General features: G+C 38.8%; 1 protein-coding gene across 1 annotated transcript; it reads left to right on the plus strand.

Moving 5' to 3' along the window:
* The first annotated feature begins 22491 nt into the window (after positions 1-22491).
* Positions 22492-44397, plus strand: Cxxc4 (CXXC finger protein 4). Its single transcript, XM_051165789.1, has 4 exons — positions 22492-22731; positions 22855-22928; positions 25509-26822; positions 44190-44397. Exons 3-4 carry the CDS (start codon positions 25767-25769, stop codon positions 44232-44234), a joined length of 1101 nt encoding a protein of 366 aa, XP_051021746.1. The 5' UTR covers positions 22492-22731; positions 22855-22928; positions 25509-25766; the 3' UTR covers positions 44235-44397.
* Positions 44398-72089: the final 27692 nt, after the last annotated feature.

A 72089-nucleotide genomic window follows, 5' to 3' on the forward strand; every position in this document is an offset into this window, starting at 1 on the left:
GAAGAGACTTCAATTACATTTACTTCTTCATTGGAAACAGGGGAGCATAATTAATCAAGAGGAGGCTGAGTGAGGATGGGAGGGTGGCTGTAGACGGAGGAAAAAGTGAGGTCACAAATAAGAGTGTTTCAAAATATGAAATTGGAGTATGACAAAGAAAAACAGTAGTCCTCCCAGGACTATTAGTGTCTTTATAAATGTATTAGGTATTTGAGATATGACCTTTGCCTTTGATAAATCACACGCATTGTCTACTTGTTTTTAAAATATGAGTCATGATCTTCTTTTGAATTTTGTGTTTTTAGTATAAGCACATGTTTGCTTAGCTTATTTCTAGACATACTTTTCCATACTGGAGATCATCTCATAGTTTTGTTTATAATATCTGGCATAGACAATATTTCTATTTTTAAGGTCATGAAATCAATCTTTATATATATATATATATATATATATATATATATATATGATACATAATGTTTCCATTGTATGTCTAAAGAAAGTCCAGAGAAATACAGGATTCGAATTCTGAAGGTCATCTTTATCTAACGAATTTCCTTGAGATCTCGGGAGGTTAGGAGATTCCATAAGCCAGCAGAATAGTGACATTGGGAAGCAACCTTGGCAAAATTCCAGGAAAATTGTGACATCAATTGTCCCAATCCTTTCATTTATGACAATATCTAACATTCTAAAGCTATACACTCATGACTTTCATTTATCATATGCACTAACTTTTGCCTAGATAAAAGGCTAAGAGAGACTTGTTTGCCTTGTACATTATCTAGAGAATTAGATTACATGGAACAATACCTGATGCTACCACACAACACACTGTCCACAGAATCAGCCCCTGGTGGCTTTCCCTTCCCTATGACTCTATATTTTCTTGAAGTTACACCCATAATTTGACTAAAGATACTAGACATTTAGTTCGATATGAGAGAGAAATCAAATACCATTAAAAGTTGAAATCACAACAGTAAGAGTGAGATAATCTCCTATGGATCTTACTTTAATATTTAACTAATACATGATTTTTTTGTAGTCTATATGTTTACATTGAGTCTCTGCTACATGACTGAAATTTCCTTTATTCACCAGTGAAAAGAGAAAAAAGAAGGGAAGCAATTTTAAGGAATACTTTAGAATGTAGACGTTAACACATAAAGCAAGACATGGTGGTAGACAAGTCTATTCCTAGCAGACCGGAGAGTGTGGAAGGAGGATGGCACACTGGAGGCCAGCGTGCACTACAAAATTAACTCGTGGCCATCATGAACAGTGGTGAGATCCTGCTTCGAAATTAAAAAAGAAAGAAAAGAATGGAAAAGAAAGCTGGCACATACGGTGCCTTTAAGATAGTTGCAGAGGCAAAAGTAGCACTTTATACTCCCATGAATTTCCAAATAACATGAGAAATATTCAGATATTAAATACATACTCTAATTAATTAGTCACTTGGAAACAAAATATTTAGATGACGATAAAATACCTTAAACTAAAACTGTGTTCATTAAAAGACACATCACAGTGCCCCATGCCACTCAAAAGACTTCATTGCTGCCAACTACTTACTCCACCAGCTGCAATCTTCAAATCACTGTGTGTCTAAATCTCTGCACCACTCACAAAAGTATAAGAATACTTTCCCAAACCGCCAAAAACATTTTCAGATGAAAGAAGAGGTTTCTGCGTGTGCTGTGGTCAACATCTGCTGTTACTGGTTCACACCTGCACTTATGAGCTTGCGCCTTTTGGAACACCCGGGTCTGAATCTGAGGATGCCCTGTGACACTGCAGTGAATCATCATTTATATATTTATTAAAATTCTCTGCAGATAATTTTTCTTTGAAAAACATAGTCTGCTTGGTGGGCTAGTAATTCACACAACAGCTTGTGTGTGCACATCTGCTTGTGTTTATATGCAGAAATTGAACTCTCTTCTTAGAAGAAACCTTTGGTCTTAGAGACTTTGTGTCTCTGAATTGGGGAGGTTTATTTTGCATGCACGCACGTGCACATGTGTTTGTGTGTGTGTGTGTGTGTTTCTGAAATCAAGAGCCTTTAGCTGATGAGGAAGTGGAAAGTAGCTGACTCAGCTGGGCATTATTTGTTTTATGACTCTGTATAATAAAGAGCTTTTTTGACCTTTCTTCTTGACACTGAGTAGACAGCTTTGAAATGTGCAAAATTTATTTACACAGCCAAAGGTGGTGGTAATAGTGCTGCAGTAACTGATGTGTTTGCTAAAGGTTGCTCATTATCAGTATTATGTAAAATAGGGGGTCACAACTGCCTGACAATCTGTCTCCATCCCTGTTGCTCTATTTCTCAGTCTTGGTAGCATTCTGTATAAAGTGATTCTTTGTTGGACTGAATTCCCAGGAATATCCACAGGTTACATCTGTGATCACTGCCATCATTATACAAGGGATATCCATCCATTGTCGTAATGGTAAATATGTTCCTTCCTATTTCAAATGCCGAGTTGTGGTATAATAACATCCTAGGTTGTGAACCATCAAATGAAAGTAAGGATATTTTTGAATGGTATATTTAATATAAAATTTCCAAGTGAACACCCATCTTACTACTAGATCTTCTAACAGCCCATCCCTAAGTGTTACTTGTTCGACTGCCTAATGTATGTTACTGTCTTTCGCTCTGGACTGTTCTACAAAGCACTGAGCACCTAGCCCACTGATGGCTCTCTCCTGGACTCACCTTCTGCTTCCTGGAAGATAGGAAAAGGATTTTGAGAGACCTCTCTCATGATTCTTTTATCTACTTTGTATTTTTTTGAGACATTCTTTTACTTCCATGCCATTCCTTGTTCTCCAACTTATATTTTCATTTCCCAGAGGTAAGAGATTCTGGGCTAACTTGTGTCTACTTTTACTTAAAGAGAGGATGAAGCATGATGCGAGTCAGATGTCTACAAGCCTGAGTTAGTGGGGATGCTAGACAGGATGGAAGAAGTAGCCCAAGAAGAAAGCTCCAAGGTCAAGGCGATAAAACCAAAAGCTAAATGCTATCAAATAAAATGCATGTAAAACAGAGGAGGAAAGAAGAAAATGAAGTGTCAGAACTATCTAACGGATCTGGGTACCCCTTATAGGCAAACCAGCATCACTGAAAACAATCAGTAACAAAACAAAACAAAATCCTTCTCTATGTTTCTGCTACAGTGTTAATGAAAACTCATGGGTTCCAACAGCCGAGGAACTCGATTTCTGGGCAAAGGAAAGAGGAAGAACAGCACCAATCAATTCTACATCACACCAAGAGCCTTCATTTAGATGTGAACTGACTCTTGGAAACAATATGGCTATTTTGTGTGCATATTTTTTTTCTGTTTTGTTTTTCTGTAGCTTAAAGTTTGATTTGAGTCAGAGGTTTTATCCATGTCTACTTTTTACATTTAGGCTTAGAACTATATTCTGGTGATGGCCAATGTAATGGAAAATTTTATGAAGAAGTAAATACCTTCAGTTCGTTATCATAAAGCCAACATATGATATAGCTCTTTACTTACACAAAGCATGGTAGACGTAGATTTTTCTCAAAATTAACAGCTTTCGGGAGGGAAATGCTACACACACACACACACACACACACACACACACACACACACACACCTGAAAGAAAATCCAAGCATATGAAAAAATAATTATAGTAATTTATAGACCTTCTTGTCTGTATAAAATCCTCTGCCAAGACAATGGACTTACAAAATCTTTACTTATTACTCAGTTTCAGCGGAATAGTTACTTTACAAACTAAGAAACTTGAAACAATTTGAGTTTCTTGCAAATTGGCTATGTGATATTTTGCATAGTCTGGTTTCCAATTTATTCCTTATTATTTCAAAATTTATCATTTAAAATGCTTTTCAGTGCATGTGGACTAAACTTATAAAAGAGATAAATTGACATTATTATGCTTATCCCAGGTAAAGTAAAATATTGATAGTATACTTCATTATACTTTACAAAATCAGAGAAATGACAGAAAAAATATATAGAAATTTATTTCTCTATGGACCAGCCAAAAATTTTTTCAAGTTATTGACCTGTGTTGGTAGTGGTGGGAAAGAAGGCATAAGAAGAAATAAATTAACTTCTGAGGATTTCATCAAAAAATGAAGAACTCATTAGTGAAAACGGTAATAGGATCTCTGGAAGTAATTTTGTGCTTAAATTGGTCTGTGATGGGAATGTTTATTTATTTCAGAACCTTTGTTCTAACAATTTAGAGGATCCCTCTCATGGCATGAGTCACAATCTGGGCCAGTCATTGGTTGACCCTCTAAGTAGTGCTTGGGGAATCCAGTGGAAGAGGGGGAGGGAGGATTGAAGAAGCCAAAGGGGTTAATGACACCCTAAGAAAACCTGCAGAATCAACTGACTTGAGTCCATAGGGCCTTATAGAGACTGAACTGCCAACAAGAGAGCATGATGGGACAGATTTAGGTCCTCTGCACACAGGTAACAATTGTGCAGCTGGGTCTTCATGCGGGACGCCTAAAGCAGGGGCAAGGGATGTCTGACTAAACTGCCTGCCTTTGGATCCCTTTCCTCTAATTGGGTTGCCTTGTCTAGCCTTAATAGGAGATGCTCCCAGTCTTACTGCTACTTGATATTCTGGTTGATATCTATGGGAGACCTACCCTTTTCTGAGGAGAAAGGGAGGTGAGGTGGATTGGGGGGGGGGTGAGAGGGAGGGACTGGGAGAAGAGAAAGGAATGGAAGTTATGATTGGGATGTAAAGTAAATACATTAATTAATAAATAAATGAAAAAAATTAGAGGCTCTTAGAAGACAGCAGTTAGGAGAGTTTGTCACCTGTTTGTGAGGACCTGAGTTCAAGGTCAGAAATCATGTAAAACAAAGACAAAAACAAAAATAAAAACAAAATGATAGGTTTGCTGAAGACTGTTTAGGCTGAAGAGGCAGAGGCAGGCAGATCTGGGGATCACTGGCCATCTAGCCTAGCCAAATAATCAATTTTAAGTCCAATAAGGCTGTCTTGAACTCCGTGGATGGTGTCTGAGGAAGAATGACTCCATTGTTCTTTCTCTGGCTTCCATGTGTTTAATCCCATGAGCACATGCACTGAAACACAGACATGAACACACATCTATGAAAACTGGGGAAAAAAAAACTTGGACCCACTAGAGTGAACAAATTAGTTCAAGCAAACCTTAGAAAAATCACATAGTCATCGAAAAGAAAATTGTAGGCTCAATTTTCTTAACAAATATATTCTATTACGCACTTATTAACTGAGAGTCCCTCACTTATAACCCAACTAACCTAAACAATAGGAAAAGAAGATTAAAGAATACAATAATGAAACCGTAAGGATATAAGTTCCAAGGAATGATTCTCCTGGTGTAATCAGCAGGATTTCTTCTGCTGGAACCTGGAGTAACCAGAACCCAGAGCCTCAGCTTGAGCCCAGAGCCCCAAAGCTTTCCCTTGAGAGGTTCTCTCTAGGACTGTCTCGAAGTGGAGCGATGAACAGCTGAAACTATTGAAAGCCTCCCAAGGCCTCACCTCTTGTTTTTGGCTCACATTTATACCTCCTCTCAGCATTTGTTCAAGGATGTTTTTCAGCTGCTTAATAACCACTCTCCCCCCCATATGGTGGTTCGACTTCTAAGGGGATAAACATCACCTGTTCTCTCACAAGTCTTTTTCTCATCCCCCACTTGTGATCTAAACAAAAAACATGTTTATATCTCCTTCAGAAAATATTAAATCTAGGCCCATTGCCTGGCACAGGGTCTGTCACTATAATAAGATGAGAGGATGAAAATATAACATGAACTGTTACACAGCTTGGGGTCTTTTGGAAGCAGAGTTTAGGCTTCTTAGGGAGCATCTTGGAATCTACCTTGGGAAATAAGAGTGGGAAAAATGTAAAATTCAGTTGTTACAACAAGACAGGTGAGAATCTTAACTGAAATGGTCACCATAGTGCTCTTATATTGGGCAAAAGAATAGTAAGTCACTTTATGTGGGTGAGTGCTCCCGGTGAGCAGTGGGGAAATAAGTCTTGACAGGTAACCAAATCACCACAGGGACCCAGAGCCTCTGCAGCTACATTCCCCGCTTCTGTCTTCTCTGTTGAGGAGACATCTCAGTGGTGCTTTTGCCCATCACAATAACTAAAACAAACTATGTCCAAAGCCAAAGGGTATAAACATATAAAGAAAAATGCAGAATCTCTAGGTCACAAGGTGAATGGTTAGTCTAGAAACAGTATAGGGTAATAAAAAAAAAAAAAAAAAAAAAAAAAACCAAATGGTTAAAACTAGTAAATGTAAAAAAAAAGCCCCACGTCTTGTTGAGATAAACTTTAAAATGTGCTGATGCAGTGCTAAGAAGCATTAAGGAATGGTCATGGATCGTAGTCATCTCTGGGTTATGGCATTGCCTTCCCATGATTCTTCTCTCTTGAAGTAGAAAAATTGGATGTATATGGCATGTAATTTAGAAAATTACAAAACTTCAAAACTGAACAGCAACTCTTGAGATGATGACTGGATATATTTTAAATAAGACCTATAGTTTTTCAAGAACCTATTTAGTAAGTTCTAAGTCACTCCAAAGGCTGTGGAAGAATAGTGGCTTTAGAGGCACAATAGTGTTATAAAACCAGATGTTATTTCCAAAGTGTAAAACTAATAAATTAAGCCTTGGTATGCAGTGTGAAATTATGTAAATATTTCTTTAGTGTTTTTAGTAGACTGGGGTTTGCCCTGAGATTTGTTTGGGGTGGGGGTGTATTGAGAAAGAAAGAAAACAAAATTCCCACTCTCAAATTTCTCATGTTACACAATGGCCCCCAGAAAGAGTCCCCCTTTTCAAAACTCCTTAAAATGACCATTGTCACAATTCCTCTGGTGCCTGAGGTGGTGGACCTGCCACTGAATCAAATGTAATGTCTACTCTTTGTTTTATGTCACTGAAAATTTTACTAATTTCACTGCAGCCAAATGCCGGGGCCTGACAGTGTTCTGTGTCCTCTGAAGAAGGTTTTATTACCATCATCTAGACAGGTGACCTAGCTCCATACCTTTCACTTTAGACTCTGCCTTTTATGATAACTCTAGTTCCAAGGTCAAAGTTTATGAGACTTTAAGGTATTGGATAGCTACTCCTCCCAAGAACAATTGTGCAGTACAGGAAGAGAGCTGAAAGCTTTAGTAAAGGAATGAATTGTAATGTAGTCACAACAGATGATAACTCAATGGATTTTATATGGCACTCTACAGTTTGCTGGCACTTCATAGTAGTTCCTGAAGGAGAGATAAACCTGTGTTTTAGGATCCCAAGTGCGGGATTGGAATGGTTTTGTGAGAAAATAGGTGAGGTTAATCCATTAAAAGACCAATCACCTCTAGCAGGGGCTTGATTGTTGACAGCTGAAAAGATCTCTTTAACGGACTCTGGGAGGAGATATATAAATGAGCCCAAAACTAGAGGTGGGGCTTTTTAGAGACTTCAGATAGTTTTGGCTGTTCATCGCTATATTTCAAGACGCTCCTAGAGAGAAACGCTGGAGGGAAGGCTTCATGGCTCCGGCTCCGGCTCTGGCTGAGGTTCAAGGTTCTGGTTACTCCAGGTTCCAGCAAAAGAAATCCTGCTGATTACACCAGAAAAATCGTTCATCAGAACTGATATCCTTCGGGTTTGTTATAATGTTCTTTAATCCTCATTTTCTATTGTTTTGGTTAGTTAGGTTGTAAGTGACATATGCTCAGTTAATAAGTTGTAATAAAATCTATTGGTTAAGAAAATTGAGCCTACAAGTTCCAACTTGGAAACTGGGAAGTAAACCATTCATCCTCTTCAACTGACCATACATTGTGTATTGGGAGCCCAGTAGAAGGAGAAATAATATTGAAAACTTCTTCTTAGTGGAAGACAGGGCTAAGAAGAACTCAGCCAATTTCAAAGGCACCACCATCACTGTAAAGGGAGGGATTTTCTTCATGAGGACAGGAGAAAAAAATTGAGGCAGTGGAGCAAGTTTTACTAGAACAGTTAATAAATTCTATGGGGGAGAAATAGATCAACTATGTGTGGAAGATTACAATGCATGGAACAGAGTGGGACAAGAAGGGGTTGCTTTGGTGTCAGTGTCAGGTTTTTCCAAGCAGAAGATAAGCAAATAACTCCCTTAATATTTTTTAGACAAGGCAAAAATTAAATTTGCATTAATTTTATATAAAAAATAAAAATTGCATTAATTTTAGAAAGAGAGTAAGAGATTGTATAAATCACAATTCTCTGTGAAAATAGAACCAAAAGGAGAAACATATTATGGGGGTTGGCTGACATGGTTTTAGAGGCTGAGGAGTCCTATAATATTCTATATTTAAGCTGAAAGCTCAAAAAGCCCGAGGAGCCAAAGTGTAAGTCACAGCCTGAGTCCAGAGTGCCAAGAACACAGTAATGTACAAAAGCAAGTGCTAATGGATGTTCCAGACCAAGGTGAAAGAAGTATTTTTCCCTTCTTCTACACTTTCCTTCTTTTCAGGGCCTCCACACATTGCATGGCGCCCAGCAACATTGATAGGGGTCATCTTCACATACTCAAATATTGGACTTTCCCGAGAACACCCTTGCAGTTATATGACGAGGTAATGTTTTCCCAGATAGCGGGATATCCCTTTATTTAGTTGAATAGGCACAGAAAATAAACAATCACAGACATAAAGGGGAATAGAGAATGACTCCAAGATTTCTAAGCTGAAAAGATGGAATTGCATCCATTAATGAAGCATTCAGTTTGGGAGTTTTGAGGTAGAAACTTACCCAATTTTACATAATTCAGAAAGAATTTTAAGAAGTTCAAGATAGAGGTCCAGAATAGAGATTTTGCTTCTGGAATTTATGGCATATGGATGAAATGTAAAGTTATTAGATTGGATGAAATGAAGAAGGGACAAATAGAGACAGGTAAGAAGAAAACTATCTAAGTCTAACCCTGAGCCAGTTCACCATTACATGATAAAGCATGAGAGTGGTTGTCTACAAGGCATGAGGAGAAAATGTCAGGTGCCTCTTATAATTGAAGCTTGCAAAGGATAGGCATTGGAAATCTTTACCTGACCTTAGCTGAAATGGGCTTAATACACAGCTGAAAAGAAGACATCACTTTTAGCATTTCTTTGGAGAAATTTTCTGCCAAATGAGTAAACGGAGTTGTTGTTGGAAGGAACAAATAGGGTTAAGTAGGAAGGCAGATATTAAACAGTTGATGGAAATGCTTTGTGATGAGAAATGGGGCTTTCTATAGTGAAGTTCTTAAGCAAGTCTAGGGCAGATTGAGCACAGTGGAAATGAGCTGGGTTTGAACATTAAATAGGAACATCTAGAGCTCCTTCTAAGGAGATGAAAGGAAGAATGTTGACAATAAGTTATGAATAGAAAGTACAATGTGGTAGATAAGGCTTGTAGAACTTTTTTTCCTGTGGTATTTATGAGTTCGGTCAGTGAAGTAGAGCCTATGGGGAAGAATGGGAGGTAGGGGAGGTAGTGTTATAGGTTTGAAGAGAGAAATTATAAGACAGTATTATTTAAAAAGCCCACCCAAAAGGCTGTAAGAAAATTCAAGTGAGATGGAGATTCATACAGTAAATGTTTTCCAGCTATAGATACAGGAGTGAAGGAAACCTCTGAGCTCTGTGCAATCTGAGTAAACTAGGTTAGCCAGGAGAAAGTCAATACATGAACAGTCAAGTCTATAAAAATGGGGTGTTCAAATCGATTGATAATGGAAATTTGAAAGGACAAGGGAAATTGTATAATGAATATATGAGGAAGCAAAGTGCGACACGATGATGAGGGTGTTGGTGATGGGGTTCAGTGGAGCATATATTCTGCGGTGCAGATTAGGGAATAGCTGAGACCCGTCGATTTAAGTAAATGATCTAGAAAGGCAGGTGGTTGGTCTAGAGTGTGATCACAGAATTTTGAAGGAATAGAAGATGATCACTGCACTGGAAGAATTATACACTAAAGAACTGAAAACCCTCAGCGCCTGAAAAGGATTTGTGGTAGAGTAAGCCAGGAGCTGAAGATGAATGTTTCAAGGACTGAAGAGGAGCCCAGAGTTCTTTAGATGAGTAAAATGAAGTGTAGATGGTCGTGGTACTCTGTCCTAATGACCGTCATACCAAAGCAAGGGAGGAAAAAGATTACAGCTAATAGGACAATGGCAAGCGGTGATGCAGACCGTGGGCACAGCTTTCCCGTTGACTCCTTAAGAGAGCAATGGGCTGGGTAATGTCCATAAATGAAATGCATCACAGCCAGTACAAGAAGATGAAGGGGACTTCTACAGGACCTGAGGACGGAAGAGCTGATTTTAATAATAATGGATATCCACTCTCAGGGCTGGGGGCACATCGGAGATGGTCATTAGGTAGTATAAAGAGTCATATGAAACCTAGTGGAAAATAAACAAGGTTCTGAGAAGCCACAGTTTCTGGTTGTCATATGCAAAACTCGTGAAAAAGTGCACTAAATGATACATCAATGATGCCTAGTCAGTAGGCTAGGAGGTGAACGTGACAATGAACATATGTTAGAATTCTTGGCCTGTTCTTGACATCTTGACTACTGAAGACCAGAAGAGAGATGCTGCTGATTGCTATGCATGGAACCACAATGACTTTGAAACCCTTTTTATAGGGGCAAAACTTCATTATTGGTACAATTACTGGTAAGTTGAAATATGCAGCAAGCTTTAGTTTATAATTTTTTACATAAAATCGATAATTTTCTATTAAATTATCAAAAAATCATATTTGGGGCATTTAATCAGAAGTCATGGGTTATGGAGTCATACTCAGAGGGACAAAAATGACAAGAGCTTACCAACTGAGACCTGCTGAGTACAGCACGAGGGTTGAACCCATGGCAGCTTCTTTGAGGACAGTGAAGCATCACTGTCTCTGTGGACCACTTGTCAATGCAGGAGTACCTTTCTTCGGAGGATTTTCTGCCACTATTTTCCGTTCTAATGACTTTTTTGAATCACCTTCCTTGCATCATCAGGAAGCTCCTGTGTCCCTTAAATCAACTACAGACATGTATTGCATCGTCTCTGCAGTCTCCTTTGTCCTTTATCACATCTAAAATGTCCTCAAGGGACAGGATGCCCCATATTTCCAAGTCATCTTCTCCAAAATCAATCAGCTAGATCCTTCATAGCAAACCAAGCACAACTGATTGCAGAGATCCTAAGCATTTTAAATGCCCCTTTCTCATGTAACGTTAAAGATTATATACAGTTCAACCTGCTCTTCTGTTGTCTCATTCACCATCACTGTTTTTGCTTCTTGAAGGTTCTCATCACTGTAGACATATCCAACCCCATAACTTTTCTATTCTTGTGTCTACTCAGCTTTTGATTACATTTTCCTTTGCATAATAATCCTTTCCCTTCCTCTCATCTTAGTCCTTCTATTTAAGTTGAAAACTTTTATGAAGCCATTCTCAGAAAGTTATAGTATGGAAGTTTCTAGAATGTTCTCTTGTTATATCTGACTTATAGTGTAAATACTTCCAACATTTCCTTTTATAAAAGAAGAGAGGTAGTTGTTGTTGTTGTGTGTGTATTTGTGTGTGTGTACTTGTTAATGTTGTCTGAGTACTCTCTAATAAGCTAAGAGCAATTTCTCACTTGATATAATATCATGTACATAGTAAATGTTCAAGAAATCTTTATTCAATGAAAATGTGCTAAAGAATAATCCCTGCACCATAGTACGTGAGAAAGTCATATCCCACTCTCTACTCAACTGTGGAGAATGTTCTGACCATTGGCTAGATCTGGGAAGGGGTTTAAAGTTTACCTCCTGTATTGTCCTTGGCTGGTGCCTTAGTTTGAGCGGGACCCCTGGGCCCAAATCTGCCTATCATATTGTTCTACTTATGAGAATATATAGGGGGAGGTAATCCCCCTCAGGAACAGTCATAGGGGAGGGGAATAATGGGAAAATAGGGGGGGGAGGAATGGGAGGATACAAGGGATGGGATGAACATTGAGATGTAACAAGAATAAATTAATAAAAAAAAAAAAGAAAATTAAAAAAAAAAAAAAAAAAAAAAGAATAATCCCTGCTACAGAGGAAAAGCAAATGGCTATTAGCTGGTTGACAAGACAACAATAAATTAAAAATTCACACTGGCATAGGCATTTTAACTCATTACATATTTTCAGAATATGGCAAAAATTTTATTGAATGAAAAAGATTACAGTGGAATAATTACACTTATACTTCCCATTCACACTCAAGAGACACAGGCGCCATATGTCCAGTGAGATTCCTGACAATCCCAACTCAAATGCACTTTTGGAAAAACAACAACAGAAAAAACAGTGGATATTTTCTCACCATCAACCTTAAAAAAATCTGAATAGCCAATGTTTTTTTGAAGTACAATATTATCCAAACACCATTTTTCTTTCCGCTTACTAAACTACTTAATTTTTAAAATGTTCATGTTACTGAACTCTATTCAGTCTTTAAAAATCAATCACTCTCATGCTGACTATTTTTAAGTCAATCTGACACTTTGCAGGATCCCATAAATAAACAAAACGTGCACAGCTTTGTTTATGTCGGGAACCTTCTGTTAAGTGTTGCTTCTATTTACTTACTTTTAAATTATGCCAGATTTTTGCAAATTTGAGTCAGTTTGGGGATCAACTTGAAAATTTAAAGACTGGCTATTTACTTTGCTGATGATACTTTTCTTTTTTTTTATTAATTTATTCTTGTTACATCTCAATGTTTATCCCATCCCTTGTATCCTCCCATTCCCCGCCCCCCATTTTCCCATTATTCCCCTCCCCTATGGCTGTTCCTGAGGGGGATTACCTCCCCCTATATATTCTCATAGGGTATCAAGTCTCTTCTTAGCTACCTGCTGTGCTTCCTCTGAGTGCCACCAGGTCTCCCCTTCCAGGGGACATGGTCAAATGTGAGGCACTATAGTACATGAGAAAGTCATATCACACTCTCCACTCAACTGTGGAGAATATTCTGACCATTGGCTAGATCTGGGTAGGGGCTTAAAGTTTACCTCCTGTATTGTCCTTGGCTGGTGCCTTAGTTTGAGCGGGACCCCTGGGCCCAAATCTGCCTATCATAATGTTCTACTTGTAGATTTCTAGGACCCTCTGTATCCTTTTATTTTGCTATTCTCCCATGCGTCTCGATACTTTTCAATTATGTCAGGGCATGAGATTTGAGAGCTGGCAGAGGACACTATGGGAAAATGTTCACAGTGGACCAAAGCATGGAACCAGATAAGCTATGCCCCTAAAATTTCATGATTTCTCTTAACCTATTTACCAGAGAATTTTAGTTCCTATCCCCTGTTCTTCAGACACTCAGCTAGTCAGTTCATGATTTTTATAGCTCAGAACATCAAAACTTCCCAGAGCCGAGCCATTCAAAATAAACCTCACTTATAAGCATTCATAAGGGACACTGCAATTCACTAATTTGCTCACAATAAAGAACTGACTTCTATTAATCCAAAGTAACTTTCTCTTATACATCATTTGACATGACTCATGAGGTTTAAGTCTGGGCAACCTTTGAAGGTAGTGGAAATCAGTGATGCTCAAGTCGTACAAGGCAGGAGCAATGGTGTTTGTCTAACCAACAGCAGGACATCTCCCTGAACCTTAACAGAAACATGGTTTCTATCCTCAATGCTGTCATGTTCTTCATGAGGATCCCATTTTTAGTCACATAAATGGCATGTTCTTAGAAGACTATGCCAGGCTCATTGCTTTGAAAGTGGTTGGTTTATATGTGGCCATATGATCTAATTTGATCTGAGAGGAGTCAGCAGCAGTGCTTCTGGGCAAGCTTTTCACACTAAATATTTAGACATGTAACAAACCTTTTCTCTTTCCCTGAATTCTCATTATATCTGAATATGATGCCTGAACCTGGTGCTGTGGTGACTGTGGGGAAAACATTCGGATGGAGGAGCTGACGTTATGAGGTGACTCAGTAAGGCAAAGAAGAATGGTGTTACCAATGACATTGGTAAGCCATGGCTATTCCTTGCCCAAGGCCAGTTCGACTCTGAGCTCTTAATGTCAGCCAATTAAAGTAAGTCTTTGCCATGGATTTAGCATCATTCTGAAAGCCTTCTGTCCTACATTGAAGAATGAATTTGCTAAAGGACTTTGATGTCTGGACATCTCCAAGAAGTGTAGTGGACAGTAAGACATATAAATCCAGTTCATGTAGGGCACTATCTAAATTTCAGATTTTTGAAACTTGGAATAGAAAGGTTTCTCATCAATATTTGCTACCACTAAACAGTGGAGTGGCTTGCTTTTCATTAACGTTTTATGACCCAAAGCTTGCAGATATAGAGGTTCTTTATAGACAGAAACATTCCAAAAAGAAAGCTATCTTGTTATCATGTAACTTAACTCAAATGAGGCAGGTTACAAAGAGGTACAAACAACTTTTCTTCAAGCAAAGACACCATTACAAAATGTTAGCAATAGACACAGAGACTGGACTGTGGCCAGTGGGTTCTCTTTCAAAGACTAGTCATTCTAATGACAAATTATGTTACTATAACCATTGAGTGTATATTCCTGTTTTAGGTTTATTTTCATATTTTGAATTACATATAACCCATACCTTAGAAACAATTACTTAATACAACCGAGAATTTTTAAAAATATATCTTATTAATTTATTCATATTACATCTCAATTGTTATCCCATCTCTTGTATCCTCCCATTCTTCCCTCCCTCCCATTTTCCTCTTACTCCCCTCCCCTATGACTGTGACTGAGGGGGACCTCCTCCCCCTGTATATGCTCATAGGGTATCAAGTCTCCTCTAGGTAGCCTGCTATCCTTTCTCTGAGTACCGCCAGGCCTCCCCATCCAGGGGACATGGTCAAATATGGGACGCTAGAGTACAACTGAGAATTTTATGCCAATCACATTCTATTTGAAATTGGGATTCATGATGGAATGTGTTTTAGTGAAATGGGTAAAGATACACTAGCATGATTTTAATCTTAGCCTAGATGTATTTTTCTAAAGGATATAATTTTGAAGATGAGATGTTATTTTTAGTACTACATGTGTGGGTGTGATTACTTTTACACTGATAATTAACTTAGGATACTAGCCAAGCCATTTCCAGTCTCCACCAATGCCTTTGTGGGACATGACATGACCAACAGAGCAAGGTGCTGGAAGTCAGCCTCCACTGCTTCTCCACCCAGCCTGGCATTGCTGCACAGCAAGCATGGAATGCAGATATACACAGACCTTGAGTTATAAACACCAGTGTATTTGGTATTTGCATATGGACAGATGTTGGTATACCACAATGCTGGTATATTGAGGTCCATCATCAGAAGTGGCCCCAGTTACCATTTGTAGGACGGAGGAAAGAGATCTCCCAGTGTCTGAAAGAAAGTTAATATTTAACTCAGTTTATTTAACTCTTTAGACCCCAAACAAAAGATGTTTTAGGACTAAATTCAAATTGGCGACTGGTAATGTATGATTCTGACTGAACAGAGGAAAGTGATGTCTCCTTGCCACATAGGACTCTTATTTCTTAGCCTGTCTGATTCTGGAATGTTTCTACCCAAGGCAAGTATCAAGAAGAAAAGACCAGGATATGAAAGCAAAAGTTTTAAAAAGGAGCAAATATAATGTTCATTCTGAGAGAAAAAAAAAGGAGTATGAAATTAAGTACTATGAGAGGTGCGAGGGTGTATTTTCAGGTAGTTTGCTTCTATAGTACTGTTCTACTAAGCAGCTTTAACACTTTGCTAACATTAATTAAAACCCACAAATTCTGTGAGATGGGTAATTACTATAATTAAAGTGATATTTCAGAGTGGTAAAATGAGGTTTAAAATACCCAAGGTCAGAGTGAGACCATAAGGCCTAGTGTAGCAACTGAGTTGTACATTGTTACATCAGATGACTACCCTGGAACGGGGCCTGTCTGCTTTATGTCTCCTCCTCTCTGTATGCTTAGATTAAGAGAAAATGATAGGATAAATAATTATTATGACATTAACCTGCAAATTGACTAAGGAAACTTATTAAAGATGATATGAAACAACAGCTAAAAGAATGATCCATATCCCATGCATACTCTACATAACATCATTTCAATTAACTGCATTTATTTTAAAAATCTGCATGTAAACTGCCGGTTTAGCAACAGTAAATGAAGAGACTGTAAACCATCCTCCATACTATATAACAGCATATAAAAGGCTGCCATTACTTTGGAAAGAAAACACCGCAGACAGACAGAAGGAAGTCTTGTTGCTATAACTACAGAACAGGAAAGGTCAGCACTGGGTGGGGGTGGGAAGTGGGGGTGGGGGTGGGGAGCCAGCCTGGAATGGAATTTAACAATTCAGTGATATTATCTAGAATTCTCTTCTCGACAAAGGAAAAATGGAAGGTTTTTTTTTTTTTTTTTTGAAAAAAAGAAAAGGTGAATTGAAAATAAACAATTAAAGCACTCATTTTTAGAAAAACAGAAACTGTTTTTATTTTATTAGAAATAAAGTGTTGAGACTAAAATATATACAAACTTTGATTTTGCAAAATATAATTATATCAAAATGGAAGCCTGACACTTTAAATTCAGAGAAAAATTAAATTCTATTGCAAACATCTTTATGAAAAGTTTCTCAATTGGATTTTAAAATGATGAGATGGGGGAAAACATCCCTGGTAGCAGTGCAAACCTTTAATACCTGCACTAGGGAGGCAGAGACAGGAACATCTACAGAGTTCAAGGCCTTCCTGATCAACAGATTGAGTTCCAATCACAGAGAAACCTTGTCTTAAAAAACAAAAACAAAAACAAAAACAAAAACAAAGGCAAGATGAAAATGATGATTTCAATAGGAAATAGTTTCAATACATACATTTGTTTTGTTTTCGGTTTTATATAATTTAAAACACAGTGCTTTTATAATTCTAATTTCAAGCCTTTAAAATGCCAACCTTTTTGTATAGTTTCATTATTAAGATTTCCTGAGTGTCTTTGTTGGGTCTCCTTAGTAACTGGACATCTTGTTGGGCAATTTGAAGCCTCAGAGACTTGTTTCCAGAACATTCGATATCTGCAAAAACAGTTTCACTTTATATACAAATTTCTCTCTTCTTTTTCAGGCACAGAGTACACTTGGAGACACGATTGTATTTGAGGCTTTGACAGAGAATTTGGAGGACTCTTGGAAAGGCTTTGTTTTCTTCTTAGTGTTCTGTATACCCTGTCAAATACTACTGTGTACAGGAGACAGGACCTGAGGGCAGGAACTGACTCAGCACCAGGGATTTTGGCTGCTGTCACACTGTGTGCCTGCCAGACAGAGCAGTGACAGCTTATCATTGTAAATATCCCCATACATAATGCTGTTTTTTATTACTCACCATTTGAAGAGAGCCACCTTTAGGAAAAACGCAGCCCCAACTCTGAGGCCCCGCTTTGAGGAAAGGTCCATGCCAGCGGGGGTCTTGATACTTCAGGCTTAAGAAAAGATGAATCTCAGCCAGGTGCAGTGGCACATGCCTGTAAACTCAGCACTCAGGGAGGTGGAGACACGTGGATCTCTCTGAGTTTGAGGCCAGCCCAGTCTATAAAGCAAGACCAGGGCAGCCAGAGCAGCACAGAGAAATCCTGTCTCGAAAAACAAAACAAAACCAAAAACCAAATAAATAAATAAATAAATAAATAAATAAATAAATATAATAAAGGAATCTCAATGGACAGCCTGTGACTCTAATTTCAAGGTCATTTTCATATTTGTTTTTCAGAAGCTGCTTACTATAGCTTAATACTTTTCACAACCAAGTGATGTTTTCGTCTAATAGTAAATACACTGACATAGATCAGCATCCCAAATATTTGCGGGAAAGTACGAGATGAAACACTTTTAATCCTCCTCAAGCTAAGTGAGCCTGTGGAAGGTTGTTCTTATGGAGATGTCCTTTTCAATGTTTTTTTTTTTTGTAGAAAGTATGTAGATTTTTGTACTTGGGGATAATTTCTCTTGTGCTGCTATGAGCATCACTTATAATTTTGTAGAAATGAGAATATATATGAGAAGAAGAAATGCTATAACTAAGCATGGAGTGAGATCCAATTTGGTCTCATGAAGATCAATTCTACAAATGTAGCCCAGGATAGCTTTTGCTGTGCATTTGTTTGGTGGACAAATGATATGTAAAACCATGTAAGTATGCTTAGCCTGATAGCATACTTAAGATGATTCCAGTGCCGATGAGGTCAAGGTACTAGGTTTAACCCCACAGACCTTTTATTTTTATTACTCTGAATTGTCACAGTTTTCTGCCCTGACTGTGGCCAGCCAAGCTGTAGATGAGTCTACCCAGTCATTAGAAAAGCATGCCAACACAGTGATGACAGCTGGGAAGGTAGCTTAGAACTCATAACCTCCTGTGTTAGCAGCTTAAAGATACCAGCTTAGAATATGAAGTTCAACACAGTGATGGTGATGCCCCATCTTTAATTGGAAGGGAAAGACCATGACAAGTGTGCCGACTTTTGATTTTTAAGATCTAGTCTAATCAAATGACAACTGTGGATTTATATCACCGAGTAAACTTTGAAAAGTTTCCTTATCATGAACTATTAAAAAATGTGAAATTTTATTTCCCTCTTATCTGATAATTATAGGATATATACATCTATATACGCCTCCAGGGTAGGTAGTAGCACGTAGACTATAGCTGTTCATTTTCTGGCTGATAATCACCAGGTGAACTATGCTATCAGCGGAAAGTGAGTTTGCATAAACAGAGTTCTTAGTTGGAGAGATGGGAGCTGGCATCTCCTAAAGTTTATCTCTAAGCCATTTTAATTCAGAGTATGACATTCCCCTTTGCTGTGTTATTTCTGGTTTCTTTGTTGTTTAGTAGACCTTTATTTGAACAACCTAGCTCCATCTTGCCTGTCCTAAGGAAACATAATTTGCTTCTAGTTGCCAGACTTTCCATGAAGTCACTAAGAAACTGTATCTTACAGTGGTAATCTCAAAGGGCACTAATTAGGAGGAAAAGGACTCCCGGGGTGAGATTCAGAGCTATGTAGTCTGCACAGTCTCTGGCAGGTTAATTCTCCTAGGGTTACTGTGGGTGGAGGCTGCCAGCTGTCCATCATATGTTTTTCCCTTCTTGGTGATAGAATTGCATTCAGGAGATGGCCACCCAGGGATCTTTACAGCTACATGTGGCAAGTTCTCAGTGCTTGGCAAGTTCATGGTAGGTTGGGTACCATGTTCGACTTGAAGACTCATGAGTCCTGTGTCTTCTCTGTGTTTCTGCCAGGTGAACACTGGAGTAGTTGATGCTGAAACACCAGGACAGAAGGAAAGCAGATCATGAATCACTCAGAGCTGAGCAGTCCTCTGACCTGGAAAGACCATCAGAAGGGCAGCCAGTGTATTTCTATGGTTTCCCACTGATATATTTGCAGTTTTATTGGTTATAGCAGTTGTAACCACCTTTTCAGGGATTGTGAGATGATGACATTGATATTGACCACAGGAGTAGGCTAATGATACAAATGACTTATAACTAGTTGGAAGTTGTGGCAAGCATCTGGTAAAGCCATCCTTAAGTTTTAGTATTTCACAGAGTTATGGGTCTTGATGATAACTAACTGAAAATTAACAATGGCTAACAGTTTTCAAAAATCTGGCATTTTATCTGGGAGACAACCATATAGGGCATAGACTAGTGTAAGACATGGTCGTCACAAAATAATCTAAGATCATATCAAAATAATGAGATTGGAAATGGACATGGAAAGAATTTTTTTTTAAATCACATTTGCTGAAGCCTACAGTTAATTCTCTAGTGGGGGAAAAAAAAAGCTGGTGCCATATCTGAGAAGTAAGAAGGACTGAATTTTAATTTTTCCTGCATGCTCAGCTGATGTCATATTAGCCAGGGGGCTACAATCATAATTAAATCTAAGATTCTAATATCCAGAGAAGGTCTACTGATCAATTAATTATTGATCACAAAACTCAGGCACAGATTATAATCATAAGGTGTTGGAGAGAGACAGGATTTGGTAGAAATTTTAGCTCATGAAGCTAAAATTTTTCGACTTTCTCTGGGATTTCATTTCTTTGCTTTTAAAATGGAAGGGTGTAAATAAAAGACTGCATATTACTGAACACAGTTCCTGGTATAGATAGGTCATCGTTAGTAGTTAGCAATGGTAACTTTAAACTTTAAATCAATGTTTTAATTATTTGTAAGCTTGGAAGCCAGATGTGATGGCGGACACCTATAATCTTAGTATTCACTAGGCAATGCTACTTTGAAATGCACAAAAACAAACAAACAAACAAAACAAACCTTATTTACATATCTATATTCTAAAGTTGTTTTGGAATCTTTATAGAATGTATTTATTCATTAAAATGATTACAGTGGCCCATGCCTGTAAACCCAGCACTCCAGGAGGCAGAGGCAGGCAGGCAGATGACTGTGAATTAGAAGCCAGCCTGGTTTACAAAGAGAGTGCAAGATAGCCAAAGCCATGTGGGGAAACCCTGTCTCAAAAAACAAAAACAAACAAACAAACAATTGTAGTTTGCTGATAGCTTTCATATGATGCTCAGCTCAAAAATAAAACCAGAAAGAAAACAACCAACATCTAAGGGGGAACGTTTCTTTCCTTTAATATGCAAAGCATTCACAAGAATGTAGAAATGTCTTATTAATAATCCAATTACTTTGTCTGAAAAGGACATCGCTATTTATAAACAAACCCAGCCTATGTCTAAAAAAATGACAAAGATGCACAGAGTGACAAACATAACTGTCCCTGCTTTACCGACTGCTCCCTCTTGAAGGAACACCTCCAGAGCACACACCAGCAGTCCTACAGGCTCATCTGCTATCCACAACCTACACATGACCAACTCTTGACAAGGTTAACGTGAATCCTGAAAATTCAAGTACAGATTGGCTTAAACTGTCTTTCAGCATTTTTTTTTTTTTTTTACAAAACAACTTATATTTTTCTTCCTTCTCTGAAACTACTAAATTACAATATAGTTTTTGTTTCGATGTGTAACTTTATTCTTTACAACAAACTTAATTTGATTTGGTTGCCTTTTAGAAAACTCATTTGGAGCAAGAGACACACTTATAACCCTGGCACTCTGGAGATTGAGCCAGGATGACTACCTAGGCTAGCCTTGGCTATCTAGTAAATTCCAGAAAAGCCTGAGCTACAGTGAGACCCCCCTCTCAATGTCCCATTCAAGTGGGTGGGGTGGGTAGGGGAAAATAATGGTATTTAAAAAGATTCAAAATTTTGCATCCTATTTAATTCCTGTTTCCGCCACAGGCTCAGATTTCCTCCCCTTCTTTCAGGCAGTGGTGAAGGGGTTAATTCACAGTTGCACTTCTATGAGTTTTACTTATATGTGATGTGTGCTAAAATATACCATCCAGTTTGAAGTCTTTTCCCCAGGTAATGGGAAGTAAAATGCTCATCACATTATTATTTGTTAAAATAGATCATTTAGATATAAAATTAAAATGTGGAACTAAAATTAAGGAGGTGGGATAAATATTTGCCTCCTCCGAACTACCAGATGAAGTAGTAAAGAGAGAGGGAAGCCTTATGGGGTAGGGAGACCCAGACACAGTGGGAAGGGAAGGCAGAGAGGGAGAAGAGAAAAAGGCAGCCACAGCCTGAGGCCGGTCAAGCATCACATCATTTTTTTTTTTTTTTTACATTCTGGCAAAATAACATTTCAAGGATTCGAACCACCAGAACACCCACCCCTTTTTCCCTTACTTTAAAACCTCAAACCATAATGATTCTCTTTAAAGAGTCTCTCCTGGCCACTCCAGGAAGATTATTTAAAAGCACGCGAACCGAGAGCCTTCCTGCTCCATGCAGGTCCTCCCCTCTGTGTCTGGCATAGCTCTTCCCTGCTCAGGCAGGGAACCCAGACAAGTTTATTTACACACACCCCCGCCCAGCGTGCACAAACACACCCGCAGAGAGCGAGGGCGCGAGGGGGCGGGAACGCCCTCTTCTCCATCCCTTCCAAACAATTATCCGCCAGAGCAAAAAAAGCAAATCCTCCGCCGCGCCGGGTGCTGGCGGGGCGGCGGGCGGGCCGAGAAACGTGGCCACGCTGGCGAGCAGGGGGATTTGTGAAAAGGAGCGCTGGCCCGCGTGCGCCTCTTGTTCCCCGTGTAATTTGCAGCCAATCATCGGGAGGTGTCCGCGGCCTGCGTCCTGCTCACCTCGGCGCCGCGGCCCGCCCCCGCCCCCGGCTTCGCACCGCCTCCCTCGCCTTTCTCCGCGCTCCCCTCCCCCAGCCACCGCACACACGCACACACACAAACAGAGCGAGGGGGGGGGGGTGGGGAGGGTGAGAAAGAGAGAGAGAGAGACTCCCCGGCTCCCTCCCTCCCTCGCACACAGCGACTGGAGACGGACGGGGAGCAACGCGCTGGGAAGAGCAGAGACCACCGACAACAGCCCCGCGCTCTCCCACACACGCTCACACTCGGCGCTTTCCTCTCCACCCCCACCTCCTCCTCCTTCCACCCCCTCCACTAACACCATCTCCTCCTCCTCTCTGCAACAAGAAAAAAAAAGCCATTTACAGGTATTTTTTTTCATCCGCATATTTATTTACCCCACCCCCCATTCCCAACAGTTTGTTTACAAGTATTAAAGTTGTAATTGGGAGCTGCCAAGACACATCTGGATTTGTGTTTCTTTGTGTTAGGGGGTGATGTGCAACTAATTAAAGGCAGACTGGCAGCGTCTGCAAATTCTAAGGCTCCCCAAATAAAAAGACTGGTAAGTGATTGTTCTTTCTCTTCCTCTGGCTTTTTCACCCCCTCTCTCTTTCTTTCTTAAATGTTTGCTGTCCGGTGGGATTGTAAAAGTAGATTAATGCTGGACTCCAGCAATAAAAAAAAACCGTGGCTGTATTAATTAATTAATTAATTAATCTGCACCGGCCCCTCCTCCTGAATGTTAAATATGACCTTTGATCTCCGTGTCTCTGGTAGACCAGACATACAGTATTAGGCATGTATAGTCACATTGTTCAGGGGCAAAGCAGGATCATGAAGTATGGATGCTTAATTTAGCTTTGGTATTAGAACTATAGTTATTGGTGTGTGTTTTATTTTGTTGCTAAATAAAAGCCAAACAATAGCTGTGGCTTAGGTACCCTTTTCATGCTTCAGGGATGCATTGATTAAACAATAATGACCTGGATAGTGGGCACAATCATTTTCTAGTTTCTGGTGGCATTGAACCTAGAGGTGGGAAGGGGGTGGTGTGTGTGTGTGTGTCTGTGTGTGTGTCATGACAATCAGAGAAGCAAGGACAGCTTGTTTGGAAACACCACTCTAAGACTCTGAAAAGGAAATATTAAATTCCTTCTTTATTTGGAACAAGGTCAAAAGACTAAAATGTTAAAATGTTGCCTCCACTCAGTGTGATGGTGCCTATTGCGTGGTTGGCATAGCTAGTTTTTAGTGAGTAGCAGTTATTACGGGTCTTGCGTCTTCAATGTGACTCACAGGGACTGAAGCTCTATGTGTGTTCTTACTGTGTCTTCCCCCAAACCCTTGCAAGTGTCAAGAATATTTAGCCAGAAGGCTTTTAGGGGCACCTTTGTGTTGTCATCAGACCTCAGAAGGGAGCAGTTTTCCCTAATATGAAACCACAGACAGAGGTGCTTCCTGAGTGACTGGGGACTTGCTGTGACTGAAGAGTGCCTGCTACCTTCTAATCCAGCCTGGGGGAGGTTCCTTATCCTGATTCACTTTGCCTAATAGGGATTTGTTTACATGAACCCATTTTCTAGGGTGCCTCATCAGTAGATCTTGAAGTTTTTACATTTGGAGTTTGGACATAATGGTTCATTAATCTAATTATAAGCATAATTACTATAATTGATATGCATTTGTAACTCTGAGAATGCGAGGCAGAGACTACTAGGCCCCTCAGCTTAATTCCCTGAACTCCACCTTCTATGCCAATCTCTAGGCTTCAGAAGATGCCAGAGAAAGGCACTCTAGAAAAAAAAAAAAAAAAAGGGGAAACAAAGAAACTGTGTTTTTAAGGTGAATATACAGTTTACATCTTCGCTTTAATTCTTTAAAGGCAGTGGTGTACCTCTCACCCTTAATAAACAACTGAAATGCTTCTTCCTAAAGCTTAATGAAGGCCTGTAAAGACAGAGAGAGAGAGAGAGAGAGAGAGAGAGAGAGAGAGAGAGAGAGAGAGAGAGAGAGATGCAAATACCCAGTGTACATTAAACTTTCCTCTTTAAAAAAATTGCAAAGGGGAGAAAATCATCTTAATGGTTCTTTGGGTAAACAGCACCTGAAGGGGACCTCTCTTCTCTTTCATTTTATGCAAAATTCAGTGTTTGTGAATAATTTTTTAAAAAAGTCCAGTGCATTCCTCTTTTCTTGGTAAAAGACTGCAATCTCCATTAGAAATGATTGGGAAGGATTCTTACTGGGGCAACAGACTGAGCCTGTGACATTGCTTGTATTTCAGATCTATCTATCTATCTATCTATCTATCTATCTATCTATCTATCTATCTATCCCATCTTCTCCCCCTCCCCCCGCCCGTTTTTTTTAAACAACTAATAAACCACCTTTTTGCCCCTGCCACCAAATGGTTTGTACAATTGAGACCTGTCTTTGCTCCATTGAATTAAGACCCTAACAGAGCCAGCTGTGCTGGGATTCAAACTAATGACCACAGACACAGAAGGACACTGTGGCAGCTGGTAGTTCTTTTTTTACCCCTGCCTCTTTAGTTCAGATTGTATGTGGGCAGTCTTGTAGCTCTCAGTTGTATTGTGTTTGCTTACAGTTTATGCTCGGATGTGTTGTAGACTTTCTCAGTACTTCATTTGCTAATTTCCTGTTCGTTTTCCTCATAGGGCCATTACTGCTTTCTACTTTACAGCATTTGCATGCCCAGGCAGCACTTGTTCACACATTTCATAATGTTTAAATGCCCTCTGCTTATAGGTAGTATCGCCCTCCCACCCCTGATTTGCATGTCTTTAGCACTCCAATTGCCCTTTTCCCTCGGCATTTGTCACCTCCGTCTTTCCTCTTTCCCTGGGTACTCTAGCTATTAATACATTTTTTCTCAGGAGGGTTACAAGAATAGGGGCGGGGGAGGAGCTGTGTGGTATGCTGCGGGGTGGGAGGGAGCAGGGGTTGGGAGTGTTGGGGGTGGGTGGGGGGGGTCACGTCTTGATGATTGTTATGCAAACGACCCGACTGGAGAACGTGGGAGCTTTCTGTGGTGTCTGCGGTGGGGTAGCGAGGGTGGCTGTTTATTTATTTTTAATTTTTCTCCTCGTGCAGCTCGTTGGAATGACTTTCTTTATTTTAGTTGTAACAGTTGGAGGATAATGCAAAGGAAGACGCTGCCTGGGATTTCACCGTCTGTGGACATGCGCCCCAGAGAGGACTAGAACAGCTCTCACCTTGCTATCCCCACCCGGATCCCCCCCTTTCCTGCCGGCCCGGCCCTTACCCCGACCCCACCATCACTCGCTACCCTCCCCCCCACCTCTCCCCCTTTCCCACCCAGGTGTCGGACCAGGCGGTCCCCACTTCCACCCTGCACCCCTTCTTCCCCCCCTGCACCATGAACACCAATGTCTGCGTGGAGCCGGGGCCGAGCCCGGAGGCCCCGGGCTTGCCCAAGGAAAGCCACCTGCCTGAGGGGGCCCTGAACAGCCTTGTGGATTACAACTCGGAGATGGAGCGCTACCGTTCCTTTGCCACCTCCTTCTACAAGACCAACGGGGGCGCCTTCCCGCAGGCAGCCAAGATTGCGCGCATCACCACCCCCATCTTCCCCAGCAGCGCCGCCGCCGCCGCGGCCGCCGCGCGCATAGGCATGTCCCCGTGGAACTGCGACAACGCGGCCACCGCCGCCGCCACCGCGATGCTCTGGGGCAGCGGGGGCGGCGGCGGGGGCGGTGGGGGCGGGGGTGGGGGCGGCGGGGCCGGCAGAAAATCCTCCTCGGCCGCCGCCTCCTCCTCCGCCTCCTCTTCGGCAATCCTCCCCGCCGCCGGCGGTGGCGGTGGCGGCGGTGGCAGCAGCGGCGGCGGTGGAGGCGGCGGCGGCGGCGGCGGCAGGACCAGCATGCACCACCGGAACGACTCCCAGCGGCTGGGGAAGGCTGGCTGTCCGCCAGAGCCGTCGTTGCAAATGGCAAATACTAATTTCCTCTCCACCTTATCCCCTGAACACTGCAGACCTTTGGCGGGGGAATGCATGAACAAGCTCAAATGCGGCGCTGCTGAAGCAGAGATAATGAATCTCCCCGAGCGGGTGGGGACTTTTTCCGCTATCCCGGCTTTAGGGGGCATCTCATTACCTCCAGGGGTCATCGTCATGACAGCCCTTCACTCCCCCGCAGCAGCCTCAGCAGCCGTCACAGACAGTGCGTTTCAAATTGCCAATCTGGCAGACTGCCCGCAGAATCATTCCTCCTCCTCCTCGTCCTCCTCGGGGGGAGCTGGCGGAGCCAACCCGGCCAAGAAGAAGAGGAAAAGGTGTGGGGTCTGCGTGCCCTGCAAGAGGCTCATCAACTGTGGCGTCTGCAGCAGTTGCAGGAATCGCAAAACGGGACACCAGATCTGCAAATTTAGAAAATGTGAAGAGCTAAAGAAAAAACCTGGCACTTCGCTAGAGGTCAGAGGAGATGATTTCTTGTTTCCCAGTCTTGCCCCTTCCCTCCTCACTCCCCTCTCCTCTTCCCCACAGGGTTTCTTGTCTGGCTTCAAGACGCAGCACCCCCTTTTCTGAAGCTTCTTGCAGGTTGTAACGTACTGAAATAGGTGGTTTGCAGAGGGCCTGGCCTCTACATCACGCTCGCAGCTGCACTTCACCGGGAACCTCCCCTCTGCTAGAGGGTGCCCCTCCTTTTTTTAATCTCTGGAAAAAATGCGATTGGTCTAAGAATCCGAAGTTTTACATTTGAGTATGTTCAATATTTTCCCTTGCTGTTTTAAACTATTCCCTCAGGAAAACCCAAAACAAAAAGCTCTGTCCAAAATATTAAACACATCCATCATTTATATATGTACACACACACACATATATATATGGCTAACAAGGACTTACTAGAGGCCCAGACATAATACTACATGTCTTACACAACCTATAGTATATGCATACATATGTGTATATGTCCTCTATCATATATATATATATGTATCATGTGTGTGTGAGTGAGTGTGTGTGTGTGTGTGTGTGTGTGTGTGTGTGTGTGTGTGATGTGCGTGCTGAACTGCCTGGACTCAAAGGGGGATTTTTAATCTTCTAGAATAATTTTCTCCTTAGCCTGACAGAATGTTTTTGTTTTATTATTTTTTTTGCTTTCCTGGTATTTTTTGAGCAAGTGGAAATAGTATAGGGCTGATAGCCACCAGCCATTTTTGAACTGTTACTTTGAGTAAAGTGATAATTATTTACTATTGTGGCTAGTGGGGGAGGGGATTTTTAAAATATTTTATGTAGTTCCAGGAAAACTCTGTCATTTTTCTTGTTGTTTTGGATTTTTCATTCCCCTTGGGTTCAGTATCTGACGAAGTCACCATTTTGTGGTTGCAAAATTACTCTAAGCATAGAGAGGTTTTGGTCAATGCCATATATGGTAAAGGATAGCTTACTTTTCCTTTAGGTCTTTAAAACAGACATTATTTACTAAAGTAATGCTAAAATTAGGCTTCTAATTACATTTCAAATTAAGACTGATGTACATGATGAACATTTTATATGATAGCCTAGTCAAAACAGAAGAGGAAAAATGCAAAATTACAGGTATATTGGTTTGGAGACATATTTGGAAAGGAAATATGGACAGGCAATCACAGTCTATGATGAACTATAGAGAGGATGGTTAGCAGCTTGTACATACATGAGACTGGATAATGGGCTTACTGTTTGGGAAGGTTCTGTGGACTAGACTGTATGTTGAGTGACTGTCACAATCCGTCATGAGGAACGCTTGCATAGGAACATGGTCTAGGCATGTTTTCTCCGAATCACTGAGAATTCGAGTTTCAAAAAATAAGCATGGAAGTTAAAGATCTTGCTTCTGGTTTGACTACAGAGAAGATGGATCATCTTGGTACAAACCAAGGTCAAGGGACTAGGATTTCCAAAGTCAGAAGCATGTGGACAGCAGTTCCATCACAAAGTCACATGTACTCCATTTTATAAACAAACCATGCCGTCTTGGGACAGGGTCTTCAAAGATAACAGCAGCCACACTGCAGGTGTATGTATTTTCCCAGATGGCAAACAATTAACTTTTGAACTCTCTGCTGGGCTTTAATTTGCTATGACTTCTCTCAGGCTGGAAGACCATGGGAAATTAAAATTTAGCTTACACTGTGGCAATTTCCTATGAATGTCCAATGAGTAAGACTGTATGGCTCCCATTTTTCTTTGAAAAGTAATCTGTAGAGTTATAGTATTGGCATTGTTCTGCTCTGTGTTAGCTACATTCACTGGCACCACCTGAACACCATTGTAGGGATGTAGTGGAGAGGACCATTGAATAATTCTCGTTTATTTAGCCAGTATCCTCTCCAGAGGAGCTTTCTGTGAGTTCTAATAGGTTTTCAGCCATGTTTCTATGCTGCTGTGTTCATTCAAATAGACTTCATATAGTTATTCTCTCTCTCTCTTTGAATGATTTCCCACAAGCTTAATTCCCCTCCCCCCCATGATTCCAAGCATTGTAGAATCATTTTTTTTTCTTTGAAAATTAGCATGCACAGAATGTTCTTGTCCCGCGGAAGGGTGGGAGTGGATGAGAGAGAATGCAAATTCAGTTTTCCTGAGTGAAGAGTCCTTCCTATTGGAGCAATGGTTATGATTCAAGGCCATGGTAATTCATGGGATACTACTGGGCAGAACAAAAGAAAAGAGAAGTTTTCAAAATTGTCCGAGTGTCTGTCCAGGTCGTGAATAAGGCAATTGCAGTGTGATTACCTTATGACCCCATAGAACCTCAAGCTAGAGTTGTAGAAAACTTCCAGGGCTTATGTACAGAGTAGCAGAGCTAAAGCGAAGCAAGGCTGAAAAGTTCCCCCCTGAGTTGGTTTCCTGTTTCTAATTTGGTCCACCGTCATCTCAGGACATGTTTTTGGGAGTGGGTGGACGTTTGTCTGAGGTCCAGGAGTAGGATTTCAGTCATGAACTTAGTAGCTAATACTTGTGGCCTTAACTCATGGACACTTGAGGTCTTAACATCCCCATACTAATCAGAACTCATATTCTTAGCACATGTGCCCTCCTTGTCCCCTTCGACTCGGTCTTATCTCAGAGACAGGAGGCGTAGTCAGATTGCTTTCAACCTGTGTAAACCAAGATTAAGAAAGACTCACATGGATGTGCTGGGGTTCGTGCCACATTCTCTTAAGCCCCCTTTCCTAGTCTTTCTTTAAACATGACATTTCCCTGCTTAGTCCCATTTTATGAGCAACTTATGTTTATTAAAAAAAAAAAAAAAAGAACAACCAAAAAACACTCCTTGTTAACGTTCAGTATGGTCCTGCCCAGGGAAGAGTGAATGCTCTGTTTTGTGTACTGCGGATTTGCATATGTTACTGTTCATTCATCAGTCACCATATTAACAAATAGCCACTAATTAAAAGCAGTTGTACAAATGTGTTGTACTCCTGTGGGACAAAGTTTATTTTTAAAAATGTGTGTCCTTAATTAATATTAAGTTCCTAGATGTATTTAAAATATGACCATATAGGAGAATGTTATGATATTAAGTTAATACTTTCCCTCTTTCAGAGGTAATCCTTCAGATTGTATACACACAACAGTTGCTTTTTTTCTGATAACAAAGATTTAACTTTTTAAAACATCACAATCTAATGTAACTCAAGGGATAAAGTTGTCCCATGGGCAAGCCCAGCCTCTTAGTCCCTGAACGTTGTTCAGGTGACATGATTGATCTCTGCGGGACAGCATTAGAGACCACACAGATCTGGTTTCTCTCCCATTAGTTGATTTATGGAATTACATTAGTGAAGCCGTGCCTCTGGGAGGTTTCCCTGCCCCCACTCCTGCTCTCTTTCCTGCCACCACTTTATATAGCAGAGAAGAAAAAACTGGAAATCAGGGGAATAGACAGTTATTTTTTTCCTTTCTCTTTTTTTCTCATTAAAAAAAAAAAAGGTGCATTGGTGTATATACCCACAATAATGTTTCTAGAACCCAGCTTGAGTGTCTAAAGGATTTGATGAAAAACATTCTGATGTTATCAAGTGAAACTAGGTAATTGACTTAGAGGAGTGTTTTAGAAGGGGTGAGACACACTAGAAATAATTTTTAACTTCTAAGGACTCCAACCAATGTCAGTTGTGCAATTCTGGACAAAGCACTGTCTATACTTTGTGCACAATGATGTCCTTTGCCTGCTAAGGGAATTCGTTTGTAGCCCACATCGAAGTAGATGTGTTACTATCCAATTCAGAGCTGTGGAGTAGGGAAAATCCACAAATAACTAAACACTCCATGAGGTTTTGAAGTTTAGTGATTTTTTTTAAAAGTAGATATGCATATATAGAATATAATAAATCTTTCATATTTTAAGTTGAAACATTTTTTAGTTTGTCACTTCATATTGTAATTTCAAAATGAGTTTTCAGTTTAACAATTAAAAGATGCTAGTAGGAAATATTATTTTTAATACAAAGATGCAATATATAATTGGCAATAGGAAGGAAAGGAAATTTTTTTTTCAATAAAATCCAAATAAAATGATAATTTTGACATATTAGAATGTAACAATGAGATAATCTAGGGAGAAGATCCTGGATCTATTAATGATAAGGACAGGCATTGAGAAATGATCAGGCTTGGTCAGAGCCACAACACAGCTTTATCCTGTAGACACTGGATTGAACAGATGCAGAGACACCTGAAGATCATGTGTAGAGACACATGGTAGAACAAGATATGACTTGGATGAAATCAGTAGATTCAGTCCAAAGGTGTTAATGTCATTTTCATGTACATCAGAGCTCATATTGTACATAATAAGTCCATACAACTTCATCTGCCAGTTAAAAATACAGTTGCTTCCTAAACAAAACCAGCGTTTTGACCCATCTACACAGCATGGAAACATCAAAGCAGTATTTTATGTGGCAACAAGGAGTGAAATAAAATTGAAAAAAAGATCCATTCATAGACTATGCCATATATAGGATATTTCTTTGAAACTTAGACATTATTAAACAAAATACAAGGAAAGATTCAGAAAAACAGTGAGAAAAAACTTAAATAACATTGAACTTTAGGCTTTAGCTTAATCAGATAAAGATAATTGGTGAATAAGGGGATATTTATTTAGTGATGAAGGTTGTAAACGTTAGTTGACTTGAAATGTTTTTGCTGTTGTTGTTCTGTTTTATTTTGTTGGTTTTTGGGAGAGGTTTTTTTTTGTTTGGTTGGTTTTTTGTTTTGTTTTGTTTTTGTTTTTGAGACAGGGTTTCTCTGTGCAGCCTTGGCTGACCTGGACTCACTTTGTAGACCAGGCTGCCCTCGAATTCACAGAGATCTGCCTGCCTCTGCTTCCCTTGTGGTGGGATCAAAGGTGTGAACCACCACACCCTGCTGACTTGAAAAGTTTTAATTACTTGATTATTGAGTTACTCTTCTGCGTACCATCTTTGGGTTGGATTGGTGTAATTTCACAGAGTCAGACTTAGAAATTGTTTTGCAAAGTGATCAGTAAGAGTGACTGGAAGAGGGAGGGAAGGTGGGAATGGGAAGATACAAGCCAGAGGATACCAATCATGATGTCATCTGAATAAATTATGATAAATTAAACTTTTTTTTTTTTTTTTTTAATTTGAGGACTTATAAGATCCAGCAGTAACAGGGAAGCCTGGGCAGTCAGCTGGAATTCCAGGTGAAGATTTCCCTTCAGAGATGAGCTCTCCAGAGCCGGTCCTCTGGTTTCCTGTTCCCACTAGTGGTGCCTCTGTACCCTGGGATAAACAATAAAAATGTACGTTGGAAGTGGTTTGCTTTCCAGCTGTTCTCAAGGGGAAAAAAAAAACCCAAAACAAAAAACAAAAACACTGAATGTTTTAAAAGTCTACAGGAAGGATGGAGATGTCCGCTATATTTTCTCCAAGTACAACGTTTTCTGCCATATTGGAAACTGGAGACAGTAGCTGCTACAAACCTTATTATGATGTTCATTTTGAATGTGAAGCTAAACATTTGCTTATTTTATTATTTCCCAGGGATGGGCTCAAATATGTTTTCAAGATGTTTCAGGTCTTCTTAAAATGCATTACTCAATCATAATTGAACACATGTATAGTTCACTTTTATCAGAAAACAATTCAAGTTTTTATTGAAAAACTTTAGTAATATGGTGTCCTATTTGGCACATTTCCCACAAGCCAGGTCTGTTTCAATTTCTTACATTATACAAAATGCTAAAAAAAAAAAAAAAAAAAAAGTCTTGATTTGGTCATACACAGTATCTAGGTAAGCAATGGGTTGAAATTAAGATGTGTTTAAATATTTTCTCCCATTAATAAGTTAATTTATGAAAGTAGAAGTGAGTTCAAAATGCTTTGTGTAGGGCGTTTTTCAGTCATTGGTGAGGATATTAGATGATTTCAGTGGAAGAAACAGAGCATTCTGGGAAGTATAGTTTTTTTAAAAGCTTCTTTTCAAGAATACACTCTGTAGAGCCTGTTAGTGCTGTGGGCATGTGTGCGTGTGTAATTTTGTTTCCTCAGTTCCGCTTCAGCATTTCTGCCTATGTGGTACTTATTATTTGCCATTACTCTGGTCTTTTTGGGGGTTTCAAGATACCTGTGGAAAGAAGAGTGTGGGGAGATTTCATCCAAGTCAGATCTTGCTCCATCACGTGCAGAGACACCTGTCCAGAAACTGAGTTATTCTACTGAGTAACCGAAGCCCCTCCCTCCATTCAGCCTTGTGTCTTCTGCTCTCTATTAAGTTATGTTGCATCATACTTCACATGCAACAGCCATTTAATAATGCCGAGGACTTAGTTCTGCAGGGGTTCGAGGATCCTGGCAGGCTGGTTAACTCTACTGTAAAGCATTTCAAGGATTTTTTTCCCTCACAGCCTGTGGCTTAGTCTCCTTTAGGAACTTGAGCCTACTAAACAGGTATAAGATCCAGCTTCATGACCCCCCCCCCTCCATTTTTCGTAGTACTTAGCACAACTGTTTCAATACAGTTTCTTACTAATGGTAAAACAGTTACTTTTTCAAATAGGTCAGATTCCCTTTGTATTTATTTTATGTAAAATCTTATATGAATTATATTCAGGAAATATTATACTAGTTTCCTGACCTTTCAAAAAAAACATTTTAGTTAAAAATGTATTGAGGCCATGTTGTCCCATAGAGAGTCTGTGAAAAGTGACTCTACTCTCGATCAACAATGTTTAAGCACATTAGACAACTTCACTGAGAGGGTTATTCTCATGTGAGTTAGTTCAAGAGGATCAACGTTAAGGAAAGGGTTAAATGCTTTCTATAAACACCAGTTAGAGAACACATTTAGTGTTGGGAAAGTGAAATGTATATCTTAGTAAACATTAGTATGGGCAGAATGTACAGGCATTCATTTAGTATAGATGTGAGACAGGTAAATATGATTTAGAGGGAAAAGCGAGAGGCCCAAAAAGGACTGGAGTTCTAACCACAGAAGATCTTTTTTAAATTGAAAAAGAAAACTCTCAAACTAGGACACTAAACACTACATAGAAGGACATTTGTCAAGATGGAATGTGGATCCCTTCATCCTTCCAGAAGTTTGAAATTTTACAGAGTATAAGATAGGACAAAAGGAAGGAACTGTGTTTAGTGAGTTTCTTTTGAGAAGCAAGAGCTAAGGCTTGAGGCTTAGGTTAATGAATCCCTGATGAGGAGGCCTATGTCACAGCTGGTGCTATTTTGATGTATAACTTTGGAACACTTGGTAGTATAATTCCAGAGTAGATCTAAAATACTTGGAAGATTAGTAGAAAATAAGATCCCTTTTGAGTCCTATCTACATTTAATTTATGTCTTATAGAGAAGCCTAAAAAGTCGAGAAAAGCGTTGAACGGGAAGAAAACTCTACTGGAAGTGCTGCGCCTTGCTCAGCACAGCAGACCGTAACTGGATGATTGATACAAGCATCCAAGGATAAAGATCACGTAGGATGAGGCGAGAACGTGATGCATGCCTGTGGCGAGGAGGAGTGATGGGCATTTTTGTGGATTTCAGCAAATCCGGCAAATTCTATTTTCTCTAAAACTTCATAAAGTAGAAAGTCATGATATAACTTTCCTTAAAGAAGGAAAACCACTGAAATATAATTGTGTGGTAATTAGTGATGGGAGATCAGTGGTCAAAAATTACTGTTCTGAGGAATGACTGTTATGTGGAAATGTTTCGGTAGGCTAAATGAAATACCTTAGTGATTTTCATGGAGTCGAAATTTAAAAAAAGACATAAAATATGAGATATAGATGGATGAAAAGCCAGTTGCGGAATCTTTGATCAAATCTTAAATATATTGCATTCCACATTTAGTCCACAGGAAACAAAGCAGAGAATGCTGACTTGTTCCCATACCCAAAGAAGTATGTTTTATATTTGCTGCAAGGCTGCTTTTGTGGATTGTGGATCATTTTGAAGGGTGGTATGTTTCTGGGGTTTCCTCCTGGGAGCCTCTTCACATGAATATGGATTTGTGGGATGTGGGAGTAGACTGAGATGTTGCTGAGTTTTTCAGGCTGCAGGTGACTGGACGTTAGACTAGTACAGGGCTAGTATATCAGGAGTCTATGAAACCAATGTGTTGGCTTCTCAGTAGGACATTAAAAGTGGAATAAAGTAGAACGGAGAAGAAAATATATGGATGTGCCACAGCCAGGGAGTGCTGTTAAGTGATGGTTTCAACTGCATTAGCAGCTGTGTAAAACGTGAACTTGTTGGCTACATTCAAATACAATTTGAAAAAATGTTAGCAATAGCAATAACACAATTGAGCAAGTCTATAATGAGGAAGGAAATTATATTTCAACGTTTAGTAGTAAGATGAGGAGTAAAATTTAAGTGTTCTATGAACAGCATGCACTGATTCTGTGTTGCATGTTCACAGTTCTGGTAAGAATGTGGTAAAAGCCTTGATAAAACTAGTTTCAGCTAAGCACATCTGTAGGCAGGAGCTGCTACTTTCTAATGCTTGAATGTAAGTTCTGTACACACACACACACACACACACACACACACACACACACACACGTATACATGCAGCTGCAGTGTGTCCAGGCTTAAGGAACCCCTTTCCTTTATTTCCAACTACCCTGTGTCAGTACCTCCTTGATGCCCTAAACCCAGGTCTTAGTCCTTCATCCAAGGTTGTTAGGTATTGCTTATGTCCAAGTCTCATCTAAGGAATCAACTAATCATAAATGGAAGAGTTGACATTTTAGACAACCCTAGAGGCAACTGAACACTTGTGGACACGGGGCACCACAGTTTTGTCCTCCATACCTGGATAAGGGATGCAGGAATAAGGTGATTGCAATGCTACTGAGAATGGTGCTTTATGTCATATTAGGTCTTCTTCCTTCCTTCCTTTCTTCCTTCCTCCCTTCCTTCCTTCCTTCCTCCCTTCCTTCCTTCCTTCCTCCCTTCCTTCCTTCCTTTCTTCCTCCCTTCCTTCCTTTCTTCCTCCCTTCCATTCTTTCTTTCTTTCTTTTGCTGTATTTTGAGGTGTATGTTATAGGCTTTGAAAAGGTTGGACAGAGGAGGGAGGAGGGAGGAGGGAGGGGAGGAGCAAGGAGCACAAGCAGGCTACAGGATTACTGCAGACCTGGAAAGGCTTGAACTGCTCTGGGTCACACTTGAGACTGCTGAATTTGGAAGTGAATAGCAATTGTTAGTGTCTTATAGTCTGTAAGAAGATGTCACAGGTGCATCTGGGATTAGGCCCACTACAAGCATTCAGAGTTCTATCTCTTCATTCACCAGCATGGAAGAATTAGTTCCATGGAGACTGGTCTAGCTTAGCTTTTCTTTGCCTTTGCTGAATTCTCTCCAGCCCTACCCTTCCCTCTTCTCCTTTCCTTTCTTTTCCTGTTTCATGTATTAGAAACATAGGAAAGCAACGTGAGAAGTTGAGTCTTCAAAGTTAATTAATGATAATGTTTAGGGAGCTAAAAGCATTTTCTTATAGTCAAGCAAATATTCAAACGTGTTAGCATAATTTTAAGCTAGCTTTAAGGAAAGCTTCTGGAAATTTAGTTAATTGAAGGTATAGAAAATATTCCAGACCAATGGTGAAAAAATTCTTGCTTACTACATATTATAAGCAGATCCCATGGCTAAAGCAATGGGCTTATTAATTTTCTTTAAGAGTTACTGTGTCTGCCCAAAGATGTAGAAAAAAACCCATGAACATTTCCTGAGGGTGATTTTGAACCTACAGACTGAAATATTCTTGGATGTGGTGGTCCTCTGATGTCTAGGTAGTGGAATCCTTCATGTGTGTATGCCCTCAATGTACGTAAACCCAAATACACTTCCAGTGATCGAGGACACATGTAAAAAACTTGGACAAGTTTAATTAAATTAATTGTTACCTTTAGATGCTTTATTTAAAAAATATTAAGAAGAAAGGTGAAAAAGTCAAAGAATAACTGAACATTCCTTGTTCTGGTGATCCCAAAATGGAAGCAAAGAGGGATAGAAGAGGCAAAGAGAAAGGAAAAAATATTGGAAGAGACGGCTTCAAAGCCTTCATTGTATTCTGAGCATGGTTCTAACCAAGTGAAGTGTGTTGGTGATCGCATCTAATTGGTGTAACTACTTAGAATATTGTCCTCTGAATTCCTCTGATCAGTGTAGGAGCATAAAGCTCTCTGGGATTGGTGGGCTGGGTTGTTCAGTGGCTAAGGGTTACCAGAGGAGATTCTGAACAACAGAAAGTCACTGACCTCCATCAAAATGTTATTCAACTTGCACCTTTATATAATATCAAAACATTTCTCCAGTCTCCAAGGAATGAGAAACACCATAAGTTAAGATGGGCTATGGATGATAATTGTAACTTTTCTGTTTTATTTTAGTAAAATATTAGAGGCTATTCAAATCTAGCTTGGATAACTTAAACATCTTAAACACTGTAAGCGATCTACAACTTTTTTCATGGTTGTACAAACGTCTTTTCTTGTCTTCAGTGAAAGAGGGGTGAGCTCGATAAAAATCCGTGGTTGCAACAAAAGTTCACCCGAGATTTCACAATTATTAAACAACTTCATCATTTAAAAAAAATATCTATTTTCACCTAGTGGCAGTACTGGAGTAAGGAATAAATGGAGTAGCATCAGGGAGAGACTGAGTTGTTAAACTTTGAGAGGGGGTATGGTGTGAGCGGGGAGGGAGGGAGAGAGGAAGGGAAGGCAGGAAAGAGGGAGGGAACCCAGAAATTACTTGGATTCTAAAGCCAGTTATATTTATATGTACTATGTATGCTCTAATACAAGCTTGCAGATATATCAATAACATTCTGTATATTTAAATTATTAACAGTGTAGCTTAGATTTCATTAACCTACTTATTACACACTTGTTTTCGTGAGACAGAATTTTATATAGCCCAAGTTGTCAGCTAACTGTAGCCTGAGATCACCTTGCTCCTACTGCCTCCGCTTTCCACATGCTGAGATCACTGGTGCGCAACACCATAGCCAGTGAATTTTGTAGTTTTAATCTCAATTTTACTTTTATACTCCTGATTACACATATAATTAAAATGATTATATTCAATCATTTTGTAAAATAGTTTTTTTTCTTTTCTTTTCTTTCTTTCTTTTTTTTTTTGAAACAGGTTTTCTCTGTACAACAGCCCTGGCTGTCCTGGACTTGCTTCATTCACCAGGCTGGCCTCAAACTCATGCAGATCTGCCTGTGTCTGAGTCCTGAGTGCCGGGATTAAAAGTGTTCACCACCACACCCGGCTGTAAAATGCTTTTAAAAACTGTGGGTTACTGAAAAAAATTACCCATTTCTCTATAGCATGTTATTACTGTTTCATAGTGAATCTTTTTTTCTGTCTGAAAACCTTTTAACCACTCAAATACTCATCTATGTCATGATAAGCTTACTCATTTGGCGGGCCATTGTGATTTCAGGCTTTTTTTTTTTTTTTTTTTTAACCAAGAGTCGTGTCTAAAGAAGTTGTTTGCCTTAGATGCTGGGGATAGAAAGGGCGTGTCCTTGGGTCCATGGTGTCTGTGTGTCAGTGTTCTTCCCTCTGACTCTGTCTCTCCAGGCGCATGTCTCTGAACCTTGATTCCCTAACTGTCTCTACCACCATATGAACTCACACCCTTGCAGTGGGGTATCTAAGTGTGTCCTCTTGTTTACCATTAGCTGGGTTTGCCTCCTAAATCCTATCATCTTGGTGGTGGTGATGAGGGTGGTGCTAGAGGTATAAGCAGGAAGGTGAAGGAAGCGATTCACTCCCAAGGCAGAAAGAGTAACAGGAGCAGCCACCACAGAGAATGGACGCTAAAAAGGCCGTTGGTAGTTCCTCACCATTAATCAGAGGAATCCAGGTGTCAGTTTGTAATGCCAGTGTGGAAGCCAGGCAGGGGAATGCAGCTTAAACTCTCAAGTTTGTTATTTGGTGCCAGTCCTCCTTTAGGTATTACCAGTCAGTGGTAATAGTGTGCTCATTTTTACTTTCATCTAAATATTGACCAAAATAAGGCTTCAGTATGTCAAATAGTTATGTGCTAGAGGACTCAATTATGAGAGAAATGAATCTGATATGCTATGTGTTACACACGTACCACATGCATATTGACAGGCCTGGAGAAGAGAGGAGGTGAGGTGTAGTGTAAAACCAGAGGGATGGGAAAAGAGCTACTGTTATAATGGGAAGCACTCCACAGGCTTAGGGAGGAGGATCTTGAGTTTCAGGCCAGATTGGGGCATAGTGAGACCCTACCTAAACATACCCAACAAAAAGAAGAGAAAGAAAAATGATACTCTCATTCATATAGTTTATAGGGGTTATTTTTACTGTAAAGTATGTTTATTCATTAACAGTGCATTCTAAGGCATCACACTGATCATTGGGCATAAATCCCTGGTTTTCTCATATACTGAGTATGATCTCCCTATACTTTCTAGTGGCTGTAATAATATACTTTTACAGTATAATATTTAAAAAGAAAGTGTAAAAAAATTTTGCTAAACTCCAGGGAGATGCTCATCTTTGCTGGGTATCACTTTACACTGTAATTAGCTTTTCAAAGATTTTGCATTATATATAAACATATATATTAAGATATATGTTCATAACCATGCTATTGTAATGCAATATAATGTCTCAGATCACCAAGCAGATTTTAAAATTTGCTAGGAAAAAAACCTCATATGTAATGGCATTTTAATGTTATAAGTCAAATCAGAAATAAAAGGAACTTTTCATTAGCAGGAATCCCTTTGATTTTGTTTACTCAAAAAACAAAATCCTAAAGTTGAGAGTCTTTATTAAAAGCTGTAAAAAGCCACAGCTGAATGCTAAAGGACAACAGAGGCCTTTGTCCTATTCACTTATGTAATTTTTAATTGCAGGTTTTCAGTGATTAATTAAGGTTTTTAAATGGTAGTACTAATATGTAGGTTCAGATATAGCAAGGATTTCAAAAGTCAAGGCCTGAGGTGCTCCTGATACTAAAAAGTGAGTAGTGGCTTTCACAGAAAAGCTACATCCCAGAAGGCCTCAGAAGAGGAGTCACTGACTCTGCGTACCCTGAAAACTGCATGGATGTGGGCTGGAAAGCAGTTTTCCATCACTATATGAGAATCAGAAAGTGATTTGATGATGTGTACTCCCTGTTAGTCAACAGGAACATGGAATATTAGTTTTTAATAATGTTATTCTCAAATTCTAACTCTTTGAAGACATTGTGTTAGACCCATCTGTTTCACCCTAAAAATTTGAAGACTCAGGTGGATTATGGGAACCTTTGTTTTAGAAAGTAATGCAAACAAACATTAGCAAATTATTTAGCATTCTCAGCTGAGTTCCAATGACATCTCTGTTATCTTGATTTAGAAATGTGTGCGTACTGAGGTAAATTTCAGTGCTAAAGTTTATCTTTAATTTGGCATTTGAAACCTCAGGTCTAACTTCATTAAAATGTTTTAACTGTCCTGTGGTAAACACTGCCAGGTTCACATTTATCTACAGATTCTAAGTGACCAAACTGCACGCCCTCATTTGTACAGTCTTAGGTGCTCCACTGCTAGCTTTCAGGAGGTGAATTTTCCTTAAGCAGCACGTACTTCTAACAGGAATGTGCAGATGAATGCTTGACCCAAAGATACCAGCGTAGCAGCACTCCCTTGACAGGTGCCAAAACCTGAGAAATGTTCTTGGAGTCTCAGAGCTGCTTTGTTTGCTTTGTGTTGCTCAGTTAGCAAAAACTTACACTGAAAACCATTTCACCGGAGACAATGTTTATGGTGATTCTCTTAGGTAGATGTGACATGGATTTGAGCTTGCATTCACTCTGTCATTCTTTCATTCAGGGACATTCATTTGCTTTGAAGCGTTACTTAAGGGATAAACACACACTCTTCTTTCAAGCTTGAAGGTCACTCTCTATCTGACCTCTGTCAGAATTCTTTGCCCCATGCTTTATAGCAATGCCAGGAAGACGGACTGTGGGATGAGGTGGGGTGGGGACATGCACATTTCTCTACAGGCCCCATGGCAGCCATCCTGCTCATACCTGCATGAGTGAAGTCTGACTTAACAATGTGATCAACTCAATTATGTTCATTACCTCCTGCCCCATTTTCTTCCAGGGGGAATGTGGTCTTCCTGTCACTCAGGATAACCATCCCCTGCAAGCATCACTGAGATGCAGGAAGTCACAGAAATCTTATCAAGAGTACCATTCCCCAGCTGGGAGGTTGAATTTATCTGACATGGAGGAAGCAGATGACGACCTCTAATCCCCAGCACTGAGGTGCTGAGCCTCCAAACAATTGACAATGCTCTTCTTACAAAGACGACCTCCTTAGTTGACAAAGTCAGATGTGTGCCGAATTTGTATGGAGTAGGCGGAAACCCCTATGTTAACCCAGTATTCTTTGGAAACAGCTGCTTGGTTGCAAATAACACAGGCTCACTCTCAGGTAAATTTCTGGTGCACCTGAAGAAATGGTAGAATGCTAGCTTTGTATAACCTCTAGGACGCTAAAGAGTTTTTCTCTCCTTTCAATCCCAAAATAAATCTGAGAGGGAAATTGTAAGTTTCTGGTCAATAATTGACAATTCACTTCAATTATTGCACTGGTGGTTTTCCTAATTCTGCACCACCACCACCACCACCACCACCACCTCTTCTTCTTCTCCTCCTCCTCTTTTTTAAGTTTCATGACTTCAATAACCTTAATGCAAAGAAAAGTCATTTATAAAAGTTCTCTGCTTCCCTTCTCCCTTCTCTTGCCTGTGGTACCCACTGCCCTCACCACAGCATACAGTTACATCACAGAAGAGCATCACTGGGCTGCTGTTTTATGCTAGAGCACATTACTATAGAAACCTCTGCCTTGCTTCTCTCATGTCTCCTGTTTGATGAATTCTTAGTGTTAGCAAGCACTGAGAAAGGACCATCTTTTCTTTTCAACAGTGACCTTTGATCCTAGGCACCATTTTAAAAGCTTGCTTTAATTAAATAGTGCAAATAAAATTGAATAGCAGAAAGAAGTGCAGGGAGAACAAAGTTAGAAAATAGATTCAAAAGCATATCTAAGGCATAAGGACTTCATCTCATTTAAGAAATGTACTCCGTATTTTTTCTGTTTATCTTCATAAACATATCTGTTTATCAAGATACACGACTGCATAAGTATATATTTATAAACTTGTTTCCAGTTGGCAACTGAGAGTAAGTTGGCATCTCTGTCATACATATACACATAAATGTGCATATATATGAGCATATATGCACATGTTTATTTCTTATATGTGAATCTGAGTGTAGATATATAATTGCATGGATATACTTGGATCTAATGTTTCTTGTTAAAAATGACTACATTTATATAAATAAACTTACTTATATAGAATTCATTCTTAGTTGGCATCAGAAGGCAAGGTGGCATCTGGTAGAACTTTTCAGTTTTCATTTCCTGCTTGTGTGTATGTGTGCACGTGTGTGTGTGTGTATGTGTGTGTATACATGCATGTGTGTGTGCACGCACATGGATGCATTGTGTGTGTGTGTGTGTGTGTTTATGCTGTTGCACATGTGTGTGCCTGCGTGTACATGGCTGGTTGCCTGTGTGTAAAATATGAATGTTAGAATTGATGTGTTGTGTTCCTTATTGCTTTCTATGTCTTTCAATAATGACTAAGTAAATGTATCCAGAATTAAAATTATTACATTTAGTATTCAAAAGTTAAGTTTAGGGAGTAGCTAAGAAGTTTTTCACAAACAAAACCAACTGATGGAGTCAGGTATGCACAGTGAGCTGGAGAGAAAAAAACTGAGTAAGAAGAGTTAGGACCAGTGAAACGGGGGCCATTTTAATGAGGACAGTAGAGAGGTACTTTTCTGTGCTTTGAGAAGGAATAATTTAATTTTTTACGTATGCATGTGAGTATGAATTATGTAATTTATACTAAATTAATTTGTCTTAATATTTGAAGTTTATGTTTATTTTTGAGGGCAGTTTTTAAAAATAATTTTTAGTGCTCAATAGTACGAATAAAATTTGCCTTCCGAGACAGTTATTTTAAATTTCTTTTTTTACATTGAAGGTATCTTAATATCGGCTTAAGATCCAGGTCTAAGACAAAGAAAGATACTTGAAGTAAAATAACACGCACGCACACACACACACACACACACACACACACACTGCATGAGTATGGCATTTTCAACAGAAAATAGTCTAATGTCTCACTGATAACGTAGTGGGTCAATACAGATTTTTATTTTCAATTAAGATTATTATGAAAAGAGAGTGACAACCAAATTATTTATGTATGAAAAGTAAATCAAAGCCAACTTCAATTATCAGAGCATTTTGTAATATAATTTGTAGTATATTTTTTCATGTGCATTCTATTAAGAAATTCAAGTGTTATGAACATTCTCTTAAAATATGTATTAATATATGATGATCATAATACATACTAATATATGTATTTCTATATCTATTATGAGAATGTACACACACACACACACACACACACACACACACTCATACACAAAATGGCTGGCTGGATGGCAGCATTCATTTAGCATGTCAGTTTGCCACTATAAAGAAAGGCTTCACTTAGCTCTGACATTAGTCTTACATAGATTGCAAACATCTGTACGTATTGCAACTTTGTACATAAAACTTCAGGTTACTATCTGGTGCCATGATTGTTAGTGTAATAGACAGAATAATTCAGGTATAGTCACTTCGGCTGCATGAAAGGCTTATATCACATTGAAAGATGACATGCAGGGCTGTTTATGATTTTTTTTTTTACAATAGAACGATATATAAATGAAGATCATGGAAAATCTACTTCCTGTCATAATGTGACTGTGTCATCTATGTGTAGACACAAAAATGATAAATTTAAAATGACATTGGTTTTCTATGAACCAATTTACATATAGGTACCAGTTGCTCTTCCTATTGGTAATACCTTGGACCACCTTTTATTCTGATTGCTACACATGTCCCAACCGTATATTTCCTGTATTTTAAGTATGTAATGTGCATCAGTCATTATAATTAGTCAATTAGTATTAAATTGAATAGTGTAATTTTCATATTTTAAGATTGAGCATTTTCTTTTTTCATTACATGCTGTTGTATATGTCATTATGCTGTGTACAGTTGTCTAGGACTATTGCAAAACTATTGCTGAAGTGTAAAGGAGAAAAATCTAATTTTATATTGATATAGGGGAAAAAAAAGCTTAACCTGTTTTCTTGCTCTTTTTTTTATAGAGAACGCCTGTTCCCAGCGCTGAAGCATTCCGATGGTTCTTTTAAAGCAGTAGTATATCTTATGTTCAAGGCATTTGGAAACGAAGGGCAAACTAATGTCTTGTTTTAAGAAACCGCTTAGTCCACCATTGAAGAAAATATCCAGAAATTATTTTCATTTATGTATAGGGATTTCTTCAAAAAATACAAGAGGAAAAGAAAAGAAAAAAAAAAAAAGACACATAAAAATAACAGGGAAGCTTGGGGAATTGGCCAGTCTATTTACTTTCAATACGCTGGTTCTTCCTTTGATGTATTTAGCTACTCTAGTGAAGTTGTTGTCTATTTTGAAAGTGGCTGTACAAAAAATAATAATAATAATAAGTTTGGGTAACCCCTGACTGTAAAATCATGTATCTTTGCAAAGTACATATCTATACTTCATTTTCAAATATATGTGTTTCAGTACTGTAAACTGTACAGATAGCAGCTTGTATTTTGTGTGTTTAGACACAAGGAGACAATCATGTCTGAGCAGCTATGGAGATTAACGGTTTGTACACAACAATATGGTTCTGCAAGTTAAATCTGGAGCAATAAATTTTAGCTTTAAATATTTTTTTTTTTTTGCCAGTTGTTTGTAGAAGCAGAAACAGCACTGGTGATTATTCATGCATCTTTCTGTAGAGACTTGATGGCTGGTTTTACAAGACTAAAAGATAATGCTAGATCCAGCAATTACCTTCAACTGTGTTGCTATGAGAAGGGAAGCTACTATGAAGGTTTCAATTAATCTTTTGAGCACTATATTAGAGTAGTGGTTATGCACTTGCATTGCTTACAAACGAGCTGTACAGAGGGTATACCTCCCAAATACTTAGCGTAGTTGACTTGTTTGGGTTGCACTGTACGGGGAGTACTCAGAATAGTTGGAAAATGCAGAATCAGTTGTATTTTTTTGTTGTTGTTGTTGAAAAAGTGTTTTCTAGGCTAAAGTTATCAGATCATAGGAAGAGAAATTCATGCCTGACACTTTTTTCCCCTAACATACACAGCCTGTCTAAGCTTTTGGATTCTGTTGTTGTTGTTATTATTAATTATTTTGCTTGGAGAGGAGTAGGAAAAATAAAAACAGAAGGGTATTCAAATGTTTCAATTCCATGTATATCATTGAATGGGTAGGTTTAAAACAATACTTAAATGCATTGAACCCTGCTTTAAGGCATGGCTGGCCATATTTTCAAGTTCAGCATAATTTACACATTCATTAAAAGTGAGGCATTTTTTTGTTTCTTTATCTTTCTTTCCATAGCTTATCAGTTGGTCCAGTGTTTTTCTGCCAGTGTCTCAGTGGAACACCCACAGCTTCCCTTCCATTTCTTATTACTGGACACTTTCTTTCCATGAAGTAAGGCCGCGCTGAGAGGAGTTTCATAAAACAAGACAGCATCGCCCAGAATGCTTTATAGAACCCGGGCTGCCTTGTCCTCTAAGACTGAGTTTTCCTGGGACAGCTGTGCTTTTTCAAAAGGGGCCTATCCAATTAAGAGAAATACTTTGATTAATTTTTTTCTACCCTGTGAGGATCAATTTCAGGAATAAAGCATAGTTCAGGAAAAACACATAGAGTCACATAGGTATCATGTTAGTTACGTTTTTGTTCTTTACCCCTGTCAGACAGGTTAGCAAGACAGAAGGAAAACAGCAGGAGAGGACCGTGACAAAGCAGTGAGGACTTTACAGTGTAATGTGCTTCAAAGGCTGGCAGGTGAATAGTTTTTAAAATCTTGTTTTAGTTTTGAATGGGAAGTGGGGCGACAAATTTTTTTTTTTTTTTTTTTGTAAAGGCAGGTTAAATATGGCATCATTGGAGTACCTGGATAGGAGCTTAGCAGGCATCAATGATGCCAATGTGGGGTACCCGTGGGACGAATGTGCCTAGCTAGGATACCAGTGCTTAGTCTGCAGTATGGTCAAGCAGTCTTTGTGAGGAAAATGTATTATGTATTACACCCATCTAAGTTTAGAAAAAGGAATGAAATCATCAAAAGCTAAAATGTGCTGTATATTACTTCTGAGATAGCGTTCTACTCCGTGTGCATCCCTTAGAGAGTTTGTAGGTATAATTTCTGTTTCTGCTTTTGGACCAGTGAGAACTGTATGAGTTCATTATTGTCCCATTCTTCCTTCCTTTTTTTCCTTAAAAAAAAGTATTTTACTTTATTCTTATTTTTGACAATTTGTTAGTTAACTATGAGTAAGTGAAACTTATTTCCACACTTGAATGGGATGCTTCCCTTGCTTTTGTAAAAATGATAATAAACGAAACAAATTGCTTTTCAGACTATATTAGGCACACTATAAGGACCTCCTAGCAATGTATGGACAGTTGAAAACTCAAGGTGGTATTGCATGTCTTGATGTATTTTGGGTTTTTTTGTTGTTTTTTTTCTTAAGACAATGAATCTGTGTATTGTAAATGTGTTGTTTCACATGGCAGTTCATTTATTTTTAATGAAAGGAATCTGTTTGTTATCATGAACAGTGTGGCCTTTTTCTTTAATTCTCACACATTTTTATTATTGACACTGATTGCTTTTATGCCACACACTTCTTATGTTTTCACTTAAACTCAATTTACAAAATGTAGGGTACACATAGAGTTCTCACTGGTAATGGTGAAGAAATTACCCTTTTAGGTCCCCTCTAGTTTTCTTTCTAAGCATCTGTGTCCTGTAGCCTTAGGGCAGAAAAGGTGTGCATTTTCTTTATTCCAAAATACCTATGAAACATGACTTTTATTTTATATGCCAAGGAAATTTACAATTGAGCAATCATGGTTTAAGTTGTATATATTCAATTTAAAAGCTATGTATCAGATGTTGCTAAGGTTGTTAGAAAAGTCAACACACGCGAGAGTCCAGTCCTCAGTGGGTGCCATGCCCTGGCAGCATTTGAGGGGAGCCCGGGAGAACATATGGGTCATTGGCACATAATGTCCTAAGCAAATGTTCCTCTTAGCTAATTCCTTAGCACTCCAGAAGGATATCATAATGCAGACTTCTGTCTTTATTGACCTTCAGACTAAGGTGAGTTTCTGGTTGTTCTCATGCAAGCAGAGGGACACACACAAGGCGATACTGACTCCATCCATGGGACATACATAGTAATCATTTCCCCCTAATGTATGCATACATGCGAAGTCTCCTGGTTGCTTAACCCCAAACCCTCAATTTCTTTCTAAGCAATTGCAGGGAATGAGAGACAATGGTCTTGCCATGAATTAATATTAAGTAATCACGAAAAGAAAGGAATGTTCCGTCCCTCATGAGGACCCCTGGCATGGACGTTGTTCAATTAGTGCCAACGCGTATAAAGCCTTGAAGCTGATAGTATCAGTAATCAGAGAATGAAACGAGGGACACAGTTAAATGAATGCATGATTCAGGGTCAAATATATTGAGCAGAAAGCTGTAGTGGGTCTTTGATCATGGGGAGATTCACAGCAATATCAAACAGTTGGTTCTCATGTAACAGCTAAATGTTTCAGATTTTGTTTTTATTAGATTTGGCATTTCACACTGAGATCTGTATTCCTAGTGAGTAAGACACAGCTACTGTGTTCAGAGGGATTCCGTCCCACAGTTGCCAAATAGATACATCAGGACAAGGGGCACGAAGTGTTCTCCCTTCCCAGCGTCCTCCAGTTCTGAACTGTGCAGTTAACGGTTCCATTTTCTAATAGATATTTGTGTAAAGGTGTATGTAAGCTTGTGCAGTTACTTTAAAAAAGCAGTTTTGGAAAAACAGTGTATTTATTAAGAAAAATCACTTATGGGGCATGTACAAAACTGTAAAAAAAAATTTTAAAAAATCACTTCAATTTGCCCAGTAAAGTTGTTTTTGTGAAATTTCTGTGTTGTTAAATAAAGGACTTTAGTATTCAAGATATCTCCATTTTTCCATAACAAATATTTTTATTTGTGGCATATAAATTAGTGAATGCACAGTTCTGAAAATATAATATTGTTTATTATGTAAATGTTTATATCTATTACTATATGTGCCCTTATCTCAGTGGTATGATGCTACGTATAAATCTTTCATAAATATGCTATTATTCTTTTTTGTTGATCCATATCTATCTATCTGTCTGTCTGTCTGTCTCTCTATCTACCTACCTATTATCTATCTGTCTCTATCACCTATCTTTATATATAACTTGTATAAAGAAAGAATATGATACTTAAGATACAGTTTTCTTGAACACTTTAAAAGCTTTTCTAAGTTGAAGATGGACAAATAAGCCTTAATTTTCCTCCTCCTCATCCACTGTAAGTGTACCCACAGAAAACACCAAGCCTTCTTTGTGCCACAAATCTTTAGTGATGACCTTTTTTTTTTTTCTTGTGACAGGGTTTCTCTTGTAGTTCTGGCTGTCCTGGGCTCACTTTGTCGACCAGGCTAGCCTCAAATTCACAGAAATCCTCCTGCCGCTGCCTCCCAAGTGCTGGGATTCTAGGTGTGCGACACCACGCCCGGCTTAGTGATGACTCTCGAAGATGTTGTGTATGACATGGAATTGTGTTTCCAGCCACTCCCTTTTGTTTTGATCTGATATCGGCATTGTGTTAGGTTTTCTTGTAATGAAAAGCTGCAGTCCACTGTCCTGCTCATTACCTGTGTGCTGGCCACTACTTCACGGATTCTCAGGACAAAGGGCTAATTTTATTTGATGCCATTGAAACTACACACACACACACACACACACACACACACACACACACACACACTCACAATACCCCAGGTAGGATACGGTATTAACATCTGGCAATACGTGGTGTAGGAACACACAGAACTTGAGGATACTCAAAGACATCATTCATGTTCGTAGAGTATGGTACCACATGTTCAGATGGTTTAGAAGTGTATTGGACGTTGGTGTGCGCACTGTTATGGCTTGACATTGTAAAGAGAAATGTTTGGGACACGGCAGCAAGATAGAACTATCTAGGCAAGAAAGAGGACTTCAACAACTCTACTTACAAGAAACTCCCAAATACGTGGCAGTGTCCCAGGTAAGTCATTGTGCTTTTTTATTATATTTGGCATCAAGCGCCAAAAGTGCACTGAATATATTCTATTGGAATTTGGTAAATGGTACATTTTTTTTTTTTTACTTTAGCCTGGGAGGAATATGAATACCTGAAGGTTCATATGCAACAATGAGTAGATGATTCTTCAAGAGTTTGAATAACTCAAAGATTTGGAGAGAAAGAGAATGCCTTTTCTAATATTTCTAACTCTTTCTAATATTGAGCCAGATAATTTGTATGGTTTCCACACACACATGCACCAGTTTCCAAGTGTGTTTGTACAAGTTTTTACCTATGGTTATACGAAGAACATGTTTTCCCACTGTCCCTTTTAGGTTCTTTTTTTGTTGTGAAGAAAAATATTCAAGTCAAGCACAGTATACAATTTAAGGACCTATGTTTTTACATTTTTTAATTTTTAATTTGTTCACTTTACATCCTGATCGGAGCCCCTCCCTCATCTTCTCTTGTTTATTTGAGATTTGTGCTTCCAATATTTTGTTCTGACATCTTCGCTTGAGTTCTACTTTGTGTCCTTCACAGCTCAGAACTTTTTTAAACATTTATTTACTTATTTAGCCAGTTCTCAAATTAGTGGTTCTCAATTTGGTGTGTTGTGAGGTATTAACCAAATTACATGTTCAGTCAAATATTTCCTGCCAGAGTCGTGGTGACCACGACCATAGTCCTGGTGTGACAGTTCATAGGCTGGAAATACTTCACTCTCCCTCTCCGAGACTGCTGCTGTGTAACACTAGTCGTAAGTCTAACCTAAGTATAAACTATTTTCAATACACACCTGAATTGCACAACTGCTTTGAAGATTTGGGGTAGGAGAATCTGGTGCCTGGGTTAAATCACTGTCTTCTGATTACAGCCTTTCTGGAAAGGGGGCCTGTGGCTAAAAGGAAGCTTCACACTCTGGGAGGAGGTGTTAAAAAACAAATAAAATTAAATTGTACCTTTGGTAAAATCATAAAACATGCTCAGCTGCAAATTCTTAATGTATACTTTAAGAATTTTTCTTACTTTTCTGTGATTTCCCTTAACCATTCATTTAAATAATTCACTCACATATTGAATGGATATGTGCATGTGTGTATGTGGATGTATATCTCTGTGTGTTTATAATTAAGTCTTTCTCTGTACACATGTGCATTTTTATTCACCAGTCTAGATTGTGCCCCAGAATAGCTAATAATTAGGATAGGCTACTAGCAGCCTGCAGTGAAGAGGATGTCTTTGTTACTGTGTGGTTGAACTGAGTACAGAAATTAGCATCTTATAGTAATGTCTTCTCTGGAAAAACTGGGTAGAGTCTTTTGGGCTTTGTAAATGCTCCTTATTGAGGTTCTATTTTGATTTATTGTGTCCTATTGGGGGGGTGTGAGACAGGGTTTTTCTGTGTAGCCTTGGCTGTCCTGGACTTGCTTTGTAGACCAGGCTGGCTTTGAACTCACAGCAATCTGCCTACCTCTGCTTCCCCGAGTGCTGAGAGTAAAGGTAGGATCCACCATGCCCAGCTTAGTGTCCTACTTTCAATACTTAAGGAGCGGTATTGGAAATCGGGAATATAGTTTGCTCCCCAAATGCATTACTTACCTTCACGTTATTGAATATTAGATATATTTGTATTATATTAAGATGTTTATATACTTGAAGCTTAAGTATCTAAATACTTATAGATGACTTTATTTGTAGCATTAATGAAGAAAGGTAATACCAGGTCGAAAGAGAAGACTTTAGGTATTAAGAAGAGTATGAACATATTGTTCTGTGCTGAGAGGAAGATGCCGCCTTGTAGACAGAAAGACCACATGAAAGTCTAAGTGGCTGGAAACCACAGAGATGGGAGTAACAAGACAAGTGACAGGATTGTAAGTCAGATCACAAAGGACTTTGTAGATCTCATCTGGGACTTGCTGGCCAACGCAAAGCCACTGATGATAAAAGGGGAGTCTCAAGAACTATACACAATTTTTATACTGTAGATGGTCAAAATGGTTGGAAGGGACACCACCATAAAACTATTGCAATACACATAGAATTGGGATAGTGACTGTGAAGACTGTAAAATCAGGCTATCTCAGTTCATAATGTAAATTAGTGAAGACAACCAGACCTTAGACATCCAAAGAGTCAAATATATAAAAAGGAAAAGAATTAGTAATGACTTCCTGGATTTTTAATATAAATAGCTGGAAAAGTGAAGTCAATATTTGCTGAAATGGGGGAAGGTTATACTTTGGTTTTGGACATACTAAGTTTGACATATGAGTTGAAAGGTCAAGGAAGATTTGTAGGTTGGAGGTAGAAATTATATTTAAGAGGAGCCTGCATGGGGTTCTTGAAGTAGTGAGTGTGAGTCGTCTGGAAGAGAAAGCTTAGGGGCACGTCTGGGATTTTCCTAAAACTACTCTCTTGTTACTTTCATTCTAATCAGTTTTTAAATGGGAGGCCCATATCTAAGATTGCCAAAGCTAGAAAACAAGTGGAAATCTAAGAGAGGAATAAACAATCAATGATTCCAGGTACTCTTCCTGTTTTGAGCCTCATACACTTTGATCTTTTCTTACCTCAATCAACTCTCCATCACATGCAAAATGGGTAGACTTATCAATGTTTATCCACATACAATTCTAATTGATTATATATGCTAATTTTTCTTTTATGCATAGGTACATTGAGTCAAAACCTTAATGTGACAACTTCTGTTTTAAAAAAATTAAACACAATTGTATAGCATTGGACCTCACAGTTCATCTTCTTGTGTTTATATTCCTTGTTGGCATTACCTTAAAAGCAGTTAAGTGGAGAGTGGGATATGACTTTCACACGAACTCTGTTGCCCCATATTTGACCATGTCCCCTCGATGGGGAGACCTGGTGGCACTCAGAGGAAGGATAGCAGGCTACCAAGAAGAGACTTGATACCCTATGAGCATATACAGGGGGAGGTAATCCCCCTCAGGAACAGTCATAGGGGAGGGGAGTAACGGGAAAATGGGAGGGAGGGAGGAATGGGAGGATACAAGGGATGGGATAACAATTGAGATTTAATATGAATAAATTAATAAAATATATTTAAAAAATAAATAAAAAGAAAATTATTTTAAAAGAAAAAAAAAGCAGGTAATATCCTTATTATTTATCTGATACATGTAGTAACAGAACTGCTGGAACAGAAAGTGGGTAGATATTGAAAATTGAGGTCAATCTTTGTTAATGCCTAGTCTCAAAAGAAGGGAATAAGATGTCCAGCTTTGCCCAAGTGATCCTTCATAGGGGAAAAGTTGACTCAAGATGATAAAAATATTGCACTATAAATTGTTCATTAATTTGTATTCTTGTTTCTCATCTGCCAGTCTCTACAGAGTTAATTATAATCATTTTACTATGAGTTGAAATTGTTTCCTGGAAGCATGAGGAAAAGACAGGTGCTTGTATTTTGTATTGGAAGACAATTATTTAATGCCCTCACTTCTTTAATCTTTTGACTTTGAATCCATCATTTAACAAGTTTCCAGAGAATCCAGGTACATCCTTGTCACCATAGTTCTGAGGACCTAATTGAGATCTCCAATTTGAAGAAACAGAAAGTCATTGATCTAGTCCACTGTAATCCCAAGGACCTCTACACCCAGAGCACGAAAACAACCATGACAAACACAGAAATACTCAATGCCATGATTGTTGCAGAAGAAGTTGAGCATCTTATGAAATGTTAAGGATCTTAAAGAAAATGTATAGTTGGGAAGGGCTGTAGAACAGCTGAAGGTTACCTCCAGGTACTATTACTCAGAAAAACATCACATTAATAAATGTTCACAGAAACACATATGAGTTAGTTTATAAGCTCAATTATTTAATATATTCCCACTGTGTTACAGAATTGTGAGCTCAAGAAAACATAGTAGTTGTGATACAAAGCTCTTAAAAGGGTGTATTTAAAGGAAACTTGCACAAGACTTAGGGGTGTGCTTTAAGTCATGGCTGATTAGATAGATTTTTACTTGTTTGGCATTTGAACACTTGTTTTCATTGCTTCAGCAGATCTGTTGTGTCTTCTCTGACTGCACTGTGTATGGGAGGAGGAGTGATGACTAGTTCTTGTCAGTAATCATCACATACATTGCCAATATTGTACGTTTATATTCTCCAAGTCATAGTCTGTGATACCTTCCTTGTGTTCTTAGTGGAAATGATGCATAATAGGTAAAGGAAACTGCTTTTCCTTGAGGCTTTTGAAAATGCTTTTGTTCTCATGTCTTTAAAAGACAAAATTGCATTAAATTGTGGAATCTTCTGTGGCCATCATGAACATCAAGAAGCTTTAAATTAGAATTCAGGAGTCGCCTTTACAGTGGCTCCCCAAAGTGAACTCTAAGATACCAATTGGTTGGAGAAACGCTTTTATTTGGATTATGTCATGAGCTCCATACGTCTCACTTTATACACCTAAGGTAGGGGCTATTCAGAAATGTTAATCCAGGATGCTATCACTGCGTTCCTTGGACTGTCATTCCTCATAGTTTTGACGCTTACATGACTGACCACTATCTCACACTTGATTACTTTTAAAAAGAAAAGTAACAAATGACTTGCAGGTAGGTCTAATTTAGTAGGTTATTTACTAATTTGTTTAGACTTGTGAAGAAATGGGTTCTAATGGGACAAGCTGACATTTGAAAGAGCATTGCCATAGAAGTGAAATAACCAGAATACATACACTATGCCAATGCCTATGGAAGAAATGCTAATTTACAATAGAACTGAACATTGAAAGTCAAAAAATCAATAATGTGCTTTGAAATTAATCTACGTGTATCTCCACAGTCTTGTCTTCCACTTTGCCAATCTCTGCTTGAGCTCTGGAATCCACAGATGTGATGTTTAGATTCCACACAACCATCCTTCTTAATTCCTAAAAGATTAAATGGTTTCTATAAGAACAGAACAGTTCAGAGTTTTTATGTCATAGTTCCTGCACAAGGAAGGTAGAAAGTAGTACACCATGGACAAAAGCTTAAACCATGGCGGGGGAGTCATTTCTGAGGTGGAAAGGTTGAGGAAAGGCTAAGTCAAGAGGCCCCTCACTTCCTGCTCTCGCTGTCCCTCCAGTGTTCTCAGCCTTATTTTGAGCCCTCGCTTGCTCACACTGTGGCCTCTAGCATCCCTGGGATTGCTTTTCTTTTTTTAGGAATTCCTCACTATTGATCATTTCCATCCCTCTCAATTTCAGCAGTGACCCAAAACTTAATTCTTTCTTTTTTTGGGGGGGGGGTCCAATTGATCTGAATAGGATCATATATGCAGCACTTAAACAGCATTGAAGGAGGCTCAAGGAGGCTGTGCTTACTCAGCGTGTGTGATCAGGTAGTGGTATGCCCTTTCCCTATATTTTCATCACACTGAGGATACATGAAGAGTTATTCAGAGAAAATTAGGCTAAGGTGATAAGAAAAGGAGGACTGGAGAAAATGCAAAGGAAACTGGCCAAGAATATGAACAAAAGGAAAAAATGACTGAGTGAAGGATTAACAGCAGAGAGCAAAAATGACGATGAGGATGACAGAAATAATAAGGGAAACACAAAGACAGTAATGGAGAAGGAAGGACTGACTGTGAACATCTCCAGGAGGTTGTTTTATTGAAGGGTTAATGGAGATGAAGCAGGAGCAGGAGGAGGTGGAGAAACTGAAATCTTAGCTGGAATCCTAATAGGGCCATTAATTTCTGCATAACTGATAATTCAATTTGGTTAACTCAGAAGATTCATTTTTACTAATTAGTCATGTATATGCATAAACACACACAACAGACAGACATGTGCAATGCCTTCCACCCATGACTAGGGCTGGGTGAACACACTGTTTCTGAGATGAAGATTATGATTTGCAACCATTTTGATTAGATTCCCAGCATATTTTATCTGTTATAGTCAACCTGTGCTAATGTTGATTATATAGAGCACAAGCAACCGCTTTATACAGGAAACGAGTTGCTTTCAGAAAACAAACAGAAGACCATCAAAATAATAAAATACAAATTAGGCCTTAGCCCCTAACTCTAACGTGTTGTTGTTGTTGTTTTTGGTTTTTTGAGACAGTTTCTCTGTGTAGCCCTGGCTGTCCTGAACTCCCTTTGTAGACCAGGCTGGCCTTGAACTCAGATATCTGCCTGTCTCTGCCTCATGAGTGCTGGGTTAAAGGTGTGTGCCACCACCATCCGGCTCTTTAACATGGTTTTTCTAGAGATTCTTTCATTATATTTGCTGTTTCATCATTTTACCAGTGAGTAAGGTGACGCCAAAAGTTTTCTGGTTTGAGTATACCTACATCTTGAACTTAACTGCCTCATACTTAAGATAAAGTTCTTATTTCAGAAACAAAACTAGTCTTTTCCCCCAGTTGATACTGTTATTTGATAACAGTAAAAGCACAGTTCACAATACTGAATGCATCACACTACGCTTGCTGCAAGAGAAAGTTGGAAAAACTGAAAAGGCTGAAACAAGGCTGTACCACCCAGTTCCACACATGTGTTCTTCATTGGGAAGGTGAAAAAAATCTCAATCCTACCTAGAAGGCTTCAACTGGTTTTCATCAGAGAGCACAAAGCACCAGAATGACATCACTGTCAAATTTACAACAACAACAACAAAAGCCCAGACAAATGGCCACATTCTTGAAACTCCCAGGATACAGCTCATAAAGCCCAAACCCCCACAAACTCAGAAAGATGAGACTTGAGTCCCCACTTACCAAGATGAAGTGGAGCTCCGAATGAGCCGTCAGTGAAAAGGCGGGCAGCACATTCGATACCTAACCGGTGATGTCGGCAGAGATAAGCACTGTGTGGAAGATTCCGGTGGAACCTCCAGAACAGAAGACACGGTGCAGATGAAGTCTGTCTGCACTGACCACCCTGGCCACTTTGATATATATGAAGAAAGGAGGATTTGTGTTCACAAAGACAGATAGAAATCGGACCGACTGACGCCAGCAGGGATGAAGGCCAAGCATGTAAGAGGGACATTGGCTAACAGTACAGACTTGATGCGCATGAGCAGGCAAGGCACACCTACATGGAAGATGGTGCACCGTTTGTAAACCTCTGGAAGGCAGTACCAACTTGAAAGGCTTATTTCAGAATCTCTTTAGAAATTAAAGGTATCAATTTCTTTGGCAGTTCAAGTCCCTTTAATTAAAGTTTAGCTATCCTGGAATGTGTGGTTTGTTTGAACGATAGCTGTCAATTAAGCTATAAAGACACAGGAAAGCAGTTGATTTCATGGTACTTTATAATATATTTTGAATATATAATTATAAAATATAGTTTATAAATTATACAATATATATTTTAAAATGTAATAAAACTTTTATTTGTTGAAGCTTTGTAGACATGGCAATGGTTCCTCTACAGTCTATTTCAGGTTCATTTCACTGTCTTCTCCTGCTCTCCACAGAAGCAGCTCAAACAGCTGCTTGTAAAGTGACACACTACATACCCCTCCTACTCAAGGCTACCTCTCTTCTTGTCAACATGACCCATTCCTGTAATAACATATTCCATAATTCCAAGAGAGGTTCCTATTTTCTAGTGATTTCTTGGGGAGAGTGGGATAAAAGTCATATCCTGGTTTGGCTTAGTGTGGTACTGGTACTCGTCCCTGAATCACGGTTTGAGGTAATGGACTACCCTTGTTGATCAGACAGGGAAAAGGGGAGAGTCAGTGTCCAGAGGCAAATGGAGACTCATTAACACAGTGGGGGGGGGGGGTGGAAGCACAGGACAGAGTACCCATCTCTTACATGGAGAAGTGGAAACTTGCAAGGTCTCAGCCTATACACGTTAGGTAAGGAAGATGTAAGAATGCAGGAAGTGAGGCCTGTGGTTTTCTTAGATACATAAAGTAGTGTCCTCAAGTGTCGGAACCTATGTCCCATCTGTTGCCCCACTTATAAATGTTCAGTTGGGAAAAAAGCAACTAAAAGTGTTTGTTTGCCTTATAAAGATATTTTTATTTTCTATTCTGCACTTCTAGCCTTACAGGACCTTTTTCTTATTCTTTAATTAAGAAGAAAAATCTATAGAAATATATGTAATTTGGTCTTTTTAAGTAGCAGAGAGAAGTAGAGAGATTAAATGTTTAAAGTAAAATTACTAAACAATGTTAAGAAATATTTATTTGTAAAATTTTGAGTTAGGTTTCTCTTTAAGTTTGAATAATAAGAAACAATTTGAGTCAATAAAATAGGTAGAGTTTTATTAAGGATGTTGATGTGAAAACCCTGATGCAGAGACAGTGCTATGAAATCTACGTGTGAGATTTTTTTTACTTCATTTTTAGTTTATTTTTTATTTATTGTTACAATTGACCTATAAACACATTTGTAGAAAACTTTGTCACTTGTATATTACAGTGTTCATAAATCTAAGTTTTGCATCTTAGATTAACCTCTAGACTTAATATTGTTTCTATATCCATATTTATTATCAAAGTATTTGTCATTTTGAGATATTAGTAAATTATAAATGCACAGATATATGAATGCTAATTTTTCAAAAGGAAGTGTTATTCATTCTAAAGTCAAAGTTTTCATGTTTACATCATTCATAAATTCACATATTGAAAGGAAGGCTTAACTGAATAGTTGAGTAAAACGCTTATTCTTGTAATACTTAAGGTTATATGTTTCAAATATATATTTTTGGCATTTTGTTGTGTGTTTGTTTGGGAAATGGAGTTTCATTGTACAGACTATGATGGATAGAACTTGCCATCTTCCCACTTCATCCACCAGGTGCCACCAAAACAGGACACTGCTGATTTTATTGATCTATAACATTTACCATAATCCCTTGTTGAATGAGTATTTAAATAGTGCTTCTTTTAGAGAAGAAACCCAACTCCATGGATCATTCTGTGTTCTATTTATTTCTAAAAGTCCAACTCCCTAGAGACAACTAACTTATTTCCCATAAGCATTGATGTAATCTTAAACTATTAGACTCTTCATATTTCAACTGGAAAAAGTAGATTCTCTCTCTCTTTCTTTTCCTTGGAATAAACCTCATCTGTTTTACACACTCTTCATAAAAGCATGACTTAATTTATTTTGGTTTTATAATGACAATACTGATAAAATATGTATTTTTCATTTTGTAAGCAAATTCATGTTCCTAGAAATAGGAAATCTTTTTAAGAAAAAAAAATCTAAACAAAGTTTCTTTCCAACTTTGAAAGCCTTTCTATTGAGAACCCTCTCTCACATGGAATTCAACATTGGAAATATCTTTTCCTCCAGTGTCAAATGGGGTTCTTTAATTACTACTTAACAGGGACTGAAGAGATGGCTTGGTGGTTAAGAGCACTTCCTGCTCTTCCAAAGGACCTGGTTTCAATTCCCGGCACCCACATGGCAACACAGCTCTCTGTAACTCCAAGATCTGTCACTCTCACACCAAAGCACATAAATTAAAATTAAATAAAAAAAAGAAAGAAAAAAGAAAATAATTATTACTTAGTGATATCTCATCTGGTACCAATAGATTCATGGTTTTAGAACATCTGTTTAAAAATACACTAACCACTTCAAACTGACTACACTGTCTTAAGTTAAATGTACCCTAGTTTCATCTCCCATTTCACCCAAGCACTGCAGATAGGGCTGAATGGCAGAGCTTCTAACTAGGCTTCAAGACAACAGGAAAACAAATTATTGGTCTTAGTTACATGTCTCTTTTACTGAGGTCTTGTATATTAACACAATAGATGCATATGTCAACACTCCAGAGTTTAAAGTTTCATGTTACTGTCAAAATTGTTTGATTCCTACGAGTTTTTGCCCCTAACCCTCATTCCAAAACTATTCTAATGACAAAAGTTTTTGTTTATATTTAATACCAAACTTACATCTTCACCAGTTTTCTCTCTGGGTTAAGATATTTTTTTTTCTTTCTATTCTGCAAGGTATACTATCGTTTCTGAGCCTCAGTTTTGAATCTTTCCCTGTATTTGTTCCTATAAAAATCTGTGGCTAAGTTTACTTTTAGGGTTCATGTAGGCCCACTTAGGCACAAATATTATTATGGGATTCAAATGCAAAACCAATTTCATGTCATCAGGAACAGTGGAAAGTGGGGGACTCTTCAGAGCACAATGGTGGCTGACACGTGTAAACGGAGCATGTAGGATGGAAGATTTGGTTGGAGGAGTACTGTGTGGTTGCCTGGTTCCTCGAGAGAGCTGTCAAAGCTGATTTTTTAAGAGCAGCAAACTTGCCTGTTCCTTGAGGACTCTTGTCAGGGTGCTAAATTGGAAGAAAATTAGTTCTGGATAAAATACTCTCAAGTAGATAAATTTTTCCTTATCTATTCTTACTTCCCAGCCCTTTAGGGTAAGCACTCTGTTAAATAACTCACAGTTACTTCATGAGCTTTTTTTTTTTTTTTTTTTTTTTGGCATAAGGCAGCTAATTTTTGAAAGTCCATTGGAAAATAATCTCTTTCCTCTTTTACCAAGCCCAACAACTGTCAGCTAAATCACGTTGGAAAGAAATTTGGTTTGGGTGCCTGGAGTTGAGAAGATGTGTGTGTGGGTACTGTTGTCTTGAAGTCAGGGTCCTTTACAGTGTTCTCTAGTGGAAGACTGTGGTGAGCCTCCTCTCCAAAGTCTGAGGGATTTGAGGATTGCACCAAGCCACAAGCCTCTGGGGCACTCATCTGCATCTTCCCATCCCATGTTTATGGCTTCTGGGTTTCCTAAATCTGACCTTTGAGTTAAACACAACAAATCTGCCTTTGGTGGATGGATGTTTTTAAAATCTCTGGAGTTTGAGTCTATCACATCTTTGGTCCTCTGTGAAATGAAGCTGCTTCTTCATTTGGGTACAGTTTGGGGCAAATTCTGCAGGGTCCCCCTGTGGGCTTAGATCTCCCAAAACATATTCAGCATCACTTCTAACCTACTGGACAGAGGAAGGGGAGAAAGAATGTAAATTGACAAAAGGGGTTGTTGACATGTTTAGACATAGTTCCTTGGGCCAAATCCACTCTGCAATATCAGGATACCAGCAGTCCAGTCCAATAGCCAACAGCCAACAGCTTCGCCAAATCGACACGAGCCAGTGGAAGTGGCCAGAATCTGCCTGAGTACCACAGGAAGTTCTCTGGAATGTTTCTCTCTGTGAAGTGAAAACCAGTGAAGACCAATGAAAACCGGCGAAGATCAGTGAAGAGTTACATGGTGTAGCAGTGCAGCAATACAAAAAGAGTTGTCCCACCATTTGTGGGGTTTGCTCCTTCCAGATATGATGCACCCTCTCAAGTGTCTGCTCCCAGCAAAACATCACATGCCCTCTCATAAGACATCTTCCAGAAAAACCTCACCATGTGCCTTCTCACCAAGACAGTTCTCAGCGGAACACCACATGACACAACTGAATCTTCAAAGAAATCAAAACCTTCCACTCCAGGTCCTCTTGGCTCTCACACTTATGGCTTGTGAGCCAGCCAAACCCACATCTAAGATGTTTTTTCCCTCAACTCACTCTCATCTCACACCACTCAGGTTATTTGGGTTCTCAAGGAAGCAGATGCCAAAGATAGGTTAGAGATGTAGAAGACTCGCTGGAGAAAGAAAGGAAGAAGTGAGAGCAGCTTTGGGTTATATGTTCAACAGTTGTGGTAAAAAGAAAAAAGAAAGGAAAAAAGAAAGAAAGAAAGAAAAAGAAAAGCAAAGAGACAACAGAATGGAGCAGAAGGAGTCTAAGACATAATACAGTTTAATAGAGATATGGTTAGGCCAGATGAGTCAAAATCTACTTTGGAAAAGTGGTGTCTGATGGAGCTGTGCTCAGTCCCTGGGCAGGGGTGTCCAGTGGGAATGGAGGCGAAGGTAGAGATAGAAGGACAGTGGTTGGGAACTCGATAAAGCACAACAGCATATATAAGCTTCGGTACAGTTGTTGTTTTCTGAATATATTAATTAATATACAAATGATAATTATAACATAATAATTAATTTAGTTAATATATACTTCGAGCATGGGTCCAGAAATCACATCGCATTGTTACATATACTTAGTGGTTGATCAGTTGTTAACTGTGGACCATTTGGCGGTGCTTGACTTTTGGAACTTTTCATTCCTAAAAACAGCTCTTCAAGTGAGTGAAAAGAAATCCTTCACATTAGTGCTGTTGCTACTATAATTGCAACAGGTTACCCGTTAAAAAAATGTAGTGCACTCTGGCTTCTTCTTATATGGTATACATCTATTACTTTAAAAAAAAAAGTTTTCTAAGCCAGGCAGTAGTGGCTCCTGCTTTTAATCTCAGCAGAGGCAGCAGGTAGATCTCTATGAGTTTCAGCCGGCCTGGTCTACAGAGTGAGTTCCAGGACAGCCAGAGATAAAACAGAGAAAATCTTTCTTGAAAACCAAAAAACCAAAACAACATCCCCTCCCAGAAAAAAAATCCCTTTTGCTTTCTTTTTTTATGTAACTGATCTTGTTTTTCTGTTGATCCTTGATCCTAACTTGAATTAGAAGCAATGTCTTCAGTAACACCGGGTACCTCTCAGCATAAAGCTTATTGAGTTCTGTCTGTAATAAGATTCCAATACCAACTGTGCCATTTTTCAATTGAAGGACATGACTCATCTCACATAGCTGTTTCGTGAGCTAGTGTTACTATTAAAAAAAAAAAAGAGGATGCCTTCATGATAAATCTCTCATAATTAGGGAAGTACTTAAATAAAATGTGATAAGAATAATACTGCTTGATCCTACTAAGTATTTTAGCAAGGCTAGCTCTTACCTTGCTCTTTCTGCCCTTACCTTCACGTTGTCTGGTTCTCATCTTGGGTTTGCTATCTCAGTCATGTGTAAGGGTTTAATTATACCTTCCAGAGAGGGTATAGCTGGATGTAGTGCCCTCTCCAGGAACATACTAGTATCTGAACTCTAGCTTCCTCCTACATCATTTGCCTTTCCCCTTTGTCTGTGGAATTTTCATGTAGTCTGAGAAGGAGCTCTGGTTCTTTATTCCTTGCTTATATCTTAGCTGGTGTTGAATGGTTGGAGCCTTAGGTTCTTTCACTGAAAAGCCCTGGCCTTTTAATTTAAAAAATCTTTAGTTTTTCTTTGCATCTTATAAAATCTTATCCTGCCCTCTAATGTGAGATGAGAAGAATGAGGGAGGGGGCAAAAGTGAAGGAAATGCTTTATAGGAGGAAGTTTTTGGTTAATATCGCTATATATTAACCCTCTACACCATCTCTGTTTGAGTTCCTTTCTGTCCCTGAAATTCTTTCCAACCCAGTCAGGGTCCTATGTAGTCAGGCCAAACCTGAGGTACTTCCTCTTCTGGGAAGTATTTTGTAATTACTTCAGCTCAAACTGCGTTCTTTTCGCATTGTTGCATTAGTCCTTATCATATTCATTTTAAATAGTTCAGTTCATGTTTTATTTTTATCCCTCTAGATAATCTATTCTTAGTGGACTGGAGGAAAAGGTTTTTCACTTTTATAACCCATATGTCACTCAGTACCTAGCATAACCTTTGACACAGGAAGTACTCAAATACGTAGACTCTAATAATGAATCAAATTACAGGAAGTTGATGGATAAAGAAGTTTCTGGTTTGTTCGAATCCCTAAATCTCTATGTATGTTTTCTTGGTCCTTAGACAGGCCTTATCTATTACTGTGCTTTGCTGATGCTACTATAACTGGATGCAATGTGTCGCCCTGTGGCAGTTTAAAACATACCAGTTACACTGCGCCACCTGCTTCACCAGGATCGGTAGACAGGTTTGAATAAAGGACCACTATCAAGGCTAGAGATTTTTTTAAAGCAGTTAGGCTTTAAAAGCCTGTGATGTCTGTGTTAGCTTTCTGGGAAGGACGAAACAAAGAGCCCTGGAGTAGCAATATCTGTATTGACATGAAAGTGCAGAACAGACAACTCTTGTCTTGATGGAGAATGTGAGGAAGGTGAGTCCTAGGCAGTGCAGAAGATGAACAAGCAAAGAACAACTAGAAGAATTTCAGCCTTGGTAGCATAAGCAAGACCGTAGTGGCATACGGACATACAATTATATATTATATGTTAAAAACATTTTATATAAAATACATTTTGCTGCAACGTATCATGATTTAAATTCTCCAGCCAGACAGGTTAGATTGTGCTTCTCCCAGTAACTGGATCTCCAGCCATAGTCACTTATTTCATCTCTCACTTGCCTCACACTTCATCCCTGATGTTCTGGTACCTTAGTATCCCTTTAAGTTACAAGTAAGGTGATGCATTAAAACATTCAAGACGCTGGGTAATATAGTAGGTCACCAGTAAAGTTTTAGCTTACAGAGATTAAAAATAACCTTTTCTCCTTTCCCTTCCCTTTCACTCCCTCCTTCCTTTCCTTCCTCCTTTGTTTCTTTTCTTTCTTTTATTTTTCATAAGCAATTAGTAGGGGGAAAGTATCAAAAGGTATATTCTAGAAAAGCAGGTAAGATTATTGCTCACTCTATCTATCTATCTATCTATCTATCTATCTATCTATCTATCATATATATCATCTTTCTAGCATCTATTATCTATGCATTTATCACCGATCATCTGTTTATTTATCTATTATCTAATCTCTATCATCTATTATGTATCATCTATCTGTCATTTATTGTCATGATTGCTTTTCATCTCCTAAAATTATATATATATGTATATATACATATATATATATATATTTGACTTCCTTATTACACTTTTTTAAAAAAGAAAACAGTCTACGCTGTGGTTAATGGTCTTGGAGAAAGAAAATTGCACTATGACACTTTGCAGGCATCTGAGAATGCAGAATATGCTTGACTTTCATTTGAAAAATGTTCTAGAGAGAGAACAGAGACATTTCATTTCTGGTTAAAATGAGCTCAAGTATTTGACCTTAGGCTTTACTGGCTTTACTTCCTGGCTGGTGTTGTAAAGAATAGAAAAACCATCCTGGATGGGGGCCGTGTTTTCCCTGGGCCACTGCAGCCCTTCAGACTTCCAGTTTGCTGCTCCAGAATGCTTTCAGTCATTTGGTTTCCTGGTAACGCAGGATACCTCAAGATTTTTTTTCCCTCAACAAGTCTAGAGAAAATGGAAATAAAGGATAGAAAAGAGTGCAATGGTTTTACTCAAAAATCAGACATTTTAAAGTGAAAGAAAATCCGTTCCTTTATACAGGCATAGACTTTGGCAGTGCTTGCTGTTTTGTTTGTTGAGAGGTAGCTGGGAAGTGGTAGATGATGAGGATGTTTATAATTTTTGGCTGCAACTCATTAATACAATATTTAAAATACATTAATTTTTCAGTAAGGCACCTCAATTACATTTACAAATTTTTGTCTTCCTAAAATAATCGGCCACTAAGATTTTAATTCCTTGTGCTTGGTTCTTAAGATATTCTTATTGTAGTTTCAGTAGGGCTCATCTTCTCACTCTGCCACTTCTAGGTGTTATTAATAAGCACCTAATATGTATTTAAGATTTCAATACAACTTTAAACATGGAATAATTCTTAAGGCACAACATGATTTTAATGTCATAAATGTGGTCCATAGTTTATTTCTAAAAATTGTATTACTAATGAAAACATAATTTAGTTTTTAAATGTATTTGTTTGTGGAGTCAGAGGAGGCTGACACTGGGCATGCATTTTGCCTTCAGGATTCTTGTACACTCCTTCCATGTTTCACAAAATGGATCCCAAGAACAGTCCTTCTTAGCAAGCTCTTGGTACACCCACCTACCGCTCAGAGACTGCTTCCAGAAGACTCAGCCTCCATCAGGAATGGAAAAGAGGGTATTTCAGAAGTCAAGTTTCACTTTATTGTAAAGAAGTTGAGAGGAAAGCATGGTGGGATTGGTACTTGGGGTTCTCTTTTGCTGCCCAGAGTTAAGCTCTGCTGTAGAACAGCAGTGAGCTGCGTCTACCTCAGAAACAGTCAGCCTGAAGACCTCCCAACAGCTCTCAGAGCAAAAACAATCAACATGCAAGCATTTTAAAAAACGAAACCACTACTTGGTGTCTTTATTTCATACTGTTAGAGTGAAATACACAGTTGCTGTTTGAGCTGTTACTTTGGTGAAAGAGTTGGTCACCATCCCTTCCCCCACCCCCCCACCGTACTTCTTGTCATCAGTGCTGGCGGTAGTGCGGCCAGTTCTGCATACTTTGCAAAGTTTTAATGAGGTGCTAAAAGAGACACTAACAGTGGAAAATTTTGTAGTTAATATAAGTATTAGTTGCTATACTGAGATAAAATAGGTGCCCTTAATTTAGTTTCGATACTTCTAACATATCACACACACACACACACACACACACACACACACACACACACACACACACACACTCGTGCGCGCGTGTGCACGCGCGCATATGTATAATATGTCTGGTGTTACAAATCATTAAAAATATAATAATTATTTTCTTTTCTATAATTTTAAGATCTTATATTTGATGTACATAGTTTTATTTTAATTTGGAATTATTTTATTTTGGAATTGTATAATCAGGTATATAATTTGTCTTACTATTTCTTTATTTTACAATAAAGCAAGTAGTAGAGAATTATTCCTTTAGAGGGAAAAACATGATTTAAAATAGCTGAAATAGCTGGATCCTTTATGACATTACTAAAATATAACTAATTTACAAAATAATAACCTGTATTTATCTGTTGTTATAATTACAAGGCTTTGAACTTATATACCAAGCCAAAATACATATGGATTCTTTTGTTGTTGTTGCTGGTGGTGTTTTTCTTTTCTTTCTTGGTTTTTTCAAGATAGGGTTTCTCTTTGTAGACCAGGCTGGCCTTGAACTTACAGACATCCTCCTGCCTCTGCCTCCCCACGTGCTGGGATTACAAGCATGTGCCACTGTGCCCAGCCATACATGGATTCTTGATGCTGTAAAAACTGCCCTCCTCAATCACTTACAAAATTAATCCATATATTTCACAAATAATTGGATATAATGAGAAGATCTGAAATCTGTGAAATAGTTTATAATCTGTAAGATATTAATAGTTGTACCTTGTTCATTTGGAAATCAAATGAACAGTGAGCATCACAATTTAGGACATAGGTGTATGTGTGTGCCAGGCACAGTATTAACTTGCATTAATCATCTAAGAGTTAAAATGACTCCAGTGATGGGGAAGCCTCTCATGGGGAGGCCAGTGTCCTCAAGTTAAAACTGACACCAAGTTTACATAACTTCTGGGCACTAGAGCAAAAATTGACATAAAGGTTTGTCTGACACCAAAGTTCACATTCCTGACTCCGTGCCACATGGTTTCACATGCCTTTTCTTTGGTTGCATCTATGAAGTCACGAATTCCTCCCTTAGACAATACCTGGCTGTAATATTTTGAGCCACCCATGATTAGGAACTTAATCAACAGTTTGATTTATCTGAAACTAGGTCTGTATACACAGAATGTTGAAATGATAATCAGTTTAGTGGAGAATTAATTTGTACATGCACGGTTAATGAAAAGCATTTCTAACTAATTGTTTGGAATGCATTAATCTTGCTTTGGCTGGGGTGGGTCTCAAGCTCTTCTTTCTCGTCGTCTTCTCACTTTATTTCCTTGTTTTTCTTTAGAGCCTACATTGTCCTTGCACATTTTGCTGGATGAGCAGGCTGTCATTTCCAGGGGACTCTTTCCACTCTGGCAGACATGCTGTTGCAGGGATCTCAGTTGTTGTGAGTCTTGTGGGAGCCTCTAACAGATTCCCTCTGCAGATACCTCATTTTCCCGCTGCTGTCATTGCCTGCCTTCTTTACAGGAAATCCTTATTATCTCGCTGTGGGTCTCCTCATTTCCTCCTCTCTTCTTAGGCATGCTGCCTCCCTCCTCCACCGAAGCCCACTTCTTTCTCTGTGCTGTTGGCATTCTTACTTAGCACCCTTACTCTCTTGATGTGTCTATTTGTTTAGTTGCGTTTATATGCAGGCCCTCCGAATTTTCTTTGCATCTACCCTCTGTTGTCCTCACCATTTTGTCAGAAAGGACCGCCTTCTGGGTAACACCACCAGGAACACATTTCTCCCCTGGGAAACATGACAAAACCTTTCTTTCCAGTGTTCCCTGCACTTTCCCTTTAAAGCGTTTCTCCGCTGAAGCAGCTAAGTGGCTGCACAACATAATCCCACAGAAAGCTAGCAGAAATGCTATTTCAGAGCATTTGTGTTTAACTCTTTACTGTCCGTTCGGTGCAGATTTTAGTGGCCCACAAATAATCCTTCAGTGAATCCTCATTCAACACATATCACGTGAGCAGTTAGTTCTATGAGAGCCTTTGCATTTTGCACTATGTATTTTCTTTGCTGTTCTGCTGTGCTTTGGGACCCCACTCACCTCTTCCCGGACAACCATAAATGGACTATGCCAATGGCCTCTGTGCATTTCCTTCCACAGACCACATGGCAGGTTGGGTTGAGGCTAGGGAAGACACTGGCAGGCAGGGATTACTTACTGTTTTGTCCATGTGGGATGTGCTTTGGATTCTCAGCATCTCTGCCGACCGGAACATGCTTCTCATTCACTGATACTGCTCTCCTTGGTCTAGAATGATGCCCTTTCCTCTGTGTTATTTTCCAAATTCAGACTAATCCTTTATTTACCTCTCAAAATTCAGCTTGCATGCCTTGAAGTGTCTAGTCAATTATGAATTCATTTATTTAGCAACGTGGGGGATTGAATGCTGGGCAGTTGCTTCACTACTGAGATACATTTATAACCCTTTTCATTATTTTTTCCCCTCAGTTTTAAAGCAAGGTCATATTAAGTTACCCAGGCTACCTTTGAATCCAAAGCAGTCCTTGAACTTGCGGTCCTGCTGCCTCAACCTCTTGAGAAAGTGAGTGTCATTGGTAAAGACTCCTCAGATCACAGTGACTGTAGCATCGGTTTCCGCTAAACTGATGTGGACATTGAGAACACAATGAGCAATTAAATACATTGGTTGCTTTTAGGCACCAAGACTTAAGCTGCCATCTAAAGTCAGGAAGGAATTGGGACTTATAAGACATTGGCCAGAAGCAGTTGTAAAGCTCAGAGAAGCCATATTAAAAACGCAATTGATTTTATGGAGATAACAGAGCAGCTGTCATGGAGTAAAGCTAAATAAACTGATGCCTTGAAAGTTGTACCGTCTGTTTAAGGATTGACCACAGAAAGGATGGGGCTGTAGATGTGCAGAAGAGACATTCTGAAGGGCCATTATTTCACGCATAGGCAGATTGTAAGTTCTCACTAGCCAGAGCTTACAGTGGGAGAGTAATGTTCTGGTTTTCATCAGCTTGATACAAAGTGAGGCAACTTGGAGAAGAACTCTCTGTTGAGCAAATACCTCCATCAGATTGGCCCATAGGCATGTTTGTCAGACATTTTCTTGATGAAGGATTGATGTGGGAGTATCCAGCCTGCTGTGGGCAGTATCATCCTTGACTAGGAAGGCCTGGGATGCTTAACAGTGGTAGTTAAACATGAGCTTGGAAAGCAAGCTGGTAAACAGTGGTCCTCAGTGGTCTTTGCTTCAATTCCTGCCTTCCAATTTCTGCCTTGAATTCCTACTCTGACCTCCTTTTTATGATGAACTGTAAACCGTAAGCCAAATAAACTCCTTACTCTAAATTTCTTTAATTGTGCTGTTTATCACAGCAGTAGAAAAAAAATTATGACAACTAATATGCACTTAGAGAAATATAAAGATCTTAGGGGATCATTTTATAAGTCATTGTGACTCCCAAGAATTTTACTCTGAGTGGACAGATTAGCTTGGTCTTTAGACTTATTACTATGGTGACAGTGTTTGCACTTAAAGAAGATAGAATAAACAGGTCATGAGGAGATAAAAAGAAGATAAGGATATGACTGAAAAAAATAGTGATATGTGCGGTAGGACTGGTAAAAACCTTGCCTGTATGTTGGAAGTGGTTGTAAAGGAAAGAGAGCCCAGAGATCTCCAGGTCGGTGACTTGATAACTTTATCATAAGTACAGAATAGGTTTTGAGATAAAACAGGAAGGAGAGATATTTAGCTCATTCACCTATGGCTGAGCTTTTTTTTTTACCACATGCAAAGAGAATTCTCAGATGCAAGCTCTGGACCAACAACATGGATTGGAGCATCACTACAAAGCAGGTGTCACTGCAGCCATGAAAATGCCTAGCATGCTTAGTGGTTGTTGATGAGTATTTGTTGATGACAGGGACAGTAGAGCAAAATCTAAGATGTGATTTTAAAACAGTTATTTAGAATAAAGGACATGGTAGGCTTTTTTTAAATAGTCACTGACATGGGTCTTACCAGGACTTTGCCGTATCCGAAGGTTGGAGATATCTTATGCTTTCAATCTCACAAATGAGGATGCTCTAATTTACAGAAGTAAACTTGCATTGACCATTACCAACCAATAAAAAGGAGAATGATATCCAACACCTACCACATAGTTCCTCATTGTCCTTATTTTTAGCAAACTCTATGAATATAGGACAAAATTAAAATGCAGGAAAACATAGACAAAGTACTTTTTGGACCCATAAGAAATACACCAAGTGTTAGAAATGCTTGTCTACTTTGAGTTATATGTTAATGTGTAGAACATATCATTTTGAGGAATGCCACCATAGGTTATATGTTTGAACACTGAATTTCAATTCTTTTCTTTTTGATTATTTAGCTTTTATTTTGTAGTTTTCCTTAAGATCAAGATATGGTTTTTAAATTTTATTTTAAATTAAGTAATTGTGTGTGTGTATGTATGTATGTATATATGTATGTATGTATGTATGTATGTATGTGACACAATGGGATGATTTGAGAAACTTGATTTATCTTTTATCTCCCTGGCTACTGTTCTATACTGTTCTAGTCTTGTCTTACTAGGGTTAAATTTTCTTTTATATGTAACCCATTATCAACTTCCTTCTTGTGGAACTGCCATAATTATCACTTTCACTTCAGTATCACACTAAGGTATGGTGAAGCCAGTTTGAAAACAGAAGACGACCTTTATATCAGGTTTCTCTTCACAAAACCACAGTTGTTATCTGAGTTGGATAAGCTATGAGTTGGAAATGCCCTGTGAAGAAAAATGCGGAGAGAAGGGTCATTAGACTAATGTTATTGCTATCCATTATGCAACATGACCCATAAGCTATAATATTCTTATTAGATATATGATGCCTCTATATAATAATTTATGGCTGACTTACATAAATCACTATATAGATTCAAAACTTATTAAAAGTAAAAGAGTTTATCAGAAAAGCCCTTATGCATACTGCAATGCCAATTTCTTAGTACTTTCCAAAACCCCTAATGCTCTCTTTAAAGAAAAAGGATGAATGAAAGTGGGCATGCCACAGAACACGTATCTTGATCAGAAGGGAAATTAGTAAAGGAAAAGACTTCCCTCATGAAATCATATGCAGGATCAGTAGATTTTCCCAATAATTTCCATCTTCTGATTGAAAGGGACAGCAAAGCCATGATAGGCATTGGAGCAAGGGCAAGAAGGTGCTGGTGGTTGGAAAAGAGGAGGAAGATGTGCAGGTAAGTCCAAGTTTAGGAGAACAGGATTGTGGGTTGTGTTATCTGTGCCCTTCTCAGACTGGGCTGAGGAGTCCTGTGAAGGGCATGGTCCTTAATGAATTGTTGTATCTCTCAATGCTGCAGAGAATTCCCCCCCAAATCATATTCATCACTAGTGGTTTACATTCATGTAAGTAGAAATTCAGGCTTGAGTGCAAAGAACTGTGGGAAGGCAGAGGGGCAAAGGAGGTATTTCCAGCACAGGATGATTGTGATGAAGCACTGGATTCCCAGCTAGCTAACAGCAGAGACAGGATGGGGAAGAAAGAGGGAAGACTGCTGGATTATATTGATAATTTCAGAAAAATGGATGATATAGGGCTCTCCCTGAATGGGTTATAAAAATATTGTAATTTTAAAGCATCAGACCAAGATAATTACCAGGAAAAAGTAGAAGACCAGATAGTCTCAGTAGAAATGGTTTAACCTGAGACTGTTATGGTAAAAGTATATGACGGCATATAAAAGAAATATTTCTCTCCTTTTGCTAGATAGCTGGTAAAACTGATTAACGTATCTATTTGATCAGTATTCCTGCAATTATCTGCTAAACAAATTGACTTTGTTTCATGCATATAAATGCAAGAACCTCACACATTTAGATTCAAATTGATTTGTGTATAGTAAATCTACCACATAGAGAGGTGGCTAGACATGTAAAATGCCTTTTAAATTGATCTCATTTTCAATGGATGCTAAGATGTTATTTTAGCCATATAACCCTATTAATGTGGCTTTCTTAATACATTTTTGGGCAACATTACCCTATATTTTATTTGCTTTCTTGGAGAAAATTCATAGAAGAGCAGTGCTAGATGTCTGCAAATATTCTAAGCTGGGAATGTTTTTGAAGGCTCCGGTAAATAAAAAATAAAAAATAAATTACTCTAAGATGTTTTATACCACCTAACCTAACAATGTCTCTGTTCAATCAGTTGTCATGTCAGTGTTGGCTTTTATTATTTCATTACTCACTAAATTAATGAGAAAACCAATACCTTGCAGATATTTTAATCTACAGGTATCTGTTAAAGTGGTTAAGTTCTTTCCATGTTCTCAGTATCTTGTGCTTAGTTTGCTGGTTGGTTGAATGTATGTGTATGGTATTCTACAGTTTTTGTCCTGTTCTGTTTTTCATTTTTGTCTTCACAATCAGAGCCTTA

Source organism: Acomys russatus, chromosome 23 (assembly GCF_903995435.1).
Source record: "Acomys russatus chromosome 23, mAcoRus1.1, whole genome shotgun sequence".
In the NCBI taxonomy this organism is placed as follows: domain Eukaryota; kingdom Metazoa; phylum Chordata; class Mammalia; order Rodentia; family Muridae; genus Acomys; species Acomys russatus.

Bases quoted from the DNA above. Each gene is read 5' to 3' on its own strand.
- Cxxc4 (XM_051165789.1), top strand. From the start codon at position 25,767: ATGAACACCAATGTCTGCGTGGAGCCGGGGCCGAGCCCGGAGGCCCCG. The intron at 26,823-44,189 runs GTCAGAGGAGAT...TTTTTTTTATAG, and splicing joins AACCTGGCACTTCGCTAGAG to AGAACGCCTGTTCCCAGCGC.